The sequence below is a fragment of the Cupressus sempervirens genome, chromosome 2 (assembly GCF_028749045.1).
Source record: "Cupressus sempervirens isolate cs-2001-9-10 chromosome 2, ASM2874904v1, whole genome shotgun sequence".
Taxonomy (NCBI): domain Eukaryota; kingdom Viridiplantae; phylum Streptophyta; class Pinopsida; order Cupressales; family Cupressaceae; genus Cupressus; species Cupressus sempervirens.
In genome coordinates, this window is record NC_143119.1 from 340,194,280 (window position 1) to 340,266,368 (window position 72,089).

Genomic DNA, 72,089 nt, shown 5'->3' on the forward strand with positions numbered 1-72,089 from the left:
AGGAGGTTTTATGAGGGAGATAGATGGAAGCTAAGAGGAGGTTTTATGAGGGGTACGATAGGATAGAAGGTTGGATAACAAGAGAATGAGGGAGATAGATGGAAGGTAAAAGGAAATTTTATGAGGAGTGTGAAAGGATAGAAGGTTGGAAAACAAGAGAATGAGGGAGATAGATGGAAGCTAAGAGAAGGTTTTATGAGGGGTATGATAGGATAAAAGGTTGGATGATAAGAGGAAAATGAGGGAGATGGAAGCTAGGATAGGAAACGTGAATGAGTAGGGAAGATAGGGGATAATTATGGTTGGTAGATAAGGTTTGAAAAAGAGGAGATGGAGGGATTATATGGAATAAATATTGGGTGGATAAAGTATAGGTGGATAAATTTTTTGATGGGAAATGGATGTCAAAAGGATGACCAAAAGAATGTATCTGGTGGTGGACTTTATTTGTATCAAGATCTAAAGGAGGATGGCAGGTGAAATGGATAAGATGTGATTGCTATGGTGGGTTGAGATGTATATGTTGGGTAAGCATTTGGATAGAGGGATTAAAAATGATTCTTGTTTGCCAATTTTTTTTATCATGGTACTTGTCCAAGGTGCCTGAATTGCCAAGTTCTCACTAGTGGATATTTTTTTCTCAATTTTTTTTTCTTTTTTTTTAATGTATTTTTTACTCTTAGATGTTGGTAGGATGGGTGAAAAGAGAGTGTATTAAATGAGTGGAATGGTGGGTGGGAGTTGGCAGATATTGGATGGGAAGACATAAGACTTGTGGATAAATGGATGAGGAATTTGGAAAGACCATCATTGGCACAAACCCTGAAAGGTGATGAAGTAGTGGGAAAGATGATGTTGAACAAGGTTAAGGAGAAAATGGAGCAAGAGAAATATAAGGACTAAAAGTAAAGTTTGAAGATGGAGGATTAGAAATGTAGGATAAGGGCCATATGGACTAAAGTGCATTGGGGGGATGAAGTATCTATATATGGAGATTTGGGTAAAGTATGAATAGATGAGAATTTTTGAGTAGCGAGAATGGATGCCAATTGAGATTTTCTTTAAGATGCATTTTTTTTTTAGCATCTTGGGTATCCACATGATATTTTACTTTTTAAGCTTGGGCCTTTGTGGTCTCTTAAATTTTTCTTTTGTTTGGATCAAATGTTACTCTTCTGGAACATGCATTTTAGAAGGGACATGTCGATACTTGGATTTTTCTAGATTCTTGGATTTATGCTTTTTTATTTTGGCATCCAATTTGCTTCTATTAGCCATGCTATGGGAACAAGAGCATGGAGGATATGGAGGGATTATGGATGGAATGATAAAGTTTAAAGGTTGGAAGGGATTTAGGGATGAGTGCCTTTGATGATCTAGCTTGTGGATTTGAGGGGATGGAGTGATGGATTAGACTATAGGATATGGAATTATATAAATTCCCAAAATGGATGGAGGAAATGAAGGATAAGGACCTAAAACAAAATGAAGTGAGGAAGGAGTAGGTCCCAAAATATATTAAAGAGATAAAAGATTCAGATTAGGTATATAAGGATCCAAAACGGATGGAAAGGGTGGGGGATTGAGGTAAGGGATACAGTGACCCAAAATGGAGGGTTGGAAAGAAGTAGTAGGATAAGGGCCCAAAATAGATGTGGAACAATATGGATTGTAATTTTGGGGTGAATATGGAAGGACTTGGGACCATAAAGAGATAGAAGGGACACCAACATCTAGAGATAAACTTTTATTTCTTTCTTCAATATGAGATTCATCATTTTGGGACAAGATGTGAGTCTATTAGTAGGTGAAGGAGTGGAATCTTTCAATATGATAGTTAGTTCTTCTTTTATGGAACTATCATCATGGATTATAGGAGATGTATGATCATGAAGTATAGGAGATGGAAGAATAGGATCTTGATTTAGATGGCTTGATGGAAATGGATCTTGAGATGGATTAGATAGGATATTAGGATTCAAATATGGAGGGGATGGCGACTGCTCTTTGGATGGAGTGAATGGTAAAAGTGGAACATCTAAGGAAAATAGTGGGATGGTGGGATCTTGAAATGGATTAGGTATAATGGTAGAATCATGATTTAGGCTAGTGGATATTTCAACATGATTTTGGACAAGATCTTGACAGGATTGGATTGAAGTGGGTGGTGTGATAGGATATGTATGGATGAGCATGCCAAAATGTAGAGGTATGAAATCTAATATGCTAAGAACATTAAGAATTAACTAACATTCACAACTAAATAACAAGTAGTATGTAAAATAAGTGAAGAAAAAACTATGAAGGAAGGAAACCCAAGAATGGTAAGCTCCTCAAGTGTAACCTTGATAACTTCGATATGTCTTGTGATTGAGGGATGTATGTTCATATGTGTTCAAGCTTCAAGTCTTAAGTTTTTGATCAAGTGTGGAGATGGGTGAAACATTCAACAATGGTGATGAGTTTATAGGAGAGGGAATCATTAAGTTCATTACATGGTATTTGGGTAATGCTAGGAGTACAAGATGTGGATGTGATTTGGAGGGATTTGATGGATGGGAGGTAGGAGATGGAAGGGATTTGATAAGTGGGGTAGATGAAATAGGAATGATAGAAATGTGATATGGGAGGAGGAATGATGGGTAATTTTCTTTTAGTTTTCTTGTAAAACTCCTTGGAGATGTGTGTGTGTGTGTGTGTGTGTTGGATTGGGAAGAGTAAGGGGATTAAAGTGATGTAGTGTATAACTAGGACTGATCAGAGGATTTGGAAAATGGTTTAGAGGAATGTATGGATTTTGGAGGATGTTTGGAGGAATGTTTGGATTTTGGAGGATTTATGGAGGAATATCTCTAAGGCTTTCAATATATCCATCATAGTCAACAAGGTCTTCATCACCATTAGAATAGGATGGAGTGGGAGAATAGATAAGGTGACTAGACTGTTCATAATAGGATTGAGACATCATGTTTTGATAATGATTTGAAAAATGACGAAGGATGAATATGGATGAGTACTAAATCTTAGAGTAGGATAAAAAGTAAGCTCATGATGTGATTTATATTAAGCTCAGAATAAGAGGAAGGAATGACTCCAAGGAAGATGGAAATGGGGTGGGAAATGATGTGGAAAACTTAGCTAGTTAGGATATGGAGAGAAAATGAGGACTTGATGGAAGACTTTAGAAATGATGATAATAGAGTAAAATAACATAGGATAACAAAATTGATGTGATTTAGGATGACAATAATTTTGGAATCTTGGATAAATCTCTAATAAGGCAATGACTACACTAAGTATGCCGTGGTTTGACTATGAGACAATATATTTGGATTAAGTGAACAAGAAATCCCTAAAATAAAAACAAAAAAATTTGAGGAAGATAAATAATGGATCTCTTTTGGAAAAAGGGCTTTTGATAACCAATTTTGACATATCTGTATGTTAAAAAATTGTTTTCCATAAGGTTTGATGAGGCTAAATATTGCCTCTATTTCATGATAGTTTTAAACACTTTGTTAATACTGTGTTTCATTTTTATCAAGACATCTGTGAACTTATGTTTACCTAAACCAATGATTAACCTATGGGTAGATAGTATGTTATCTTTTTCCAATATCATATATATGATGCAATATTTCATATAATTATCAAAATGTCTATTCTTATATTTGAATTTAATCTAAAAATTCTTATTTGCAATTATCTTTGCATTATAACTAACCTGTTAGCAATGAAGCTAAAGATGATTCAAAGAATTCAAAGATGAATGTTGAAGATAGCCAATAGCATTCAAGGAGAAAAGAATGTTGAGATGTAACCGCGTTGGAGAAAAGTCATAATAGTTCCAAAGGACATGGTAGCAAGTATGGAGGAGCTATGAAGACTTACTACATTCTCTGTGTTTATTATTATGACAAGTAGTTGTTTAGACTTTATTTTTCCCACCTTAAGTGGTTATCTCTTTTTCCCACCTTGAGTTTTTATTTTCCTTCTTTCTCTCCCGTGGATTTATAGCTAGGTTGTTTACTTTTCTATTTCAAAAGAAGTGTCAATCTCTTATATTTAGGAATCAAACCAAGTGTGTTAGTTTAGTTAGTTAGAAGAAGAAATTTTATGAGAATAGACTGTTAACTTTTACAGTGAGTTGTGTTTTTATAGTTCTATGTGTTATTTCCATGTAATGAATTTCTAAAATGTAATGAAATAGTTTTTGGCTTCTATCCTGTCTTAGTAGTTTAGTTGAAGCCAACCAAGGAGGCCCACTTGGGAGGTGGACTAGATTAGAATAGTATAGATTTGTTTCCAAGCATTTTTAGTATTGTAAGTAGAAGTTGTAAGTTCCTTCCTATAGCATCATACTATGTGAATGTTCTTGTAGCATCTGTGAGAACAGTTATAGTATATGAACTGAGTTGGAACTTATGTTAGTCTTTTACTATATTTCCAGTATTCATAGAGTTAAGTGTGTTAGTTTCCTACATCAATAGTGTAATTTCTTTTCCTTGCATTTTACTTTCCTACAACATAAGCATAGTGACTCATTAAGAGACCTAGTGCACATACTATGCCATCCATTTCAAGTATACATCCCTGGGTTGACAAGTGTCTAGGTGTCGTACCCCTTATTTTTCAATGATTTTATTGTTAGGCTGTGATGTGACTTGTGTTTAAATTTTAAGTGATCTAAACCCATTTCCAGATGATTTTCACACACTTTCATGATTTACTCTCATTTAAGCCATGTTATTGCCTTATAAAAAATCATTATGACATTAATTACCTGTTAATTGAAATGTGAAAATGGTCTGTAAAACAACAAAAGAAGCCTAAATTTGTAAGGGGGAAATAGTGCAAGTAGTGTAGACAGTGAAAGAGTTTAAGAAGAATGGGTGGACATTACAGAGGCTAGAACCAGTGGAGCATACTGTTTTACCCTTAGATGTAGATGCTGTGAGGAGATCAAATGCATGTGGCTAGTTAGTGTTTGACTATATATGATGAAGAAGCAACCAAAAAATTTACAAGGATGTTTGATGAAGGGGAAGCTTCTATATGGGGCTTAACAGTGGTTTCTATAGAGGAACACATAATAGAAGTTATTGGGTTACCAGTGATAGGAGAACATTATCCCAACACTCATGATGCGAGATCAGCTAGAGCTCAATTTGTCATTCCAACTGATCCTCAAATGGATATTACCAAGAAAGGTTGTAAAAGAATGTCTCTTTTGCCACCATACAATGAATTGGCCATACACATTATCAAGTACCTCACATGCAAAGGTAGATTTTCATATTTACATGCACATCATTTTAAATTTCTTAGTTGTATAAGGAATAATCATCTAGTTAATGTTCCCAATTTCTTGTACAATATATTGTGTATTAGTGCAAAAGAAACTCAAAAGGGAAAAGACAATTCCATCACCCATCATGCGCTAATTAAATTACTAATAGAAATCTCACTTAGGGATGTTTCTCCCCTACCATGGGTAGAATTTTTCCAACCTAAAATCGTACAACCCCAAGTTGCCCTTCATGAATAGACTAGTGAGGAGAATGTAGTCCCCACTAATGAACCTACTGAGCAAAGCACTTGAGAGGCTGAAGTAAAAAATGTACAAGGCAATGTACAAGAAAATGTGAAAGAAAATGTGCATGAGACTATGCCTTCACCTATTCAAGAAACCCATAAACCTACCTCTAGCTGATCAAAGAGAAAACAAAAATTGCAAGAAGAAATATTTCTTCTAGTAAAAGAAGAGTCAAACCCTATAGTTGTGAGGCAAAAGAGAACTAATAATTGTCCTGCAGTAATTACTCCTATAGTAGAGACACCAAAAGGAAGAGGTGGGCACAAGGCCATGATACTAGAAGAAACCCCTATAAGAAGAATTCCTAGAATGAGAGGTCAAATTTCTAAAGAATCCCTCTCATCCAAGCCATCTACTAAAGAGTCCCCTATACAACTTGTTCCTGATCCCTCTCCTACTCACCCCAAAACTAAAAACATTCCTAAAAACCCTAACAAGGAATGTACAGTTGAGGGTAATGAAAATCCAAATGATACACTAGTAGGCCAACCAAGTACTTCAAGAAGTAAAGATGAAATAGTTCCTGAGCAATTTGATCAAAACACTGCCCTAGTTCCCTATAAATCAACATGGTTTATTGATATTGGAGAACAATTATGGAGGGAATAGAGAAAAAAGAAAATAAATCATGAAGAAGACAATGGTTCCATTAGCTTGTAGAAACTCCTTTTTTAGTTGTTTGGACAATATATGTTTGCTAAGGCCTTATGGGAAGAGGAGAGGAAAAGAATGAAGAAAGATATAGTGCCTCTGAGTGTAGAAATTATACATTTGAAAGAGCAATTGGCGAATCAAAAACAAAGGATGAATCATGCCCTCAAATTAGCTAATCAAGCACTTGCTTGTAGACCGCCTCCATGAATTTATGCTCTCTGTTTAAAAGAATAATTTCTCTTATTCCAACTCATGCTGACCCTTAAGAATTTAAATGTAGAGTTTAAATCAGCCTAAGAATTCTATGGTTTATATCATACTTTTCCATCCTGGTAGTAGAATTTTCTCTATGAATTATATGTGCATAATTTTGTTATCCCTTTAGAAATGCAATGAAACCCTTTACTCTATATAGGGGATATACATTTAAGAGCTTTGATTTCCTAGATGTCTAATGAAAAAAACTATGATAGGAAAGCTGAATAATTATAGAGATGAGGAAAGGACGGAGCCCCTACCATTAAGAGCAGAGAGCAACAAACTAGAAGAAGTTCTTAGGGATTGGTTCAGGTTAACTTATGGGATAAGAACAAGGGAGTAAGGGATAGAATCTTTTCTGCTTGAGCCAAGGCCTATGCTAATTATGAGAACTTGCCCTACTTTTCTTTCCACAGAGCTATGGTTGGTACTAGAAGTATATGGGCCAAATTACCTAAGTCGCTTGAAAGGTTAGAGCCACATAGTCCCATCAACTTGGAAGCTACCCTTCATTGAGCTCAAAAGTATCTAGAGGTTGGAAAATAGGCTAGACCTAAATTATGGTGCCCACTCACTATGCAACCTCTAATGCTCATGTGGCCTTTATATGACATTAATGCTAATAGATTTGACAAGTTACATGAGGAAAATAGAAGGGAGGTTTGGGAAAGAACACAAAGAATCTATTATACCTTCATGAGCAGCAGGAAAGGAAGGGCAAAAGTGGGGGAATTCAGATCACTAATTAGGAAATGCCATGCTTGAGGAAAAGCATCGATTTACTAGAGGGCAGATGATGAGGCTAAATATTACCTCTATTTCATGATAGTTTTAGAAACTTTGTTAATACTCTGTTTCATTTTTATCAAGACATCTGTGAACTTATGTTTACCTAAACCAATGATTAACCTATGGGTAGATAGTATTTCATCTTTTGCCAATATCATATATATGATGAAATATTTCATATAATTATCAAAATGTGTGTTCTTATATTTGAATTTAATCTAAAAATTCTTATTTGCAATTATCTTTGCATTATAACTAACCTATTAGTAATGAAGCTGAAGATGATTGGAAGAATTCAAAGATGAACATTGAAGACAACAAATAGCATTCAAGGAGAAAAGAATGTTGAGATGTAACCATGGTGGAGAAAAGTCATAATGGTTCCAAAGGACATGGTAGCGAGTACAGAGGAGCTATAAAGACTTACTACATTCTTTGTGTTTATTATTATGGCAAGTAGTTGTTTGGACTTTATTATTCCCACCTTAAGCTATTATCTCTTCTTCCCACCTTGAGTTTTTATTTTCCTTCTTTCTCTCTTGTGAATTTATAGCTAGGTTGTTTTCTTTTCTATTTTAGAAAAAGTGTCGATCTCCTATATATAGAAGAAGAGAGTTTATGAGAACAGACTATTAACTTTTACAGTGAGTTGTGTTTTTATAGTTCTATGTGTTATTTCCATGTAATGAATTTTTGAAATGTAATGAAATAGTTTTTGGCTTCTATCCTATCTTAGTAGTTTAGTTGAAGCCAACCAAGGGGACCCACTTGGGAGGTGGATTAGATTAGGATAGTATAGATTTTTTTTCCAAGCATTATTAGTATTGCAAGTAGAAGTTGTAAGTTCCTTCCTGTAGCATCATACTACATGAATCTTCTTGCAGCATATGTAAGAACAATAGTGGATGAATTGAGTTGAAATTTATGTTAGCATTTCACTGTATTTCTAGTATTCATAGAGTTAAGTGTGTTATTTTCCTGCAACAATAATGTAATTTCTTTTCCTTGCATTTTACTTTCCTGCAGCATAAACATAGTGACACATAAGATACCTAGTACACATACTATGCCGACCATTTCAAGTATATGTCCCTAGGTTAACAAGATTAAATGCACCTCATAGTGGGAAAAATAATCCTTATATTGAAGACATTATTCCTAAGCATGGATTAGAGCATGATTATTATATACCTATTGTGAGGCGTGTCAAGGTTATTCCATAAATAAGGAAATTCAAGCATACTTTGTCCCTATGGTCAATTTTGATTTGATGTAAGACTATAAGGGTAGTTACTAGATTGTTTTGTAATTAGATCTATGGAATTAGCCACTCAATTGTTACAGATGTGATCCACTTAAGAATATATTCTAGACATGCCAAAATCATGGGAAAGTTTTCCCACCTCAAGCTACCCCTAGAAACACACTACCTAAACTTGTCTAATGGAGCAAGAAGGTTAACCTTCCTCTCATTTATATATTGGCAAGATTTTTTACTAGTTTCAGCTTCCATCCAAAGAGGATGCACTTCCCAAAGGATGATGAACTAGTTAGAAGCACTCCTAGGTTATTGTGGATAATCTTGCTAGTCCTAGTTTGCAAAAAGAGAGAAGTCAAAGATGTGCTAAAAGGAACAATCTCAAGATTTTAAAGCTTTTAATTTTTTTTTCCTATCTATAAATAAAAAACACTTGTGATAAGCATGAAATATTTATTACAACTTAATAGTGATGGTGAACATAAGAAATTGAGTCAACATAAACAAATTGCACGGGAAAGCTTTAAAAAGAGAGAATAAGAGTGATTTTCTTTTAGAACTTTCAAGATTGGATGAATTTTTTTTAAGCCCCAAAGTTTGAAGTGTGTCAATTTGCAATGTTCAATGATTTTTAGGTATTTGAGTTGTTTTAAAGTGTTTTATGCCCAAATTGAAGTGTTTATCATAGAAATGGTTCATTGATCTTTGGCATTCGAGATTGTATTTTTTAATCATACATTCCAATGAAAGTATGTAGATTTATTAGTCACTCAATATTGTATTTTAATAACATTCATTTAAATGAATGGTTTTGTTCAATGTATTATGCATTCAAGATTGGATTTCTTTGTTGTAACTTTAGCCATTCAAGAGTGTATTTCATTTATCAAATTAAGTGCAACATGCATTCAAAAACAAGTGTTTAATAATTCAAGTTCATTCCAAAGAACAATAAAATTTTAAGGAAAACCTACAAGACACATGGTTAGTTGTTTCTAGAATGTTCTGATTTGTAATGCTATAAACAAACAACTTGATTAACATCACCAAAATCCCAAAAAATGAATGCTTGACTATGAATTTTTTTTATTTAAATTCTTTAGTTATTTTTTATATATGTAAATCAACTTAGAATAGCCAATATCCTACTAAACCATTGAAAGGCAATTTTTCATGTTATCCTTTTTTTTTTGCAAAGAAATCTATGTGAACCTACAAAAATATTTAAAGGTCAGAATCCCAAAAATGCCTATGAGCTATCCACCTGTAAGAATAAAAAATATTAACTAGTTGATGAAAACCAACAAACCTATGGGAGTCAAATTGTGGTCCCACATTGTGGGAATGTAGTCAAATAGCATAGGACTATGGTATAAAACTTGGTGAAAAATAGAGAAAAAGTGGGTTGTGGGAAAAGACGCAATGCGAACCCACAATAGAGTGATCCCATGAGTATGAAATGTGTTCCTATAAACAAATGAAATCACAGGTTTGAAGGTAATGTCTAGAAATGGGCTTTTTAGGATTTCTTATGATATACCTTATATGCTTCCATATGTAAATTTTGATTCTATGGATCTCACCCTGCTAACCTATCTAGTATTTGTATTACTATGATAAGTAAGGAAAATTGCAACAAATAATATAACTATTATCACATGCTCCATCATAGATCTAAAATAAACATGTCATTTAAAATCCACATGCAAGAGAATAGACAACATACCCAAAAAAATGTGACACAAGATATACCCTAGGAAACTCTAATTGAAGGAAGAAACCTAGCCTCCAAAGACATCCATCACCATGTATTATTTACTAAAACCTCACTGTAATACAAACATAGAAGCCTTCAAAGCCATAGCCACAACCAAGAAATCTATGTAAACAATCATGAATCCACACATCCCATGTCATGCTTCCAACCATGTGCTACCTAACCCATTGACCCTACATTTAATATTGGACATTTAATATATTCCCCAATATTAAATAATTACATCAAATATTATTACAATGTTACAATACAACTCATCAAAAATATATCCTATGGGAATCTTCACATGTTGCACATCTATCTAGGTGATCCTAGGTGCAACATCACTTAATAAAATATAAATAATATTATGCAATGTGTACAACACCCATTATTTTGACATCTCCCACTTGTATACATTGCATAGGGTCAATCTGTACCCACATAAATGAACAATGGAACAATCCCTCCTAGAACATCAACCATCATAGATCAAAGTTTACCATGTCCTCTATCCTAGTACTTGTACAATGAAATCAAAGTATCCAACATCTCAAACATTGATGAAGCCACCTCTTATTATGCCACTACCACTAGACATACATAGAAGCCATCCAAAGAGAAAGTTACCCAACGTGTCACATAAGAAGATCATAAAATCTTGTACCAACTAAAATGTCAAGCACAAAAACATAATCCAAAGGTAATCATATGTATATATAGTTTTCAAATATTGATAGCTGAGATAGACCTACATCAAGTGCCAGCCCATTGAACTATCCATACCTCCAATATTATACCAAGTTAATCTCACATCATCAACATATCCAATCTATAGTTTGTAACCATAAGCCTCAACATAAATATCTACCACATATATACCAAGAGGCTCCCATTGTAAAAGCTAATGTCAAATCTATAACCAATCCAATCACAACATCTCAAAGAAGTGAATCCATGGAATATTAAGGACATGTACAATATATAAACCAATAGCCTATAAGATAAACTCTCATAACATGTATCCAACACTCTTCAAATTTTTCTACAACCAAAAAAGGAGATAGATAAAGGAATAACCATTCCATATCTCATATGACATACATGAACACAAACTAGTGATAAAAATCTCCAACCAATCTCAAATGCAATGTAAGTGAAACTGAACACCCAAGAAGATAGCCAAGATAAAAGAGAAACTATGCAAAACATAACTTGTATCATGTCCTTCTATACACACCTCTAGATGTAAAATGTTCCTACTAATATCTCCTCCATAAAACCACCAATAAGAAGCCTATACAACACCCAAACCATACCATATAACCAATCATGGATGTAATCCTCTCACAAGAAAATTAAACTCATAAACCATTCCTAAACCAAGGAATATTTCCAATATTAAACCATCTCCCAAACTCAACCAACATAACAACATATGCATAAGGAGATAAAAAATGCTAAAAAATCTCTCAAATGAATCCTCCATAGATTACTTATGTACCACAGCTCAAGATCCATATCCATGGAAGACAAGCATAAACATAATGCACCTAAGAAAAATAATAGGTTATACCTCTCAAATAGAAAATCGTTGAGTAGACTAAGAGTGGGAAATGAGAATGTTCATAAAGATATCCAAGTTTCAACAAAGATATCAAGTGAATACCACTCTAACTTCCTATAGAAACTATTAACTATCCCAACCAATACTTCTCTACTCCAAGAGAAACTAGCATCACCATTGTCTTGAAGTATCCATGAGCACCTATAACCAATCAACCCATGCCAACTCAAAATTCAACATAGCAATATCATGAAGTATCCAACATATGATCAATGTGTAGAGCTATGAAATATAATATACTAAGAACATTAAGAATTCACTAACATCCACAACTAAATAACAAGTAGTATGTATCATAATATGAAGGGAACACTATGGAGGAAAGAAAACCAAGAATGGTAAGGTCCTTGAGTGTAATCTTGATAACTTTGATATATCTATCAATTGAGGGATGTATGCTTAGATGTACTCAAGCTTAAAGTGGTAGGTTTTTTATCAAGTCTGGAGATGGGTGAAAGATTCAACAATGGTGGTGTGTGTGGATTTTGACATGGAAAGGATGTAAATGGATATGTTGTGGTGGCTGATGGAGCATTATAAGTTTGCATTAAAAGATGATGATTTGTGAGAGGGTAAGGGATCCAATTTATAGGCTAAAGGGTGGTGAGATGGAGGGCCAAGATGTGATGATGGAGGAAGGGTGAGGAAGGGCTAGGATGCAAGGAAGGGGGAGTACATGGATTGTGCTTCTTCAAAGATCTAACCTTGGGACAGGTGTCATAAGAGGATTGGATGGTAAAAGTGGAGCATCAAAGGGAATTATGAGGGAGGAGGAGTATGGAAGAGGGATGTAAGAGGCATTTAAAGGAATTTAAGGCATGTAAGAGCCATAAATGCTCTTGGATAGGAATGTAAGAGGGTCATGACTTTGGTTTGGGTTAGATAGTCTTAACCCATGTTTAAATTTATGTACATGTTTAGGAGGGGGATTAGGTTTGGCTTAGGATGGAATTAGGAGGGAAGTGGGTTGGGGCTTAATGAGGTAGGTTAAGTAGCTAGCTAAGAGAGGCTAGTATGGATGAATGGGTTGGATTTGGATAATGATAGGGATGGTTAGGGTTTTGGAATTGATTTATTAAATATTTTATTTAATAAGAGGAGGCTTGTGAGATTAAATTAAATATATTTATTCATTTATTTAAATAAATAGAGAAATGGGGATTTAATTGATAAATTGATTTTGGGTTATCATTTTATTTTATCAATTGGACTATAGTTAAAGGTAAGATTCCAAAAAATATGGCTTCGAGCTATCCCCCTATAAGAATCAAAAACATAAATTGGTTAATGAAAACTGGTGAACCTGCTCGAGTCAACTTGGGATCTCACAGAGTAGGACCGTAGGAAAAAAACTTATAGTTCAAACCCACAACACAATGATCCCATGAGTATGAAATGCATTCCCATAGACAAATGAAACTATGGGTTTGAAGGTGAAGTTTTGAAACAGGCTTTTTGAGATTTCTTATGATATATTTTATGTTTTTCCATATGTGAATTTTGATTCTAGGGATCTCCAATCTTGATAATACATAAGTATTTGTATTACTATGATATATAAGAAAACTTGAAACAAATAATATAACTATATTCACATAATCCATAATAGATCTAAAATAAACATGTAATTAAAATATTCATGCAAGAGAATAGATAACATACCCAAAAAAAATGTGACACAAGATATACCTTGGGAAATCCTAATGGAGGGAAAAAACCTACCCTCCAAAGACATCCATAACCATGTATTATTCAACAAAAACTCATTGCAATACAACTATAGAAGCCTTCAAAGCCATAACCACAACCAAGAAAACTATATAAACAAGCATAAATCCATACATCCCATGCCATGCTTCTGACCATGTGCTACCTAACCTATTGACCCCAAATTTAATATTGGACATTTAGGTATGGTTAGGGGTTTGGAATTGGTTTATTAAATGTTTTATTTAATAAAAGGAGGGATGTGAGATTAAATTAAACTCATTTATTAATTTATTTAATTTAATAAAGGAATGGGGATTTAATTGATAAATCAATTTTGGGTTATCATTTAATTTTATCAATTGGACTATAATTAATTAAATAAGGGATGATGATTTATTAATTAAATATAAAATATTTAATCAATAATGTCCTAGGAGATGACTAAATAGGATTACTTAGTGGTGTAATCATATTTAAGTGTCAACACAATGTACTCAATACAAAGAAACTAAACCAATATCAATGTCAAAGTTCCAACCATGGCCTCAGGAACAAAAAACATGACAACATGATCTAAACTATCTCAACAAAAGAGATAACATGCTCCATATGAACATACTATAACATGTAAAAAACTCTAAACACATATCAAGAATATGACATAATAATGAAACCATCCTAATACCAAGGATAACATGTCAACTGAAAGCATAAATCACACATTTTCCAAGAACCCCATGAGTCCTAAAGATGCAACCATCTCCACACATGATGAAGAACCATCTCCATACACCATGAATAACCAAGTGCACCATACAAATGTTGAAGATGCTCCTACACCAATAGGATCTAAGACAAACCTCCAACATCTATAAATACTATATCATGTCAAAAAATCCCACCCAATTATGATATAGAGTCATCCATGGTATCATAAAATTCATCTCCTACCTAAATATCCCCTAGGTCTACACTAAAAAAATAAAAGTGTTAGTACTAAGTGAAACCAATATCTCCAAACCAAGAAGATACAAACCAAACTAGGAACTAATCCTAAATTGCCACCTCATCACTATCACAAGTTCCCACTAAACCATGTATCTAGGCTACCCATGACATCATGATTAAAAAAAACCATAATAACACTAAGAATCAACCAAGGAATCAAACTATCAAGGAACTCAAAGTGCACATTTTGAGCTCCTCAAAAAAAAAATCATGATTTTCAACAAAGAAGATATACCACCATAACCAAATCAAGAATACAAACCAATGAACACCAAATAAGTACTTGTCACTAGTACATTTGCACCATTTTTTCTAGAAAAATTTTTGACCAGAGCTATGAATCCTCTTTAGTTTTTTTTTTCATTCCCGCATTGATCACAAAAAAAAATATTTTCCCAATTTGGTCAAAATTTTGACCAACATTATTTAACTAAGTTTAAAATACCCAAAGTATTCCCAAGTTGGTCAAAATACTTGGGTCATAATACAATTTGGACTAACAACATTTGGATAAAGGTGGATGCTTGAGATGAGAAACACATTTTGCGTGCATTTTTACTGAACTTTGGTCAGTTTTTGGTGAGTGATTTCATAGGATATGGTGAGTCTTTAGTAAGAAACACATTCAGTGCCAAAACTGCTCAAATCAGGACAAAGCCAAAAGTGATTCACTAATTCACATGTAAAATTTTATGCCTCTGTTACTACTAGTACTTTTGTTCGGGATAGGGTTTGGGCAAAAAATTTTCTTAGTTTTGTGGGATAGGGTTTGCAGGATGAATAATTTCTTAGGTTAACATTATTCACATGTGTTTGTTTGTTGCAGGTGGTCGTGAATCATGGTATTCCTCTAGATGATTTGGAGAATGCAAGAAAAGTAGCAAGAGGAAGGAAAAAGAGATTAGATTGAGGGCTTCAGAGGGCAGAATACTGATTGGGTGGATTTACAATGCTCCTAATTCTCTCAAAGCTCCCCATCTTTGGCCCTCAACACCCGCAGACTATAGGTTAGCCAAATGTCTCTCAATGACTAAGAGATTTGGTGGATGCATTTTTGAATTACTTTGTATTAATCAATAGATAAAAGAAGGCTGAAGCATTCGAGTTTTTTTAGTACTTCCACGTATAATATCCCTGGACTAAATAGAGCATAGTACTTGCATCTCTTATTCAAGCTTGTGAGAAAGATTTAAGTAATGCAAACATAATTTTCAATTGATAACATAGAGTTGCATATTAAATAGTGTGGTGTCATTCTATTGGTTCATCCATAAAAATTTCTAGTGAGTTTATCCCCTCGCATACCTGTCTAATATAATAGTTGGGGGTATCTGTTTTTTCTATTAACATGTTTTTAAAATTTTATCACAACTTTTCAAGCCAGTAAGTTTTTTGTCCCAAATTTTTGCCACTCATTCAATTTAGCCTTTTGTTAATCTTTTCTATTCATGTTTATTGCAACTTTTTTTTAGATGATCACATTCATGGTTCAGAACTTTTTCCAAGAGGTTAATCAACCTTATATTTTGGCTATTTGAACTCTTATTTTGATTCACTATTTGTTTATGTTGCCATTTAATTTTTTGCCTATGTGAAAGGTTCCTATAATTAAGCACCCTGAGTTTAAAGGTTGAGAAATATAGCTTATGGTGTGAGTTACCTATTTAGGTTTGAATTTATAGCTATGAGAGGTGTTTTTTTTGCAGTTGGGTTTGGTTGTACAAAAAGATATTAAAAATCATAAATATTATTTATAATGGCATGAACTTCTCTTTCTATTGTCAAGGTTTCCCATTCCATTGTATTATTTTTATCAATAGGGCCACTTCTTGAAAATCTTGTGTCTTTCAAATACGCGCATCACACATGAATGTAGAAACCTTTGTGGGAGTATTTCAAACTTCAAAAAATTCAATACATATTTTTGGCAATTTAGGAAGTAGAAATTTTTTACTATCCCATAAGCTCTTGTCTAATAGCAATGATTGTTCTTGTCATGTGGATAGGTCACATATAATGCTTATGTGCCTAGGCCTTCTAATCCAATGGTTTTCTCCACAAAAATTGAACAACTATGATAAGCGTTGCACTATTTGTTATTGACTTGCCAATGAAAACTTGATCTTCATGTTTTTCTTTATAAAGTGTTCATGGGTTGCATTGACTGGCTTGTTTTGGATATTAATTAGTAGCAAAACAAGGGTGCTCTCCCTTACAAAACCATAGCCCAAAGATGTAACTAACAACTAGAAATTAGAGCACACTAAAAAAAAATCAATATAAAAAACTACACTAGAGAAAAATGACAGATTGTAAGCTATTATTGACAGCACATAGTCCAATGACATATTTATAGTAGAATCTAGCAGTAATCTATAAGTGGATGAAATTTTTACCTAGGAAATGAAGTACAGTAAGCCAATAGCTATGATGGGAAGAATAAGAAGTAATAATATGTTCTTACTAGAAACATAGTCCAATTTACTAGTCAACACAAAAATAAAAAGAGTTTTCACAAAAAGCCCCTGCAGACAATTACAATATTAAGAACGAAATGGATTTGGAGAGCTATGCATGGCCAAATTTTTTTTATGTCACATCCTGATTGATGGAGCACATGGCTCCAGTCATCCATAAATAAGTTGAATAGTTCATTATATTTTTATTCATTCTCAACGTCCTTTCCCAGTACTTTCTGTTGCATGAGACACATAGATTTTGCTGAACTATGTATCACATAGAGGCTAAATCTCAAGAGACTCCCTATCTTCCTTTTGAGGTTGATAATATTGGTCTTCAACCCTCCTAATTCAGTCCTCAATGTGATCAACTTAGTGGCTATGATTTGATAATCAGTATGGTTGCCTTTGACAACAAATGTATTAATATTCTCTTCCTCCAACATTATGTCTCTTGTTAAGTCTACAGGCTCTATTCTCATTTAGAAGGAGGTTGAAACTATTATTTTTGGTCAAGGTGTTAAATCTGGTATTCTTGGTGTAGACTTTGGTCGAGGTAAATCTAGTGGTTTTGGTGTTGAGATCGCTAATTCTAGGCAAGGTAAGATACCTTGTGCTATGATTGTTGGTTTAAATCTAGGAACCAAAATCTTGGAGATTCTCCTTGTTCATATTATCATTTTGAGGACTTAAATGAGAAATAAGATTTATCCATAATAATAGCAACAAACCTATTTTAGCAATTTCCAAAGTTTCCAATTACTTTGCTGATGGAGGAGCACCACACACAACCAAGCCAAAGTTGAAGATTATAGAGACCCCAAAGACTCTCAAAACAAACCAGAAGGATGGAATGTATAAACAGGGTTTTCAAACCAATTGGAAGGGTTTAGAACCTATAATGATACTAAAATAGTGTATTCCTTGACCGGGTTCATTCCATGAACACCATCTTCTAACAAATGCTCAAAAATGTTCATAGCTATAGCCAATTTTTACCAAAATGAATGATCCCATCCAATTGTGTTTTATACTAAAACATTTTGATACCTTATAGAATTCACAAGACCATTGCTCAAATTCTTGATCATTTTTGTTATTCATGTAGTTGACGTAGTCCATTATACAGTACAGGATTACCCATTATCATAGATGATTATTCCCATGTTGGATGAAGATAACAAAGGAGAGGTGTCATTGATATTTTTTATTTTACCTCATTGTGTTATTCCTCATTGTGACAGTCTCGTAGCCTTTAATTATTTTGTATTTTACCTTCTAAGGTCTTCAAGATCTATTTCTACTCACTATGCATTAACGTCTTTTAGACACTCATTCCATGATTTATGACTTTAAAATGTATACCACATTTAGTTTGATAAGAATGTTGTTTATTAACTTTATAGTATTATACTTGATAATGAAACCATCCAAAACTTTTCATCAATACAATAATGACATATTTTCTTTCCAAGAAGCATTTTCACCTAAACATTACCACATTTGCAAAGAAAGGGGGATACATCTGCATGAAACACATTAACGTAGACAAAGTCTAGTTGGGGTCAATAACACCATCATTGGGTGTGAATAAAGCATAGCACAAAGATACCTAGTGAAGGTCATCCATCTAGGCACAATACCATGAAGACCAACTTTGTTTCACCAAAAGAAAATGCTACCATGGACTTCAAGACAATAAATAAGGAAAACTTACTTTCTAGTCCCTACTGAGGATAGAAATGATATAGAAAACATACTAAGTGTATGAGTTCTTGATACCCTGCATGTTATCTGGTGTTTAGTAGCTCCATGAAATAGCATAAGTTTTGACAATCTTCATATAGGTTGAAGTTGTATTTGCATGGTCTTGTATTGTTGGAGAATGATAACCTCTATAAAATTATTTTCAACTCCATCCATTCCAAAGTAAACACATTTCCATGTTCAAAGATCCTTGAAACAAAAGGAAAAAAAGTCTTATCTATATGTGTCTGAGTTTCCTTCCAATATAGTCTTCCATTAATTGTGACTATAATGTGAAATTGAACAGAAAAACACAACAAATGATGAAGTGACTCGGTCAAAACATATGGAGATCCAATCAAATTGGGATTCAAAATGGAGTCGATTTGCAGAAAATAGAAAGATTTTGCATTTGTTGTTTCTTGTTCACCAATACATAACCCGATCCTTCTTCTCCCCCTGTCATAACAGAGACTTCTTCTCTCATATAAAAGGCCCCCTATTACTACTTAAGAAATTGACTCAACCAACTTCCATTTGTTGAGTTGAATGTTAAGCATACAAACTTGTTCATCAACTTCACTAACTTTCACAGTCTACCATAGGGCACCTAATTTTTCCTTCTTCGTCGACTTCACTAACTTTCAATTTTAATATTGCAATTTAATCTTATTCTAGATAAGGACAATACACCCCTCTCACAAATTAGAGAAATAGTCAAGGTTTCTTTTGTGTACATAGAAGCATCATCCATTGAATATATCTCAAAAACTTTGCACTCATCTAGGACAATTACAAATTAGTTGACACCCTCTACACTTGTCCTACTAGGTTTTTTTGACCTCCTTCGAATTCTCCTAATAACACATTGGTGTGTATTCTATTTTGTTATCCCTGAGAGGCCTCTTTTCTTTATCTTCAGAGTTGTTCTTGTAACATGCTTTTAATACCCTCTTCTTCCACCCTGCAAGAAAATAAATTGAGTTTCTACACCTCCTAGGCAAATTTAAATGCCTAATGCAGAGGTAGGGATGAGAAGTTCAGTTAACAATCTTAAAACGGGAAATAACAAATCCAAGAGAAGCCCTTTACTCAATCAGTGATCCTAACCCTTATTTTTTATAGGCTTATAGCCAAGGAAAAACTTCTGTCAATATTGATCCCATATTTTCATGTGACTCAATTCTAATCTATTTCGTAATTGTAATTTGTCATGTATTAAGCCAAGCCTGCTTCCTTATTTATCCAAAACTGTGATTCAAGTCATATGCACACTTCTAGCTCCTTTTGAGTAGTCTTTAGTGGCTAAGGTTTATTCTTGAGTGCTGATTAGAGACATATCTTTAATAGAATTCACTATTTGAGGTCCCTTTTATCTCAACTGAAACAATTGACCAGAAAATAAAGTTCTACCATAGTTTTTATTTGATCCCAAAATACATTGCATCTTGGTGGTGATTGGAATTCTTTTATGGTTGATACAAATGATTTATAAATAGTTTTATTGCATAGGGGTTATTTCATCTTGATAATTTTATCACGTTCGGGGTAAAACACCTTTTGATATCCCGATTAAAGCTAATGCTGATAACTTGATTAGGTTGCTGCTTATTTTGTCAATTGGTCCTTTATTCTAGAATCTTTATACATAAATATTGTAAAATTGTTTCCAAACTATGTTCCTCCATCATTTCTATCTCGAGTAACCCTTGTATTCTTTAAATTCTTGCCAGAGTTGTTTTTTCTCGTAGAGTGTAAACACTGAAAACAAACCAATTTGGATTGACCAGTATTCCACCAATGGGTAACCCAAGATTCCAAAATGAAATGAAAGTTGCGTAAGGCTGTACTAATAACTTATTAAACATGCAAGATAGAGGGTTTCTTTAAGAAGCTCAACAAACTTGCAGCCATTGAATCTAGTGTGGCACTGCATTCTTTTCAATAAAAATGGCAATTCACAATAAGCCAATCATTATAGTATGCAAGAGCAATGCTACTCTTCATTCACCTATCATAATAATTTCAAAGTATTTTTTTCATAGTTTTGGTGCAAAAACTCTATGTGTTCTGAAAATAAATTCATCCTTTCCTTTATCTAGACCTAAAAAAACAAAACATTTAGACTTTCTATATTTTGATAAACAATGTTATGTTGGAATTTGTAAATTTCAACATCCAACTTGCCTGTTGAGCAGTAATGAAAAAAGGAAACAAGAAAAAGATTCAATGATGCCCATTGCATTCTATTTTTTTGCTTATGCAAGGAAAAGAGGATGAAATCTCACCTAAATGCTTTGAAATCATAGACTTTGAATTTCTAACTTCATGATTTAAAGTATACAATTTCTGAGTGATAATTGACAACCTTGTGGGTTAGCTGAAATAACTATGTAGAAGCAAATATCCCAGTCAAGGATTATCATAGTGCATGTATCTCAAATGCAAGTACAGGACAATAGCTAGAGGTAGATCAATAGAATCTTTATGATTGTGTTAGTTTCATACTTTAAAACTTTTCCCTATACTAAGGAATATGCTCGTGTAATAGTTACAACTTACTAATGATGCCAATTTGTAAGCAGCAAGTGATGAGTCTGAAGGAGATTACACATTTCCAAAAATTAAGGAATAAAGGAGGTGTGGCTATTTTGATTACTTTGGCAGGAAATACAACTAACTGACATCATTCATTATGACTGGAAAAGCATAATGATGTGCAATATTAAAGGAAACACACTAGGCATCTGCAGACTACCTTCTAAAATTGAGAATGAACCCATGCATGGCATATCACATGAGTGATTTAGGTGACTACCAGCTAGCCAAGGTAAATGCCAGAGATGTTAGGCAGATCAATGGAACTAGGAGAAGAAGGGATGGAGGCAATGACTATTTACTATCAAAGGCCAAGTCGAAACTTTCTTGGGTATAAAGTAGTTGGTGGTAGTTGGTACAAACCAATGTGAGGCATGCAGATTATAAAATATTGGTTTCTAGAGACAACCAATTCTCCAGGTCTGTATGTAGTCTCTCTAACTTGACTGTAAAGTCAATAAGGTGGTGGTAAATTTATAGACCACTAAAAGTTTCAAATAGTTTACCTTTTTTTTTTGTCCAGTTGATCTTAATGCAATGTAGGGCCTCACAGATCTAGAAGAATCTTTGGCATGAATTTTGAATATCTTCAGCTTCATCAGCATAGTTGCAGGATACCATGATATAAAGTCAATTTTCTTACCATTTATTTCCTGCCAATGAAGATTATAGTGTCAACTTGAAAAGGAGAAAGTTCATAAAATAGATTTTTATAGGGCAAAAAATTGACAATGCTTACATCTCCTATTAGTAATTAGTAACAAAGGAGTGTTTCGCTATGGTGGCTACATGGGCCATTTTGTGTATACTAGTATAGTTTTGTCTTTTAGATTAAATCAAAAAAGTTGTAGAAAATATAAAACTCAAGTTTATAAGCTTTTTAGAATTCTTGAGGAGACACTTTAGGATACTCTTAATATTTGCAAAAAAATTATCGGCTCAACTGTGGAAAGTCTAATGCAATGCTTCTCAAACCATGTAAAATCCAACAAGAAATTTATGATTTGCATGCAACACCAGATCAATCCTAGTATTAGAAGCTTGTAAATCAAGAGGTGTCAACATAGAAGAAAATATACTCAATCTTAAGGATCGCCTGCAATAATTTCATCTAATTTAAAGACTTTGGACATCATTGGAATTATATGGAGTCTAAAAGTTGCATCTCATCAACATTATTCTATGGTTCAAGAATACTCTAGTTAGAAAGTTGTCCATTTTAGTATGCGGGTCCTTCTAAATTCAATTTTACCTATAATCTGGTTGGCAGAATGCAATTAAGGTTCTATCTCCTTTGATCTTTCTATAATTTTTTTCTCTTTTTATATGTATACTCTGCATGCCAACTGCACAATCTAGTGAGAACAATTCTCTTCTAATATTTTTTTTGTAAATAATTGTGAGACCTGGTCATTTGGGAAACTTGTGTACATGAAATTAAAACTAATTTTCCATCATTTTTGTTCTTTGTCAAGTATCTAGAGATAGAAGGATGCATTTTCAATCAAAAATTTTAGATTACTTATTCTGCTTTGAACTGTTCCAAAATTCTACATCTCATGAGGAATCATTTAGTTGGCCTATAGATGCCAATCCAGAGAATTATCTTAGGGGAAATATTAAATGCATACCCAAATCTTCTATAAGATACAATCCATGAAGCAAAAAGAGGCTCATTCATTTAGTTTCTCACTCAAGTGGGAGCTCCAGATTATTTTGCAATTCTCAGGCGTCAGCACCTTCAAGCACTTTTCCAAATAGATATTTAGGTAGAGGGGAAGGTAACTCTGCTAATAATCATTGCCCAAATGGTTCTAACTACAAGAAACATCCTTTTGATATTAGGTTAAACAAGGCCACAAGTTTAGGGTCATCAAAATCATATTCATTATTTGCAAGATGACCCAGGAATCAACTATCAAGCAATGGGCAGAACACAGGAACTAAGGATAGTCATTTAATAAATGGTACAGATCTATAAAAAGGGTAGGGAAGAAGATCATATAATCCATGTAGAAGTAGATCTAGGCAACAAAATTTTGGTCCAATGCAAGTAAGATTACAAGAATATGAAGATCATCCTTTAGGTATGCTAGAAAAAGATGTATTCCCATAATCTTTCAATGTTCAAGGTGCTAGCAATGGAGGTTCACAATGGAACACAACTTTTAACAGCAATTTTGCATTTGTCTCTAATCAAACTACATTTTCTACAACTCATTGTTCAACTTTGGTAGAATCAATAGATGCAAGACACTTTCACAAAAGGGGGACCCCTGACCATTATGAAAGTAATATAAATTTTAGAAGAACACACAGTGTTGGATGACTCCATGATAGAGTGCTTAGGAAGACAACATCATCTAAGGACTCATTTAGCAGGGGTGATTCTATTGACAAGGAAGCAAGAATACACAATGGGAGAAGGTTTTGGGAAGCCTTAAGTAGAGCTTCCTCTAGTAGGTATACTAGGACGCTGCCAACTATTTTAAAAAATTAGTTTCTTCACACTCTTAGATCTATGAGTGCAGGTCAGAGGCATTGGGATGAGAGGATCCAAATGAATGATGACACCTCTAATTATGGCAATGGAATAATGGAAAGTGGAGGGTTGAACCATGACAAGTAGAGGCAGTGGGCAAGATCTCAAGTTTGTTGTGCTTATCTTTTTGTTTTTTGTGCTAAAAGTGGATGATGTTGGGACTTGTATTTTCCCTACATTTTATTCAATTTTAGGTCCATACTTTGCAATGTGTAAGTAGCAGTTCTGAGAGTTTAGCAGGTCATGAGAGACCATGTAATTTACCTGGCCACAGTCAAAGTTCACATTGCTCATGCCAAAATTTTGGAGGGACACAAGATTCTAATACTAGTTCAAGCATCTCAAGAATTTTAATGTTGGCAGAAGCTTTGTTTGAGGTTTGTCTCAATGCTTTAGATTGTTGTTTTTCAATCCAAATCATGAGTTGAAATTTTTCTTTCTCTATAATTACTATACTAGTAACAAATGATTTGTTTGACTCAGGTTCTTGATAAAATTCATCACCAGTTTATGGCTTTGTCCTCACAATCATTAGTTTCTTCACTTGGATCTTTCCTTGCTCTTGATGATGTTGTTGAGTCTATACCAATACAGTTGTATAGCCAAATGGGAAAAAATGTTAATGAGGATGTTGTACAGTAAGTTCATGTCGTATGCCCTTGGGGCTTTAATTGACTAGCTAGTTTGAAGGTTATGATGTTTAATGCAACATAAATATAGGATGCCTCTTCCATATAAGGATTATATGCCATATTGGAGGTTGTAGGACTTGGAAAACAACCTATTATGTAAAAATTTTAGAATGGAAGCTTGGATCTTTCACTAGTTAATTTTTCTATAAATTGAGCACATTGAAAGGCATTTATTGCCAACACTAAAAATGGAAAAAATCTTATATTTGTTTGCATTTATACTCTTTAAATATTTTAGATCCATGCATTTTGAAGTTTGTATTTACTTTGTTTATATCTTTGAATTTTCGCAAACCGTACTACTTGGTATCAACATATCACTTGGAACTCTGCATTTCTTGAGAATGAATTATGTGTATTTGGAAATGCCTTCAAACTTGGATACATAGTGTCTTACATGTTGATTTGGTGTTTGGAATTGAATTCTAGTAATCTCTTTCTTCCAATTGGGTTGGCTTTAATTGGGTAGAATTTGGTAAGGGTACTGATACTCATTACACTTTGTTTCTCTATCAACACTCAAAGGAATCCACACAAAACCTAACATTTTCAGCTATGTTGACATGAAGAATGCAACAAGTGATTTTCATGAAGAAAACAAGTTGGGCCATGGAGGATTCGGTATAGTTCATAAGGTATGTTAGTATGTATTCTAGTATCTGCATTCACTTGTTTTGAATTCATGTATACAAATAAATTCTAGAGAGCAAAAATAAAGTTTCCATTATTTATGCTTTCTACTAATTTATCTTGGTTCATGCCAATTAAAAATCATTTCTATCCTTAGATTTTTTATTAAAGTTTATCTATTTCTTCGCGTGCTTGACTATGGAAAAGGCCATTCTTCCAGATGGTAAATTAATAGTAGTGAAGCAACTGTCATCTAAATCTAAGCAAGGAAAGTGTGAGTTTATAAATGAAGTAGCTATAATATCTGCAGTGCAACATAAGAACCTTGTTAAATTGCATGGATGCTATGTAGAAGGAGATCATCATATTTTGGTCTATGAATGTCTGGAAAATAATAGTCTTGCACAAGCTTTATTCGGTAACAATATATGGTCACCCCACTTACCTTGATTTGTGAGCATTATTTTGTATCCACTCACATAGTATCAATGCAAATTAGCAAGCAATAAAAGATCTGACATCCACCTTGACTGGCCCACTCAGGTCAACATCTGAATTTCACAAGAAACTAAATAAAGTAGGTATTTTCACAGTTGAAGACTTTTTGATGCTTGTGGTCAAAGATCCTCAGAAGTTATGAAATGTAAGCTCTTGATTTGTCAAGTTAGTTGTGAATGTCATTTGAATATTTTCTCTTGCTGTAGCTGATATTTTTTGGATTTGATGTAGATCCTTGGAAGTGGTATGTCAAACAAGATGTGGGAGAGTACAATAGAGCATGCAAAAACTTGTGTCCTTAGTGGAAAACTGTATGACTACTACACTAACAAGACACAAAATGTTGGGGTTATCTTCAATAATGTCTATGAACTGAGCGGTCTTATTGTAAATCAGCAATATTATCCAGCTAAATCACTCTCTAATTCTAAGAAGGTATCTTTATTTGCACATTGAAGCATGTTTTATGCATAGACATTGAATAGAATGTACTTATGATGATGACATCTATTGTTGTGATAGGTTTATGTTGATGCATTAGTGAAGAAGGCATATGATAACTGGTTGTCTATTGTAGAATATGATGGGAAGGCATTGCTTAATCTAAAGTCAAACAAGAAAGGTAGTAGTTCTTGCCAAGAATCTTACTTACCCACCATACAATATACTAATGCTTATAGCCAGCAAACATTAGGGAGTTCTAAACCAGTTGGGATGCAACTTGCTCAAGCTTTAGCTAATGCTAGGTTGATTGAAGGTGGTCGGTCAACAAAACCAATGACATAGATGAAGTGATATAATTTTTTGTACATTGAAATTTAGAATTTACACATACTAGTTCATAAATTTTCTAAAATTTTTGTTCTGGTAAATTGTTTTCATCTGCTCTAAAATGTAGCAGGAGTTAAAAAATTTGTATAAATTCATTTTTTAATAATAGGTGTGAGAAATTAGATGTTTTCTCAAATAAGCACAAAAAACTCTTAATGACAAAGAATATTGCATGTGTTAGGGGTGTGATTGTTTTGGTTATATCAAATATTTTGATGTGCACTTCACAAATTTCACTGGAGGAGTCAAAACTATTAAGAATTGTGTCTTCTTGCATGAGGAAGATCATGGGATTCTTTGGAATCATCAAGATTGGAGGACAGGCTTAGCACAATTTTGTAGATCTAGGCATCTAATAGTGTCCTTTATCTGTATTGTTGCAAACTATGAATACGACTTCTTTTGGCACTTTTATAAGGTTCAAATGTTGTTTAGTCTAGAACTTTTATCAGGTTTTGATTTCACACTCATGTTGCTACTATTTTGATATTCAAACATAAGAATCAAACATTCTCAATAAGACTGAGAATTTGCAAACCTAAAAATGTAATGTTGAAATGATAGAGAATGGATGGCAAGAATTTAATTTAGTTTTTTTTGGCCCATACTTTGTAATGATTTAATCTAATTGCAAAAGTTAAAATGGTATTTAATACATGTAATTAATAGGAACACTGATGAATTGAGAAAAAAGTGTCAATGTATGTATGTAGGATGTAGAGGTGAATGTTGAAGTTGAAGAACCCGGTGCCAATAACATTCATAGCAATGCATTCTATGCCAAAGAGGACTTATTACGAATAGAACTGCAAGCCCAGTGAGATTGTAATCCATTGACTGCACACAGCTAGATTGTGAGAGCTCTGCACCCTTGGAAATACTTGGTGCAAGTTGTTTAAAAGAAAAGTTTTTTTATTTTTCTTGGTTCAACATACTTTACTGATTCATTTCTTTAGCTATGACTATCTTATGCCTTTTCTCTCATGGTCAAGTACCACTTTTCATGTAGATACTATTGCAATAAAAGGACAAGGTAGTCTAGTTGGGAGAAGCCTTTAGAATTGATGACACCAATTGAGGTGAGACATACAAGATTTCTTACCTTTTTCTTATATCAAATGCATATATATGATGTTACCATAGAATGGTTTATTAACCTATGTATTTTTGAATATCCTTGGAATGTATAAAATCTTAATCATCCCTCACATGGTAGATAAAATTTGGACTAGTTGATTGAACTTGTTTCATGTAGATTACATTTTTCTTTCCATGGCCTACCACACTTTTGTTGATGTCTTATGAAAAGATAAATATATAATAACTAATAGGCTATTTGAGAACATCAATTCAAATACATAATATCTTATAAATGATGTCACTAATAGATCTTGAGATGTTTCAACTACCTAATTTTTCAATGAACTTATCTTTATGTATGTTGGCAGGTCAACAAATATGCAGGCCATCTCTGATATAACTTTATATTTATGCTCTAAATATTGTGATAAGTTGTCTAATATGACAATATAAATATACTCAAAGATGATTTCATTTCTAATGGTAGACGTTATATGCCTACATTGAATGGGTGCCAAAGGCAATATGCTCTCTTACAGAGTGATCATTGTGAGATACAAAATATAATAAGTTCTTCCAATCATCTTGAGTTGAATGATAGAACTACCTTTTTATAGCTTGCATTAGAAATGATTAGTCATGTTGTAAATGATGTGAGTTATATCTATTCTCAGTCACACCCTTTCATAATAATCTCTAATCACTTCTCTTATGATCCAAATTGGTTTGTTCACAATAAGCACCTTTTATTTCTTCTTGTATATTGTTGTTGAATAAAGACAATAAATCATTGTCTAGACATGTCTCTTTAGATATCAATTAATCTTCCAATTTGTACTTTATGGTCAATGGCCTAGCATCGTGTCTAATTGGTTTATGTTTTTTGTTCACTATCAACTTCTGGTTGTGTAATTTTGATTATTCTATCCATTGATTAAGGGGTCAAGGGGATTAATATTTGATTAACAAACTGATTGGGATCAATGTGCTAGTTGACCATCAAGTAGTGTACAGATCACTGGTCCTCAATACTTGGTATCATCATTATCTTCTTGAATTTGAGTAATAATATTAGCTTTTGTTGCCATAATGATCCAATGGGGATATCATCATCGTACATGGCTTTTAGACTTTGCCACTTTGTGTTTGACCACTTCATATGGTATATTGGTTACCTTATATTTGAACAATGCTCCTATAGGGATTATGATATCTTGACATGTCATTATGATTTTTATCCATTTTCTTAGAAAATGTTTGGTTAGCATTCTATGTCTTCATATGGTCTTTGTACCTATTGGCTTGAATAATTGCATGGAGTAAGAGGACCTCCTTGGGATATTGAAATATAAAGATTGGGCTCCTCTTGAAGATCATACAAGTTTCAAATCTTTAATTAAAACTTGTAATATTGTACATGGATTTGTCAGTCTTGAATCTGGGTATGTTACAGTTGTGGTCTTACATTTAGTGTAGTCTAAAAAATCTCACTATGCACTTGATTAATGTGCACTTAATATATTCTTGTATGTTTCATAATCCTAATAATTAGTTTGGTGTTTCATATTTTTAGGTCACTAAAATGCAGCAACCAACAAAAAAAGTTGAGGGGAGCAGCTCTAAGGAGGATAAGAGCTCAAAAGAAAGTGACGAGGAGCCAAAGGCCAAGAAAGGCATTAAGGTAAAAGAACATGCCTTCCTTTACCTATGATTATTTACATCTATGTTAATTTTCGAAGACACATGCATAGATGCAAAAATACATTCATTTGTGCACTTATATAAAAGGTGTTTTATAAAATGGAATTCAGAAAGGTAAATCTGGAGTTCAAAATATTTTGTAGATAAAATACTGTGTCAAAGTCCAAACAAAAAAGTTCATGGTATCTTCTCTTTCTAAATCAATTTTTTTGGCATTTTGGTATCAAATAGAACTTTGATTTTTTTCAAAATATTGGAGTGAAGTGCACAAATATAGCTATTGCAAGCAACTCATAAAAAATATAACCAAAATTATCTCCCACAGAGCATAAGTTTAAATAATAGTAGAGGGACCAGTAAGACTAGGTCCTAGAGAGCTTAAAAAAGATTGAGTACACATATTTGGCAGATTTACAAAAAATGGTAAGAAACTATGAACCAAGATACAACACAAAAGAACAACAAAAGTAGTAACTACAAGAATTATTCCCCCTTCTATTTTTCATTGCCTTCTTATTAATAGGTTTGAGTAAATTTAGCATTTCTCTATAATTTTGGTTCTGAACTCTCTACACTTCCTAACCCACCTCTCAGGATAGGTACTAACTGCTAACAATAACATCTGGAAATAGAGTAGATGCATCATCCATGTTTCCATTGTCAAAGGAGCTATCTACTAAAGTTTTTTGAAACTTAGCTGCATCCAGAGTACCCACGTCACCAAGAGCCTTCTTGTTTTTCTCATAAACAAACTGCATCCACATATGCTGGAGTAAAACTATTGGAAGTGCTTTTATCTTCAAAATCTACTTCATGCATGGGCCATCCATCCAATTCATGGCTTATGTAATAAGAATCAGATCCTCAACTTTGCCCCACACTTTAGGAATGAGATTTGGAATGGAAGGGTCCCACTTTAACAAACTTATTTGCATCTTCATGGCATCTTTTTACTTGAAAAGACATAATGGAGATGATAACTCCTCTAGAGAAGTCACCCAGTAATATTTTTTGTCCTATAACACATATTTAATCCTTTCCATTCAAATAAACAATAAGATTTTAGTGGAGAGAATTAACTGCAGTTTGGGCAAAAATAAGTTTATCATTAGAATTAATAGATCCAAACACAATATCCCACCATTACATAGTAGTCTTGTTGATGCATGCCATCAGAGATGGAAGAAAATACTTCCAAAGATGTTTCAATAGAGAACAATTACAAAAGGAAATGATAAAAATAATTCATTTGACCACAGGCCACACACAGCATAACTTAGCAGCAAAACAATAGACAGGGACAATAAACTTTTGATGAAGTTAACAAAAATTAAAACATGGCTTTTTGCGTTCCTAAACATGGTGTAAGGGTTTCCTTTATTTTTCTAAAATATTTAGAATATCTACACTTGAATTCCTTCGCAGTATATCGTGATGCAGTTACTGATGATCATGATACCATAGGCCAGAAGCTCCAGATGTTGTTGGTGTTCATAGGGAATAGAATATTTAAGTTTCATTATGTTCTCTAATTTTTTTGTAGGATGTTAAGGAAATGTTATGTTAAAAACTATTTGTGTTTCATTATCTTCTAAAAACTTTTTAGGTGTTTTAGAAAATTGATTTGGAAAAGAATAGTTGAGTTCAGAAAACTAATATTGAAAAAAATAGTTATGTTTATGCAGTACGTTTTTAATTGTCAAAAGAATGATATGAAAATAATAAAAGTTGTTTTATTATGTTCTTCAAAACTTTTGGAATGTTGGCACAATGATATGGATAGAAAACGTGCACTTCATTATTTTTTCTAACGTATTAAAAGAATGATATGAAATGTAATGGTAATGTTAAAAGAAACATTATATTCTGCAAACATTTTTAGATGTCAAAAGAATGATATGGGAAATAATGTTTCATTACATTCTCTAAACTTTTTTAGATGTTACAAAATGGTTTTGAAAAAGTAGTCACATTTCATTATGTTCTACAAACATTTTTTTGGAAGCTGAAAGAATTATTTGGGATGATAAATGTTGAATGCAAATGGTGGACTAAGGATATTGTAGTTGTGGTCACAGGGGAAAACAAAGGAATAGGTTTTGAAATTATACGCCAGTTGGTAGAAAATGGTTTGACGGTTGTTCTCACTTCAAGAGATCTTGGTAGAGGATTGAGAGCCACCAAAACCCTTCATGATGAGGGTCTCAACAATGTTGTATTTCATGAGCTGGATATAGAGAGCTTGCAGAGTATTTTAGAATTTTCAATATGGCTCAAGGATAATTATGGTGGTCTGGACATCTTGGTAATACTTTGTCTTAAATATTTCTCATTATCTTCTCTATTTAGTCATCTAGAACCTCAAATTACACCAAACTTTTGTTTCTACTTTTCAGTAGAAAATATGCCCACTTCATTTAGGAATATAGGACTTTTAGTTGAGCTTCTCAAATGATTTATTGTAGGTGAAAAACAATGACATCTTCAGTACCACTATTGATAAGGAAGCTGCAATTCAAGCTGGATCAGTTTCACAAATGCAACATGATTTGATGGTAATTTTTAACTTTCTAAGAATACATTTTCTTTTATCTAAAATCTATACTCAGTGTGTAAGGCGAGGTAAAGTTATAATATGTAATTTTCTTTTGCATAAGTTGTCTTCCACCTTGAAATCAAATATCTAGTAGGATTTGATGAAATCAATATCTACAACTTAATATTGTCTCCTCTTTAGTTCTATTAATATGAATAACTCTCCATGCTGGAATCAATAATTAATAGATTTGATATATTATAGTAGCCTCCATTAACATGAACTAGTAACCTAATATATTGTCTTCTTAAACTTTGTAATATTATGTCTTTTGTAGGCAAGGTTTTAGTTGATGGGCAAGTGGCAGACAAGGCTGGGATGTCTATTTCAGAGAAGGCTCCATTGATATCACTATTGAAGTTCAAAAATACATATGTAGGTGATTATCCTTAATACTCTTGACTTTAGTAGTAGCTGACAACATATTTTCATTGTATATGCCATGGGATTTTCTCCACATCAGATACCCTTGTAACAAGAAAACCATTGATAGAGCAGGATACAAGTTGGAGGGAGCACTCAAGCAATTAAATATTGATGTTGCTCGAAAATTTGCATTAGACTCTAGTGTTTCCATAGGTGGCTTCACAGATTGCTTGCTTTAGCATGGCACATCTTTTGTTTATGGAGTTGATGTAGGCTATGGGTAGTTGAATTAAAGCATCAGAATACATGCACATTTCTACAATAAATATATTCAGTTTCATTTTCCCTTTGTTATTAGAAAGTCACATCAAATTTATGCAACTGTTGGACAATGTGATGTCTTACAAGTTAGCATAATATGTTTTATGATTACTTTGTTATTATTTTGATATTTGGATTGTCTTAAGACTCGTGTAGCTACAAGGATACAATTTTAAGATATAAATTGACAAACCTTGTGGAAGAGATGCATGTCTTCAACTTTGCCTCGTTGGTTCAAATTCTATATGTACATTACTAGAAAAACTTAGTGAACTTCTAAACTATGGTTCTTGTCAGAATCCAAAGAGTTTCCACATGTTGCCTCCTTGGATTTTTAAATGGACAGTAGGATTAGGAAGGATTAGTTACAACAGTAAAAAGAAAAGATGGAAATTATTTAATATTGGTACCCCAAATTTGTGCGGTCATAACTCCTAGTCCATTGGGTAAAAATTGAATTTATTTGGTATTAAAAAAAGTTAAAATAAAGAATTGTATTGGGTGAAAATTGAATTCATTGGATATTACAAAGATCTAAAACACAATTTTTACCAATATATTTAATTTAATTTTTATTTTTTTAATTTTTTTTAAAATTTTTTTTTATTTTTTTAAATTTTCTTTTTACCATAATTGGTCAAAATTTTGACCAAAAACATTGGTCAAAATTTTGACCAACAATGGACGCAAATGAGGAAATAATAGTTCAGGCTGGACCAAGAAAATCGACGAACCTCTTGTCTGTAAGTCAACTTTTTTAAAGTCAAAATTTTGACAAAAAATTACTGTGAAGAAAAATCGACGAAAAAAGACCAACGATAGTTTTAGTCATGTATTCAACCTTTTCTCATCAAAATTTAGGGCTAAATTTACTAGTGTGTAAATCAATTGTGTCATGACAAAATCTATGACACCATGATTAGATCCATGAACCAAACAAATAACTCTCAATGTGTTCAAACTGTCAACATAAAATAGTCAATAAAAATCCTCCACCATGATTGTACCTAGAACAACATCTCATCCCTTTCTACATGAAGACAAATCAACAAATCATATGACTAAGAGCATACACAACCTAGGGAAAAGATAACCCATATCCAAGCCATAACTGCAACCTGTAAGTATAGACCACTTACAACACTACATTACTTGTAGACCTAACAAGTCATCATACATATCCAAACCAAAAACTAAAAATCATATCATTATGAGACCTATCTAAAATATAATTTGAGTATACAATGACATTAAATCTCAAATCTCCAAAATATACAATGTCATAAACTCATAATATTTCCATAGTCAATCTATATCATAAACCATGCAGATCAATATTTCACCAAATAAATCATGCCAAACCTACACCAAATGTAAACTAATATATAGAGCTCTCCAGGAGCTTTCTATTGACTACTTGAAATCCAAAATCTAACTCCATATGCCCAAGTTATGCCCAAAACTATGTTCAAAAGAAATAATAGCTAACCTATAGGCTCTAAAATCTAAAAAGATGCCAAAATCACGTAATCAAACCTATACCAAGTTTTAGTGCTCTAAATTATCTTTCCAATGATTATAAGAAGCCCATAATTGAATATCTTGAGAGAAATTTATGGCCAATTTACCAAGACAATTATTTTACCATTTTCACTCTATTATTTTTTTTGTGATAAAAATTCTGATGGGATTAAATTTGATAGTCATCATAGGTTGAAACTAAAATCCTTTTTTATTTTCTGTCAACATGGCCAAATTAGGATGTATTATATATCAAAATTAATGAAAAATCAACCCAGATCCTATGGTGAGATCTAATTTTTCCCAAGAGGTAATTTTTGCAAGGCCCCCCTGAAACCCTCATTTAAATGTAACATCCAAAAAACCTTTTTTACCAAAAATTTTACATGCCAAAAATCTTCCAATATCTCATCATAACAACAAATCCAAAACCATTTGATATGTAATAAACAACCTATGAAACCCATATATCTTGCTCTTTCTTTTATCCTCTCATGCATTCCCATGGATTCAATCTAGGATTACTACAATAAAACCACAACTCTAATACCACTTGTAAGGAAGCTTCCAACAAAGAATATAATCATTTCCACATAACCCATAATAGACCTAAAATAAATATGTAATTAAAATCCACATGTAAATACCCAAAAAAATATGACACAGCGTATACCCTAGGAAACCCTCACTAAGGGAAAAAAACTGAACTTGCAAAGGCATCTAGGACTGTGTATTATTTAGAAAAAGCACTATTATAATACAACCATAGATTTCTTCAAATCCATATCTAAAACCAAGAAATTCATGTGAACAAACATGAATCCATACATCCCATTCCATTCTTTGAACCTTCACAAATGCTCCCTTGATAAATTGTCTAACCTTGTCCTCCTCAATTCTTATCATTCTATCTTTTTCTTTATGTCTACAACTACCCTCATGGCTTCTTATATAGTAGAAAGTCCCACAAAAGTACCAAGTGGTATTATATAAATAATGTGCTACCTAACTCATTGGATTCATATTTAATGTGGAATATTTAATATTTTCCCCAATATTAAATATTTACATCGACAAATATTATCACAATGTTAAAATACAACTCATCAAGTCTATCCTATGGGAATCTTTACATGTTTAATGTCCATCTAGGTTCTCCTAGGTGAAAAATTACATAATAAAATAAAATAAAGAAATATAAGCAATATTGTGCAATGAGTGCAACACCCATTATCTCAACAATGTATATCACGATATTATGTATAGACATACATATGTCCATGTTGTTGATGCATGTGTGTGTAGGAACTAGTATAAAAGCCTCTATAGTATTTATTATTCTAAAGATATAAAACATGATCCACATAGGCACCTTGAGCCAAGAATTCCTTGCAGGGAAGTCAGTTATACTAATTGGGATCTTGGGGAATTTTTGAATATTTTGTTGGTTTATGAATGCTTAACTTTTATCTTTACTGAATTTTAGTCATGCCTCCAAATATATATGTTTACCTGAGTATATATGGGTGTACACATATATAGCCATGTGTGTGTGTGTGTATTTGTGTTGTATATATGTTAGTGATGAATGTGATTTCTTATATAAATAAACATTTCAAATTGATTGATAAAGTAAAAAAAAATTAATGAGGTAAAAGTATATGAAGATAGTCGACCCTTGAACCTACCACTATCATGAATTCGGCTCAACCACCTCTTCAAATATCCCCTTTGAAGAATTAAACCTTCATCTTGAAACTTAATAAGGATCTAAATGAGACTAAGTATGACAAAAGGTCACAAGGACTTGAACCCTTGACCCTTGAAATGAGATGACAAGAACCTAACCAACACACTATTAGAAATATTTGAAAGTAAAACTCATGATCATTTTGATAATTTACAACTATCGAGGATATTAAAATTTTCCAACATAAATTATTAAGTTAATTTAATTAATACTTCGAGCCTTAGTTATGAGTCTTGGTTGAAGCCGACACAACCAATTCAACAATTTTCACACCCTATAAATAAGGATTCTCCAGACAATTATAGGACAAGGAAAAAGAAGGCCAAAACTATAGTCAAACTTTGATATGTAAAAATCTACATCTATACATCTACATCTGGGAAGCCTAAGGACTCAAGAGGAAAGAGGGAAGGGTCACACCTACTATAAAATATGAAGGATTAGGTGGCTTGAGGATCATAACATCAAAAATTCCATTTACAACTCACCTCAATAAATAAGTAGGCTTTGGTCACTTTTCCCATGTTTTATTTTATGTATAAGAATTGTTGCAACTAAGAATGAAACTTAAAAGTGGGTGTGTCTAAATCTACTTGTAATCTTTTTATTTGAATCTTTATTGTTGTGGAAGAATTTGGATATTGTATTCCTTTCATATGTTTCTTTAAAAATACTAGTATTGGGTCTAAATTAGTTTTCGAGGGATTGAATCCCTTGAATGGGGAATATGCTAGGGTCTTGACCTAGAGTTTCAACCCAAGTGATGTACTTGATCCCTCATGTGCTCAAAAATTCTAGAATTCAATCCATATAAGCATCCCTTTTTATGTTTTTCTCATGTGTTTGGGAGAAAATGTGTAGTTATACTTGATCTTGATGTGAAGCACTACATACTCCTTGTTATCTACCTTCTACTAGCCTATTCTTAATAAATGTGTTATTTTGTGGAATAAATGCAAACATATGCTAAATGTATGTGCTCAAATAAAAAATACACCACTGTTAAAAATATGAGGGGTTATAATTAACCTAAGCACTTCCAAAACAAAATAAAGGATCTATTGTACTAATTTCTTTCTCTTCAAGATAGATGCACCAATATGACATTTTCTCAACTATACTAAAAAAATCTTCCATTATGTTTAATAGATGTGCATTTTCTGCAAAATCCCAATTTTAGTGAACATATGCACAAAATAAAGGAACATAGGCATAGTTTGGTGTTTTTTTGTTAGTTTTCTTAATGTCTTGTGAAGTTTTTAATTAATTGAGATATCAAGTATAACCTACACTGTCCTATGATTGGTAGAGGCATACTACTATTGTGGATGCAACCTTTCTTTGGTCTATAAGGAATTTTATAATCTATGTTTCTTGAGTAGGGTAGAATCCCTAGGTAGGTGGCTCACCATAGGTGCTCAAGCTTGGAAATAGTTGCTATGGATCCTATCTATTGGATCTCAAGTCCTTACGTAGGTTGACTCCAAATGTGAGCCATTAATAAGTGAAAACACAATATAAAAAATGAATTGGGTTTAATTTTGGGTTTTTATACATAGTAACAAGATAATTATGGAATTATTATTTGAGTACTCATGGAAGGGACATCTTGCATAACTTAAAGGTCTCTAACCCATGTAGTTCATCCCAACATTACTTGGTTATCCCTATCCTTGTTGGAGTATGCAAGAGAAATTTATTCTATGTAGTAAGATGAAATTAATCCCAAGTGGTTGATCCCAACACCTTAGGAAGGTATAATGACACTCACCTACATGTTGTCACAACCCTCACTCTTTCCATTTTTCCTTATATGCCTTTGCAGTTTTTGGGTCTTGCATTGTGATTGTCCTCTTTTGGGATTAAGCCCTATATTTTTTCTTTGCCTTACCAGGTCATGATTTTTCCTCCTAGTTCTATGGGTGGTCCTTAGGATCCATATGGTTGGGTGGAAAAAATTGAGGCTTTTTCATGGTTTGGCAATGGATTCCTTCATAAAGATGCTTGGATAATTTTATTATAAAGGGATAGGTTTCTTAACTCTCCCTTATAAATTTAATTTTTGATTATTCATTTTAAATAATTCTTGAAAGTATGAGATAATGGTATGTTTCTTTCTCAATAAGAATCATGTTTTACTTATGATATTTTATTATTAGGTGTATCTTTTTTATGGTTAATGCATTTTTAAGATTACAACTTAAAGATAGGTTATGATTTGGATTAACCAACTAAAATGTTAATAAATAAATGAATATTAGGAATTAATCTTTTAGGAAACCTATTGAAAATTGTAATGAAAAACTAATCCACTTAGTAGAATTAGACTTAATCATGTCAAATTCCCTGGCAAAGCATTAAATTTTGTGTTAGAGCCTTAGTTTGCTACATTGTGATCTATATTAGAAAAACTTCAAAATAGGGAAAATTAAAAGAAAGTCTCACCTAACCTATAAACTTTTGAACTTCATAGATGCCTCCCAAAATATGAAGATTTGGAAGGGGTAGAGTGAACAAATCACCACCAAGATTAGATTATGTAAACTTTCAAGGAGAGAGGGGGAATCAATATGAATGAAGGTAGTGGAATTTAAAGACATGGAAATGAAGCAGTACAACTTAGGAGGCTAATGATGAAAATGATGCAAATACTAGACCAAGTGAAGAATTGGATGAATAAGGAAGAAACCAAACATTCACATATTGGTGATCATAGGGAATGGGGAAGGATCTTGTTATTATTTTGGTTGAGGGATTCCCTCAATGAATTAAAGGTGTGGGGTGAGGTCATATAGGACCTATTGTTACTCTATTGTATGCAAACAAAATTCTATCAATAGAGCCTAAGAGAAGAATTGTACAGGATCACCAAACTCCTATTGTCACTCAAATGATATATTTAATAATATTGTAGATACTTAAATTGTATGGACATGAATGAGGATCTGTAGCCAAAACTTCTCCTTTTTACTTAGAAATATATTTTACTATGCACCCCTTCAATAGAAATGTAAAGGTTAGATGTTCCATAATGAACTTAAGAAAGAAGACATTAAATTAGTAACATCAAGATGAAGAAAGGTTGTAGATAGGTGTAGATGACATATCTTGGGATCTATTCTTATAATCCTTCAAGGATAGAAATCTATCCCATTAGTAGAGTTAGGGTAGAGCATAAATGTTCCATCAACTAGAAAAAAAAAAACATTATTGTAGAGGAATACAAAAGTAATTTTTATGAACTCAAAATTTTCTCTAGATACAAGGAAGATGGTCATATGTTAGTAAAACACTTCATCAGGGGCCTTAGTGATAGAATATGAAGAGGAATAGAAATTTTTGAGCCTAAAACTCAAAGCGATTCAATTGCTAAATCCGTTTTAGTTGAAAGGAATGTAATAATAGGGATGGGAGACCATGTAGGTAACCAAACAACTCAAAACAATAATAGGAACAATAAAGGGGCTATAGATTCCCAAAATTACTCATCCTTTAGGGGAAATAAAATTTTTGAGAAAAAGAAAAAGTTCAACAACAAGAAAGGGAGACACTCTAATGATAGGTCAAATAGTAAATACATTTTTTGGTAGAACAAAAAATACATTTTTGGGTAGAACTCCTAGAATTACAAGGGGAGCATTCAATAATTCATTGCTCCTCCTTCTAGGAATTATGATAGAAATAAAGGATTTTTTTCTTTCATACAATAGGTACATTATGAATGAAGTGTCCCACATAGTACAAAAATAACTTACATACAAAAGAAGGTAGTCTATGAACCCATCATAGAAAATGAAGGATGCTCTTACCATATATTTGCAGTTATAGATCAACATGAGGAAGACTTGCAAGGAATAGTTGTTGGAAGCTTAGGTGTGTTAAAAGATTAAAAAATTCCAATCTATTTGATTTAAGAGATACAAATTTTATTTTTCTCCTACTCTAGTAGATTTGTGTGGGTTAGAGGCTAAGGAGAAAGGTGAGAAGTGGAGAGTAGAATTATCTTTAGGAGCTAAAATGTCCACAAACATGGTGGTATAAAACTATTAATTTAACCTACAACCTTTATCAAAAAAGGTAAACCTCTAGTTTATTCCTTTAGGTTCCTATGGAGTAATTTTGGGCACGAATAGATTGGGTATACATGAATCCTATATAGATTGTCAAAAGAAGGAAATTTTTGGTAAGAATGACTTAGGAAAGGAAAATAACATCATAGGGATAAAAATAGCCATTCCTTTACAAATTATATCATCAATGTAGTTAAAGCATAATATGAAGAAAGGATGTCAAATTTATGCAATAGTACTAAATGACCTTGAAAGGGAGATAGGAGAAACAAAACTTAACCATCATTTTCTAGAAGAATTCATAGATGTATTTCCAAAGGAAATTCTAGGGATGCCACCAAAAAGGGACATAGATTTTCACTTTTATTTTCTTCCAAGGGTAGAAAACATCTCCAAGGTGCCCTATTGAACGAGTACCCAATAATTAAGTGAATTGAAATATCAACTAGAGGAACTACTAGGAAAAGGTTTTATTAGGCCCAATGTATCTCCTTAGGGAACACCAATAATATTTCTCAAAAAGAAGGATGGTTCATTAAGGTTATGCATTAATTTTAGGCAATTTAAAAAGGTTACCATTAAGAACTAATATCCCTTAGCTAGAATTGATGATTCATAGGTATCATCAACTCAAAATTTATGAAGCATATATTCACCAAACAACTTCCAACACCTAATATGGTCATTACAAGTTTATAGTAGTACCTTTTAGACTGACAAATGCACCTTCAGTATTTATGAATCTAATTAATGAAGTCTTTGGGACATACTTGGACAAATTCTCGATAGTATTTTGGATAACATACTTATATATTCTAAAATGGTTGAAAAGCATAAGCAACATTGAAGACTCACCTCCAATGTTTTAGAGAAATCAACTATATGCTAACTAAGAAAAGTGTGAATTATTCCAAACACAAGTGAAATATTTAGGACATGTAATTTCTAAGGAAGAAATCATAGTAGATATTTCCAAAATATAATCAATAGAATATTTGTTGACCCCTAGTAATGTTTCTAAAGTAAGAAATTTTATGAGCTTGGTTGGGTACTACTAGAGATTTGTTATGGGACTTTCTAAGATTTTTCACCCAATCATGTCCCTCCAAAGTAAAGGGACACAATTCATATGGTCTAAAAAGTGTGAAACAACATTTTGGTGTCTTAAATAGAAATTGGCTAATATCCCAATTCTTGTAGTACTTGATCATGTAGGGAACTTTGTAGTGTGCATTGGTGTATCTTTAAAAGGTTTATTGGAAATTCTCATGCAATGAGAAAGAGTGATTTCTTATGAGTCCATAAAACTAAAAGATCATGAACTCAAATACCACATCCATGAATGAGAGCTTGTAGTAGTAGTGCATACTTTTTTCAGATGGAGGAATTTTCTCCTTGGGCATAAGTTTGAGTTGCATACAAACCAAAAAATCCTTTAATACATTTTCACTCAACCAAACCTTAATGCTAGGAAATGAAGATGGATGGAATTTCTATGTGAATATTAATTCAATGTAAAGTATATCAAAGGAAAAAATATTATAGAAAATCCCCTTAGTAGCCATAGACATGAGGTCTCCTCCCCCAATCTTAGTACTGATATGCACAGTCAAATACTACAAGGACTACCTTGTAGTGGTATCAAGAAGTTAAGTTAGTATTAGATTCTAGTATGAACCTAGAAGGAAGGTTTTATGGTTGCTATCTAGAGAAAGATGGGCTTCTAAGTCATCAAGGAAGAAAATATGTTCACAAGGACCATACTTAGTACATCTAGGAGTTAAGAAGATGCATGTAAACTTGTGATATCTATATTTTTAGGTAGGAATCAAGAGAGATATAGATGATTTCATAGATAGAGGATAAATACAAAAAACCAACACCTAATAGGTCTCTTATATCCTCACTCTATGCTTGAATGGAAATGGAACATCATCTCAATGGACTTCATAGTTGGTTTATGCTTAACACCTAAGAGACATGATTCCATTATGGTTATTGTGGATAAGTTAAGAAAGGTAGCACACTTCACTCCCATTTAGTCTTCTTATGTAGCTAGTGAAGTAGCCATAATTTCCATGAAGAATGTAGTCTAACTTCAAGGGATACCTCAAAAGATTATCTCAGATAGAGATCATGTATTTACATTAGAACTATGGACATCACTTCAAAAGGCACAATGATGGGGACACAACCCAAGCACAAAATGGACACAACAAGAAAGGGAAAATTTTATTAACTGTGTAAATATGCTAATACATTTAGTATAGAGAAAATAAACTTAAAAACATGCCCTAAGGGCTTACAATAGCATAAATTTGGAGATAAATTCTTCTTCTAGTACCTTCTCTCAAACTCCACTCTAACTTGCCTTTTACAATGCCAAAAATGTTCTTAAATAGACCCCGGAGGGTTAAGGATTGGGAATACATTCTAGAAAGTGCTAGTTGGTATCCACTGATCAAATAGAAGGCTCTAGAAGTCACATTAGAAGTCAGCACTAAATTAGAAGAATCCAGAAATGGTAACTGAATTTTCGGGAGGCATAACTTTTGAACCGTAGCTCCGATTGACAAACTATTTACATTTCCGAAAAGCTCTCAAAGCACTCTATAGCCCTATAGACCAGCTTTGCTGATCCCCCATTTTTTGGCCCTTTTAGAGGTCATTTAATGCCCCTAACCTGACTTTGAAGCATTCTTAGGAGGTCTCCAAAAACCAAAAAACTATAATAACTTTCAAATCGTGGGGCCTTTTGACCTAATTCTTTTTCTGGAATGCTTTAATTTACAATTAAATTCATTTGGCCAATTTACACCTTCTAGTTCACCAAAATGATGGATCAATTACATACTCCTATTTTTATGACATTTACATGTATCCCAAGGTGATTAAAAACTCTAACCCAAAACACTAATAGTGGAACTATGAGAGTTGGAACCTTTATTTAAACCAAATGGGTATCTAGAAATGAAAACACATGAAACAAAAACTAAGTCTAAGTACATTTTTTGGGTGACACAGGATTGCCCTTATACCTCTGGATACTCCTGCATTACACAAGGTACAAATTTGAACTTAAATTTGGCTTATCATTTGGAAATAGATGGGCAGCGAGAGAGAGAGAGAGAGAGTGAACCAGGTCTTGGGGGATATTATTTATATGTATGTTATGAACCACTAGAGGTAATGGGAGGATTTCTTGTATCTTTTGGAATTTTATTATAATAATGGATATCCCAACTCAATTGGTATAGCCCCTTACCAAGATTTTTATGGTCATCTTTGTTCTACTCCCTTAATTTGGGACCATCAAGAGCATAGAGTGAGTTTACAACCATAGATACTTCAAGCTAAGGATGTGTAAGTATGGAGGATCATAGGGAACCTGGTACTAGCTCAAGATAGGTAGAAGAAATACTTGGATGCAAATTGAGTGGATAAAAATTTTGTATTGGGAAGTAAGGTTTGTTTTAGAGTAACGACATAGAAGAGAATGATTAGATATGGAAAAGGATCACAGTTAGCACCATGGTTTTTTGGACCATTTGAGATCTTGGAGAGGATTGGACCTGTTGCCTACTAACTTGCCTTGCTACCTAGCCTCACTCGTATACATGTTTTTTTCATATATCTTTACTTAGAGAGTATTGTTGGAAATATAAAGGAGTAAATGAGAGGGGAGGGGTGAATAAATTACCACTAAAACAATTCCAAATCACTTAGATGTCAATAAAAACTTCCTTTTAACTCACAAATTGGTTAGAACTAGAAATCCACTATAATTTGGTTTATCAATCTTGATATATTAATGTGTATTAACCTTTAGTAACTTTGTTGAAGAAAGATAAAATAATATGAAAATAAAATGAACTTATGAGAAACTAAGATTTAACATTGAAACCCAATTTGAGAAAACCATCAATGTAAGGGTAAAATCACAAACTTATGTCACCTTTTATAAAGAAACGAGATATCAGAATTTGATAGTTCAACATTAATGACAAAAAATGGTATTTATGTTTAGAATATGAACATGATGTAAACTGATGAAATGTGTAGAATTGGATGAATTTTATGCCTATAATTTTTATAATTTTTTTGAATAAGAATTTATTCATTTTATTTTATTTTGAAGTCCCTTTTTTAATTGTAAAAAATATGGGGTGTAGTTCTCATGAAACAAGTATATGCAAATCACCTCTTTTTTTTTGTTCTGATTTCAAAATGTCTTATAGATGACATGTATAGCTAGGGAACAAAAAAAGAAATAATTATTGTTCATGTATATTTTCTTTGTTATAAGTACTCAATTTTGACCTTATCAGAATCTAACAATTTTTTCCTCCTGTCAAAACTTCCCTATCAAATCTATACCTTCTTGAAAAATAATTACAAATTCATGAAGAGGATTCTCTCCTCTAGAGATGAATATGATTTTTTAAATTTTTTGAAATGATTTACTATTTTTTTTCCTTTTTTGAGGGAGCATCTTCTGAAATGTTAAAATATTGATTTATAATATTTTGAAATTATAACATATTATAACTAATCAAAACACTCAAAAATTTATAAAATGATGATATTAAATCTGAGATCTAGAAAAAGGTATTTTTAGTTTTTGAAAAATATTGAGTTTTGATAGAGAAATGAGATTTGACCAAAATAGGTTTTGGTATCCTAAATGATGACACAGATCTGTACTTTTACCCGCAACTAGTTACAACTTTTTAGTCTTCTGAAGTGAGCCCTATTAAGAGCCAACCCTATTAAAGGTTACAAAATACACTGTTAAGTGTGACCCTATTAAAGGATTTAAATCGCCTTGTTAGGAGTGACCTTGTTACAGGTCTTTAAGAAACTTCAATATATAAATGCCACCTTGTTAAAGGATTTACAAAATGACTATTAAGTCAACTCTATTAAGATATTTCTTCATTGCTACAGTTGTTAGAGAGTAACAATGATTGACCGAAATGATAGAGAAACTATATTATAGATTCAGATCACTTTTCTAGTTTTTCCTCTAGATCCTTCTTGATTAGAATATTTTTTGCATCTCCTTGGATGTTCTACTCTTAATCATATATCGATCTTTATTCACATCTTATCTTCTTCCACAACTTCCATATTTAGATCCATACTTGACCTTTCATATATATGAAATCTAATGTCAAATTGGCTTAAATACCTTAACAAATAAACAAATAACATCCACTAAGTTGTTTTACATAAAACAAATAATAAATAAAGTTATTCTATTGTAGATTAGCTTTCATTGAAACTAGGTGACTCAATAACCACTGAGTTCCTTGGTAACCGAGATGGCTTGGTTTACACTAAACACCTTTAGTAACTAACTTAACTCAGTTTACACTAAAATCCCTTCAATGATCAACCTAGCTCAGTTTATAGTAGATCAATGAACTTGTCTTCTTCTCAAAAAAATTCTCGGCTAATACTGGAGTCTTCTAAGATTGATTACAACTTACAATTCTTGGTTATAGTATAACATTTGTGTGACATCAATGACAATATACAATTGAATAATTATTATCAAAAATCTCCCTCTTTGGCATTGATGGCAACATGTCATAAGAAAAGAAATATTTGGAGAAAATATCCTTAGTTTGATTTTAATTCTTCAACCAATCCCTTTGAGAGTTTCCCTTTTCCATTTAATCTTTAGACTCCATTAGATCAATTTCTCCCCCAATCTGATATGCGGATCATTTCCTTGTATTCTTCTATGATTACATCAATCTCTTTCTTAATGAATATATGAAATGATTGAATCTCTCCCTCATTGAAATTAAATGCCAAAGACTTGATACCATGTTTTTATAATGTTATTGATGTACTAATTTATATGCAATGACCTCTAACTACTTTGCATCAACTTGATAGATCTTCACTATAGTTTGGTTGATGCATTACTAATATCTACTCTAGTGAGTATTAGATAGGTGAATGAACCCTAGCTTTCCTCTTAGATACAAGAATGCATCCTTAGGTAATAGTTTGGTAAATATGTTAGTAACTTTCTCCTTTGTGTTCATATATTCTAATCTAACCTCTTTATCTTGAACTAATTCTCTTAGTAAGTGATACTTGATTGCAATGTGGTTTTTCTTGGTGTGTATCACTAGATTTTGGGATATTTTGATTTCACTTGTGTTATCATAATAGATAGCCACTGGATCCTTTATTTCTTCTTTCATTCTTGAAAATAGTTGCTTGATCCACATTATGTTGGAACAATTAACTATTGCAGCAACATATTGTACTTTTGTTGTACACTGAGAGATGCAATTCTACTTTTTTCTTGTCCATAATACTAACCTCTTTCCAATAAATAATTCTCCTCCATTCTTGTTCTTCATGTCATGAATTCTTCTAGCCTAGTCATCATTAGTAAAGTATTTTAACTCAAACTTTCCTTCATTCTTGTACCATAGACCATATTTTTGAGTTCCTTTTAGATATCTCATGATTCTTGTGATTTTCATCATATGATTGTCTCTAGGATTTTAAAAAAATCTTGCAAATATATTAATTGATAATACAATATCGGGTCTTGTGTCAACAACATACTAAAGTTTCCCAATCATAGATCTGTAGCTTGTTAGATTTACCTCAAATCATCATCCTTAGATAGTTTATGTCTAGTAGACATAGGTGTTCCAACTAGTTTGGGATCTTCCATTCCAAAGGTCTTCAATATCTCCTTGATATATTTTGATTGAGAAATATAAATGCCATCTTTCATTTGATGAACTTGTAAACCAACAAATAATTTTATTTCTCCAAACACTGATATTTCAAATACTTTCCTTATTTATTTAGAGAATTACTTGCATAAGTCATCACATGTGACATGTGATTAGGATATCATCCACAAATATTTCTACTAACAAAATCTTGTTTTTTGATTCTTCTTTAATATACAAACTACTATTATCATTTGTTATTTGAAAATCAATCTTTACCAATAATCCATGTAGTCTCTCATGTCATGCTCTATGAGCTTTCTTTAGACCATATAAGTCTTTGTGTAATTTGCAAACCATGTCTCTTTTCTTTGAATCAATGAAACCTTCATGCTGATCAATGTGAACTTCCTCCTCTAGAATTCCATTCAAGAAAGTTGATTTTAGATTCATTTGATATACTTTGATTCCTTTAAATGCAACATGTGCAAGTAGTGTCCTAACTCCTTCAAGTCTAGCATCAAGAGAAAATGTTTCTCCATAGTCTATACCTTCTTCTTGAGTGTATCCTTTGCACACTAGCCTTGACTTATTCCTTGAGACTTCTCCATTTTCATTCAACTTTTTTATGAATACCCACTTTGTGCCAATTACATTTTTGTCCTTGGGTCTAGGAACAATAGTCCAAGTTTTTTTCTCCTTTCAATTAATTCAATCTCTTCATTCATTTCCTCAATCTAACTTTCATTGTTCAATGCATCTTTAACAATTCTAGATTCAAATTTAGTAAGTAAATATGTACCTTTTAGTTTGTTCCTTGTCATTTTTCCTCCTATCTGATCTCCAATAATTTTTTTAGGTGCATGATTCCTTTTGAAATATCTAGCAAGTACAAGTTCCTTCTTTCTAGATTCATGACTTGATTCCCTTGGTTCACTATGCTCAAAGGTTTTGTGATCTTCTAATTTTTGTTCAAGCCCCACTATCTGTAACTCAAGTCCCTCTATCTAAGATTTAGGTCCTTCTATTTGAGACTTAGATTCCTTTATCTGAGACTCTAGTCCCTTTTTTTGAGATTTGGGTCCCTCAAACTATGAATCGGGTTGTACTAGTTGCAACTTGGCTTGAACTGGCGATTTATAGAACTAGTGAAGTTTACTAGTTTCCAATTGCACTTTCTTGAGCTCTAGGTAAAGTATTAGGCTCAAAGTCACCAATTTTTTTGTAGTCTTCACATTCCCTTCCACTTTTTTCATCATTATTTTCTCATCAATTTTTATATGTTCATTTTCTATAACCTTGTGAGTAGCAAGATTCAAACATTTATATGATTTTCTCTTGTTGGAATACCCTGGGAATATACCTTCATCATGTTTCACATCAAACTTTCCTTTCCTTATCTCTTTTAAGATATAACATTTTCTTCCAAATAATTTGAAATAGAAAACATTAGGTCTATAGTCATACAATAATTCATAAGGTGTTTGATTTGTATCTTTATTCAGTTGAACTCTATTCAAGGTATGAACGGTTGTCTTGATTTCTTCCTTCCAGTGTTTGGTTGCAACATTTTTATCTATCACTAGTGTCCTTTCACAATCCATGATGGATCTATTCCTTCTTTCTATTATGCCACTTAGTTAAGGTGTACCAAGTGTAGATACTTGTCCTTTGATTCCTCTTTTATTGTAGAATTCATTGAATTCATTGAGATGAATTCTCCTCCTCTATCTAACCTTAAACATTTTAAATTATTTCCTATTTCTTTCTCAAATCTAGCCAGATACCACTTGAACTTTTGAAAAAGCTCCAAATTTATTTTTCAAGTACATTACTATCATTATCCTAGAATAATCATTAACAAAAAAAAATGAAAAATTTGTGTCTAGTATACTCTTCGTACCTATTGGTCCAAAAAGATCTGTATGAACTAGTTCCAAGACTTCTTCAGTATTAAAATTCTTACTTGTAAAGCTATTTTTAGCCATCTTTCCAATCTAAAATTGTTTGTGTATGGCCATTTTAGGTTTCTTCAAATTTGGAATTCCTCTTACTTTTATGTTCTTAATCATAGTAACTAGATTGTCAAATTTACATGACACATTCTTTTATTCCATATCCAACTTTCCTCTACTTGTGCCAAAAAGCATGAAATTTTAGAGAGATCAAAATAGAATAAATTACCTTTTTTCTGATTTCTAGTTCCAATTAGGTTTCCCTTAGCATCTAGAAGCTTTTCCTTCCCATTCATGAATTCTACCTTGAATCCAAGGTTGTTCAGTTGTGCCACACTTAGAAGATTGTGTCTTACTCGTTCAACCTAGTAAGCATTGTCACATTTGAGTTCATCAATTAATATAACACAACCTTTTCTCTTCACATAACATGGTTCATTGTTTTCAAAATTAACACTTCCACCATCATAGTGCTCCAAGTGTTTAAATTTATTTTTATCACTAGTCATGTGATAAGAACAACCATTATCTATTATACATGTATCATTCTTTCTAGCATGACAAATAAGTTCCATCTTTTCATTATCCTCATCATCTGGTTCATCTTTAATACCAAAATACACCATCTCATCTTCATCATCACTATCATATTCTTTAGTAATATAAAAAGATATCTTACCTTTGTCTTTGTAGTCTATGTAGCTTTTGAAATATTTCTTTCCTTTGAACTTGTTGGATTTTCTATCATCTCTGCTTTCCTTGTTTGGACACCTTGCAGCAATGTGACCAATTTCTTCACAAGAGAAACAAATTAATGGAAATTTTCCTTTATATTTATCTTTTCCTTTTGGTAACCTTCTTGCAATTAGGGATTCAATGACTTCAAGGTTATCATCTAAATATTCCTCTTCTTCTTCTTTACTGTCAGATTGGTTTCCTTTTGAGTTTCTTCCCTTTCTACCAAGAGTTAGTTTGGCTTTGAATGTTTATTCTATGTTCTAAGATCTAGGAAGATAGTTATCAAAGTTATCCAACTCAAAAGATATTAATCTTTGCACTAGTGCATCCAAAGTTTTTTCATTTTTGGGATTACATCTCATCTCTTGAATAGCTAAAACTCTAATTGCATAAATAGGAAGAATAGTTCTTACTACCTATCATGTCATCTAGTGTTCTTCCTTAGGCTCTAATTTCACTCACACTTGTTTTAATTCTTTCATTGTATTTTATAATGTTTTCATCTTCTCTCATCTTCATCTAATCAAATTGGCCTCTTAGACTTTCTTCTTTGGCTCTCCTCACATTCTCATCTCCTCCATAGATCTTTTGCATCTTGTTCCACATTTCATGAGTAGTAGGATAATCTTTGACTTCATCAAATTCGGAATAATTGAGAGTAGAAGTAATGTCAATCATCATTATGTTGTGATTCTTCTTTTCCACCATTTGATCCACAAATAAAGGACCAGAAGGTGCCACATACTTCCTCTCTAGGAATTTTAGGCATGTATCTAAAATGTTTCCCACATGCAACTTCATGATTTCCTATCATGCTTTGAAGTTATCTCTATTAAACTTAGGAATCTTTCTTTTCCAAGACATATTGATCTTTAGCTTAGGTCCTTGAAACCTTTTTTGTAAGAACCAAACACTATGATACCAACTATTGGAAATATAATAGGAGTAACTAGGAGGGGACGGGTGAATTGGTTAGCACTAAAACAATCCTAAATCCCTTAGATGTCAATACAAAATTCCTTTAACTCACAACTTGGTTAGAACTAGAAATCCATTGTAACTCAGTTAAAAAAGAAATCTTTAGATATTAATGTGTATTAACCTTTACTAACTTATTTTTAGAAAGATAAAGCAAGAAAAATAATATGACATAGGAGACATAAAGATTTAATGTGGAAAACCAATTTAGAAAAACCACCAATGCAACTAGTTACAACTTTTCACTCTTTTGGAGTGAGCCCGATTAGGAGCCAACCCTATTAAAGGTTATAAAATCACCATATTAGGAGTGGCCTTGTTAGAGGTCTTTAAGACACTTCAATCTAGAAAGGTCACCTTGTTAGAGGATTTACAAAATGATAGTTATGTTAACTCTATTAAGAGATTTCTTCATTGCTACAAATGTTAGAGTAACAATGATCGATCTGATTGATGGAGCAACTAAATTATAGATTTAGATAACTATTTTTCTTTATCTTATTGATCCTTTTTTATCAAAATATTCTTTGTAACTCTTTGGATGTTCTGCCCTTAATTAAATATCCTTCTTTATTCATATCTTATCTTTTTCCACAACTTCCATATTTCAATCCACAACTTGACTTTTCATATATATGAAATATAGTTTCAATTAAGCTTGAATACCTTAAAAAATAAACAAATGAAATCCACTGATTTGGCTTACCTAAACCAAATAATAAAGAAAGTTATCTAGTTGCAGTTTAGTTTGCACTAAAACTAGGCAACTCGATTACAACTGAGTTCCTTGGTAACCAACTTGACTCTATTTAATTGAACTCCTTTGTAATTTCCTAACTTGGTTTACACTAAAGTACCTTCAATGATTGGCATAGCTTGAATTATACTAGATCACAAAACTTTTCTTCTTCTATAAATTCTTCTCAACTGATATTAGAGTCTTTTAAGCTTGGTTACAATTGGTAGTGCTTGGTTATAGTATAATTTGTGTGACATCAATGATAACATACAATTGAATAATTATTATCAACACCTAGCCTCACCACATATCCTTTCTTGTATACATTATTTATTTCATATATCTTTACTTAGAGATTATATCCTTGAACTTTGGAGCCAGTACACATACTCTATTAGAGAACCATACACGTTAGGGATTATGTTCTAGAGTAGATCAAGGTTCAGTGGGATCCTAATGATGAGTCCTATGCCACATTGGAGGATGTTGATAGATATTGGACATCTTATCCATATTTATTTTTTGTCTTTCAAGAAAAATCCTAGCCCTATGGAAGGAAAACGTAATGCCACCCTAGAGACATGATTTGAAATTTATTAAGAGATGCTAAATTCATTTTTATGTTAGGGATATGAGATATAATAATTTACATTATATTTTTAGAGATAAATTTATTAAGATATACTTTATGTGATTTCACATGTGGAATTTGATTATATGGATCTCTAACCCAGCTAACTCATCTAGTATTTGTATTAATATGATATATCATGATATTATGTATAGACATACATATATACATTTTGGTGATGAAAGTGTGTACAAGAATAGGTATAAAAGCCTCTATAGCATTTATTATTATAGAGATAGAACCATGAGCGAAAAAGGAACCTTGAGCCTAGAATCTCTTGCAGGGAAGCTAGTTATCCAAATCGGGATCTATGTTGTTGGTTTACAGATGCTTAACTTTTATCTTTATTGAATTTTAGTTGTGCCTCTAAATATATATCTTTACCTGAGTATATATGGGTGCACATACACATGCATAGACATACACACACATACACATGTATGTATGTATCTATGTATGTACCTATGTATGTATTTTTGTTGTTTGTATGTTAGTGATGAATGTGATTTCTTTCATAAATAAAAAATTGCAAACTAACTAATAAAGTAAATTAAAAGTTTTCAAACCTTGAACCTACCACTGTCATAAATTCACCTTAACTGACTCACCTTCATAACTCTTCAAAGAGTCCCCTTAAATAGTTAAATCCTAGGATTAAAACTTAATAAGGATCTAAATGAGACTAAGTATGAAAAAATTTCATAAGGACTTGAACCCTTGACCCTTGAAATGAGATGACAAGAACCTAACCAACACAATGTTGGGCATCTTTGAAAGTAAAAAAACTTGATCATTTTGATAATTTACAACTAATGAGGATATTAAAAAAATTTCAACATAAATTTTTAAGTTGATATAATCAATAGTTGAAGCCATAGTTAGAAGCACCGATTGCAATTGATACAACCAATACAAAAATTTTGGCACCCTATAAATAAGGATTTTCCTATCAATTATAGGACAAGAAAAAATGAGTTCAAAACTATAGTTAAACTTTGACATATAAAAATTTACATTCATACATTTGTAACTAGGAAGACTAGGGAGTCAAGTGGAAAGAAGGAATGACCAAACCTGTTGGAAAACTTGGAGGATTAGGGAACCTGAGGATAATACCATCAAGAACAATATTTACAACTCATCTTAGGAAACAAGTAGGCTATGATCATTTATCCCATGTTTAATTTGATGTATAAGAATTATTGTAAATAAGAATGAAACTTAGAATTATGTGTGTGTGTGTGTGTGTGTGTGTGTGTGTGTGTGTGTGTGTGTGTGTGTGTGTGTGTGTGTGTGTGTGTGCACATGTGTGTGTGCATGTGCATGTGTGTGTGTGTGTACATATGTGTGTTTGTGCATGTACATTTGTGTGTGTGTGTGTGTGCATGTGTCTGCATGAGCATGTGTGTATGGGTGTGAATGTGTGTGCATGTACATGTGTTTGTATACATATGTGTGTGTGTACTTGTACGTGTATGTGTACATGTGTTTGTGCATGTGTGTGTGTGTGTGTGTGTGTGTGTGTGTGTGTGTGTGTGTGTGTGTGTGTGTGTGTGTACATGTGCATGTGTGTGTGTACATACCTATTCTTGTGAGTGTGTATGTATGTAAATATTCTTGTAATCTCTACATTTAAATCTTTATTTTTGTGGAATAATTTAAATGATGTATCCCTTTCATATGTTTCTTTGAAAATAGGGGCATTGGGTATGATCTATTATTCTAGAGATTAAATTCCCTAAAAGAGAAATATGTTAGGGTCATAGCTCAGAATTTTAACCTAGGTGATGTCACAAATCCCTCATGTGCTAAAAAATTCTAGAATTCAATCCATTTTTTAAAAAAATATTTTTTTGTGAGCTCTATAACAAATGCGAAATTATACTTAACCAATGTGTAACACTGCATAGTCCTTGCTATCTTCTTTCATTAGCTTGCTCCTAAAAAATTTGCCATACTTTTAAATAAATGTGAACTTCTAAATATATGCCCCAAAGTAACAAATGCATCACTTTGTTAAACATATGCTTAGTAATACTTCACCTAAGAATTGCAAAAACAAAAGTGAGGCTCTATTATAATAATGTGTTGCTCTGCAAGATGGATGTAGTGATATGACACTTGCATAGCTAAATTGAATAAATGTGCCATTGCATTTAAAAAATGCATAGTTTCTACAAAAGCATGGTTTTAGTGAGCATATGTATAGAAAAAATGAGCATATGTGCAACTTTTTTTGTTTTCATGTCAGTTTTCTAAATGTCTTCTAAAGTTTTTGACTAATTGAATTATCAAGTATATCCAACACTATTATGTGATTGGTAGAGGAACACTATTACATAATTGGTAGAGGAACATCACTATTTATGGATGCAACTATTCTTTGGTCTATAAGGCCTGTTATGATCTTTTTTTCTTGAGTAGGGTAGAAGCCCTAGGTGAGTGGCTCACCATAGGTGTTGGAGCCTAGAAGTACTTGCCAGGGATCATATGTCTTGGATGCCAATTCCTTGAATAGGATGACTCCAAATGTGAGATAATAATAATTAAAAATATAATAATAAAAATTAAATTGGTTTGGATTTGGGGTTTTACACACACTAACAAAATAATTGTGGAAGTATTATTGGATTACTCAAGGAAGGGACATCCAGTGTAACTTAAAGGTCCCTAACCTAGGTGGTTGATCCCACCATTACATGGTCATACCTATACTCATTGGAGTGCTCAAGGAAAAGGTGTTATGTGTGGTAGGATAGCCTTGAGCCTAGGTAGTTGATCCCAACACCTTAGGAAGGTATGATGATACTCGCCTATATGTGGTCACAACCCTCACTCTTGCCTTTTTGCCTTCATTTCCTTTACAATTTTTGGGTCTTTCTTTGTGATTTTCCTCTTTTGGGATCAAGTTGTATATTTTTTCTTATCTTTATTGGATCATACTTTTATCTCCTAGCATAGGGGGTGGTTCCTTAGGGTCCACATAAATGGGTTGAAAAATATGGGGCTTGTTTGTGGCTTAAAAATGGAGTCCATGAAGATGTTTGGATATTGCTTTTGAGGATATTTGAAGATGCTCTTGAATAATTTGCACTTAATTTTATTTTAAATGATATATTATGGAAAGTGAAATTATTGGTGTATTAAAATAAAAGCTATGTAAAAGAGATAGGTAGATAGGAATGGATAAAGTATTTTGAAATCTATGAAATGTAAAGGGATAGATTGCTAATTCTTCCTTGTAAATTTAATCTTGGATTACTCATAGTAAACAATTCCTAAAAGTATGAGATAATGTTATGTTGCTTTCTCAATAAGAATCATGCTTTACTTATGATCTTTTCTTATTATGTGTATCTTGTTATGGTATATGCATTGTCAAGATTACAACTTAAAGATAGGTTATGATTTGGATTAACCAACTAAAATATTAATAAGAAATCAATATAAGGAATTTTTTTTTTGGTAAAACCTCACCCAAGAAGGTAAAAAGGTTAATTGATGCACCCTAAATGTGATAATTATTGGATTCTTTTAAGATGAAAATATAGCTCATTTTACCTTTATTGTGTGAATAAAATTGTGTTCTGTAAGAAACTTCTTGGTGAATTTTGTGTTTCAAAATAGTGGGACATCATACTTCATATGGTTTAGTTGCTTCCAGCAAGACATATTAAAAAGGTGGTATGGGAATTAGTACAGGTGTGCTCATGCTTTGACATAGTTTCTTTTAGTTTGGTGGTTTGTTTTTCCTCCATTTCCTTTCATTCACTCTTTATGTTCTCTATCCTCTAGTTTGTGTCCTTTTCTCACTTGGGGTAGTTGTGCCATTATTTTCTTGTGTCCATTTGGCATTTCCTTTCTTTGGTGTGGTTTATTGTTTGTCCTTCTAAGGCTTGGCTCCTTTAAGCTAGCTATTGTTTTGTAAGAGGGTGGGTGGACTTACCATCTTTTTGATAGGTAAAATAGATTCAACTCATTGTTCTTTTTGACCTTAAGGTTTTAACCTAGTATATGAACAAAATATGATAATCCCCCTCCATCAACTTTTTTTTTCATTTCTATCACATTTGTTATGTTGGCCTAGTTTTTCACTTTCTATTTTTTTTTTTAACATTTTATGGTGAAAATCTAGTTGATTCATTAAATTAGGGGTTGTGTGTGTTATATCTTGTTTTACCTAGATAAAGGGTCTAATTTAATCTTATCCTAGTATTATTTGTTCCCTATGTTTCCAATAATAGGGTTACATTGGTTCAATTTTAAAAAATACATGGGAATTTCTTGCAAAGCCCTAAATGGCCTTAGAGAATCTTTATTTCATAATTTCTACATAAATCTTGCTCTTTTGAAAAGTTTTAACATTTATATGGCTAACTTCCTAATTATTGATTGAGAAGAAGATCAACAAGCATTGCTTCACTACATTATGAAATTGATCAAACTTTAGAGAAAGTGGGGAAGCAACATTTTGATATGTGAAGTTGGTGAGGTCATTTCTTTGGTGGGCTGCAAAAAGGAAACATGTCAAAGTAGCTAGAAGGTTGTCAGGACAAGTTGGTAGATTAGTGTCAATTCATTGGATACAATTATAACTGAGTTATAATAAATAAGATCTTATGGAACCATCAATCATTTGGAGATAGATGGTTGTTGCTTCCTTGCATTATGAAAGTGATCAAGTTTTAGAGAAGGTGGGGAAGCAACATTGCGACACATGGCTATTGTGGGGTTAGTTGTTTTGAAGGTGGCTAGGTAGTGATGAGATAGATTACATATCACGTGTCTTATTTTGATTTGCTAAAGTGTGTTATGTGTACACAAAGGTGGATAATAAGGTGGCTTACTGAACCCAAAATCTTAAGGTGAATACATTAATGATGTGATTTTTTTACAATCATCGATCATTTGGAGATCAATGATCATGGCTTCCCTACATTATGGAATTGATCAAAATTCAAAGAAAGTGGGGAAACAACATTATGAAATGTATCCTACTTCCTACAAGGTAATGTAGCCTTTTTGTTTTAAATCTTAATCATCCAATTTGATGAAGATCAACAACTAGGTTTCAAATTTCATGGCGCAACAAGAAATATGACTGTTAGAAGCATTAAGTCTAACCAATGCAACTTTGTGTGAGACCAAATTTTCCATAAGATTTTTGATTTTCTCATTATTGAACACCAAGTTAAAAAACTCTCAGAGAGCAAAAATATTTAGAGCTCAAAGTGCATTTTTTAAGAGTTGCGGATTGTTGTCAATGGATTTTTCAGTGAAACAAATAGGAAAATTGGGTAAGTATCAAAATGTTTTGTTAATTGAGAAATCATGGTCACAATAAGATAATATTTTCAATATGCCTCCAAAAAGGGATTTCTTAGGGAAAGTAGATTACCAAAAAAGGGTTGTACATGATGATTTCTTAGAAAAAATGCCACAATCTACAAATGAATTATCTAGGGGAAAATAATTAATACCTAAGAACCCTAGGTTATTGATTAGCAAGGGTTTCTACAATAGAAAAAATATGTTAAGGGATGTTGAGATATTCATTGGGGGTTTAGAGATATTATTTAAGTGGTTTAAAAAAAGAAAACTCGATACTATTTTAAATAATATATGGGAATTTGACATTGGTAAGTTAATTGTCCCTAGTGTTTACTTTGATGATGACCTAGTTGCAATGATGTCAAATAAATATGATCCAATAACAAGGATAGTTAAAAATCAAGATGGAAGTAATATTTTTAGGGTGTCACTAGTGTTAATTAGGGAGGTTTTCAAATTAAACCGTAACCATGCAATGCATGAGAGGATTGATATGGAAGACTTGTAGATAAGTTATGATACATAGAGGGTATACCTAAGGGGAGGACCATTACATGATCATTTTTTCAAGATAGGTTCACTACCATTAGTAATTGCTTCTACTCTAGAGCCATTGCTAAGGAAATTATGTAATCTTAGGGCTTAAGCACTGTACTTCTCTCTTTGCAAAAATTTTGGAACAAATGAACAGGATCACATTCCAAGATCAATTATTTTTATTATTTCTCAAATAACTCAATATGGCATGAGTTATTTGTTTTTTTTGTTACTCTTTTGGTAGAAGAAATTCACAGTGGATTAATGGGTATAGCTAAGGCTAAAGTTGATAAACCATTCTACCGGTACTCCTTGTTAATGTATGTATGTTTGTATAAAGGAGTTATCTTCTTCTCTAAAGAAATGAAGTTGGAATTAGAAAGGGAATGTTCTACCATATCTATTTTCTCTGAATTTTATCTCCATTTTATTTTTTGGTTATCTTGAGGTTGTGTGAGAAAATTTTATGCAATTTAATGCAACTAGGATAGGTTGTATATTAACTTGTTATTTCTTTCAATTCAAGGAATTAAGTAAATGCTTCAATAAAGTGATAGGATTTCTAGTCATATAAGAAGGATAATCATAAGAATGGGGTTTAGAGTTAATTGCTAGTATAATTGATTGTAAGGCAATTAATTAGGTCAAAATTGCTAGGTATGCTCCGAATGCTAATGGGTAGGGCACTAATCATTCATTTAGTTGCATGTTCAAGAAATTATGGATTTGCATGAAGCAAAACTTCAAAATCAAATCAATTTTTACGTTCATGTATGAAAAATTTAATTACTGGTCAACACTTGTTTGCAATTAATCTTTGTGTGTTATACTTAGCTGATGTAACCAAGAATTACCTATAAATCTTTAGAATAATTGTGACCATTTTCTATTGTGAGGGATAGAAGTGAGATAGAAAGATGATGCTAATAGGCATATGTTGAAGTCAAGAACCATAAACCAGCCCAATATCCATTAATCCCTAAGGTACACCTACCTTGGTTTTGTAGAACATAAAGAGTAGAGAATCCTTGTTATTCTCTTGAAGTTGGATATAGATTTGAAGATTTCTTAGTTGAATATAGGAAGTAGCTAATTGTTAGACCAAGACTTTTCCTTAGAATCATAATATGAATTACTTTTTTTCTTGGTAGTTTTGAAACTCCAACACACTTTTTCTTGGTTTTGTTTGGTCTTCATCACAGTAGTATTTTTGTGCATCCTCATTGATCTGGTCTAATTGTTCATCTTTGCATAGGTAGAGTCCAAAAAATTAGATAGTTTTTTCCTATATGTAAGGTTCAAGATTATGAACACACTCCCCCTATGTCTGTGTGGGTGTGATTTCATCATTTTTGAGAAGGCACGTTTCCACTAGAGTTAGGGATAATATTTTCAAAGTATTTTTTTAGACTTGGATCTAGCAGAGAGGTGATGGTTGGGTAGTCTTACCTTGGTGGTGCTAGTATTGAGATAGGGGAGTTTACTCTTTCATTCTACTAGTCTCACAACCACTCTACTCTTGACAGATCATTTTAAGGCCCTACTTTGAATATGATGTTTGTTTGAATTCAAATGGCTATGACATCAAATCCTTTTTTAGTAGTCAATGAATATTGTGTCCTATCCTTACATGTCACACACCTAGGTACTAAATGCTTATATTTCTATGTTAATTGTATAAGTTGGAATAATAGTTTTTTTACTAACAATTTTCTTGTATTGATGATGTGTAATTGGGATCTTGGTGATAGGAATTCATTCTACAAGGTAGTGGTTTATTTTTTGATGATTGATTATCATGTTATAGGTCTAAGGATTTGTATGCATTAATTTACCATACCATTAGAGTTAAGTACACTATAAGGTATGATACTTTTGGATCCCAATATTTGCATAAATATAATTGTTATCTCTAGAAGTTGTGCCTTGACTAAAAACTACAATTCTAGGATTCAGTCTCTTCGAGTAACATGGAAACGCTCCTAGGTTATGGGAAGTACCAGGGTTATGAGTGAATCTTTGGGTAATAGGCTGGCTCCTTTTGATGTTTCACTGATTTAATTCTTCAAATGCGGAATTAAAATTGAGGGGAAAATGGATAGAAGGGTTGCTTGAAAGTAAATGTTAAAAGGTAAACTAAGGTGATACACCAAACATTAATATGAGGATATCACTGGACTAACATGATGAAACACTTTTGAATAGTTTAAATAAGCACAATATTGATCACTAGAAACTCATACATAAATATTTCATAATAAGAAAAGTACTTCAAGCAAGATGCTAAAGGGAATGATGACATTCACAATTAACTACTTTGGATAAAGCACAAATTCATGACTTATAACATATATGACCACACCCAAAACCTTAATTGCAAAATAAAAACTGTGACAAAGACTCAAGGATTCAGAATAAATCATAAAATCTAAATCATATTAGTAATTTAAGTAGCAAAGACACACTAAGGAATTCTAAACTATTCTTTTCTATATATTTCAAAGGTAGTTCCACAACATTCCTCCATATCAAATATAAAGTAAATTTAAGTTCTAAAATAAAGCATGAAGGATTCTTAAGAAATCTTGACAATACTATTTTGCATAAAAACTTCAAAATACTAGGCCCCTTAATCCATATATTGGGAATCCTTATAAAAAAAATGATGAAAACAAGCCTTAGACGGAAGATTTGGAGCTGGCTAAGCCTCAACAAATGATGAGGGGGAGTGGGAGTGCAAGTGGTGCAAGTGTGGTGGGCAAGAAGAATGGATTCAAAATTTTGGGGGGAAGGAGATAGAATCATCTTGTTCAGGACTATAATCAGAGTTAGTAGGGGACAAATTTAAAAAGGGGAATGATCTTGATACTAGTGGGACTATGGAGGATTTGGGGGGGTCCTAGCTTGGATGGTGTTCAACCAAAAAAATGGGATAGTCTATTCGACATTAAACTAGAAGGAAAGTCATCCTTTCCATCGGTAAAGAATATTTTTGAGAAATATAAAGGTATGTTTACACTTGATATCCTAGATCAAATCATTGATAAAAATATTTCTAGGATGAACTCAACCTTGGTAAGAAGGTTCTTGGGTGCTAGGCTCAAAATTGAGGTCATAAGAGCCTTTGTTAAAAGAAAATGGATGTTAGAAGGCCTGGTGGACATTGCAGCGATGGTGAAAGGTTGTCTTTCTTTTGGTTTTTCTTGTGAAGAAGATAAATGAAAGATCCTTTGAAATGGTCCCTAGGTTTTGGGTTAACATACTTTGATTCTACAGAAATGGGCTCCAAACTTGTATTCTCTTGATGAATCTAGGATTCAAGCACCTATTTGGATTAGATTGACAAGGTTACTGATGGAGTTTTGGGTGGAGGATGTGTTTCAAGGTATTGCTAATACCTTTGGTGAGCTCCTATCTATGGATCCAATCATAGTGTCGATGAGAAGAATGACCTATGCTAGAATCTATGTGGAATTTCTTCAAGGTATAGATATGCCATAAGTAATTTCTTATAAATCTAAACTTTGCATATGCAAGTAGAAAATTGAGTATGAGATAAATCCCTTTACCTATTTTCACTAAAAAAAATTTGGGCATTGGGCTAAAAATGCCCATCTTTGAATGGAGATCCAAAAAAGGTTTTAAAAATGTGGGTTCACAAATGAATGAATGATCAGAATGGAGCTAAGAAAAGCAATTACAAGGGAAGGAACACCCAAGAGGTTAATGGTGTGGTGAAGCCAACTTTGGTGGTTGATGAATCTAAAAAATTGGAAGTTTCTCATGCAAAGGTGAATGTTGAAGGGGTAAATTAGGTAAAGGCTCCACTAGATCATAGTAGTGGGGAAAAAAATTGGATCATGAAGGTGGTATCAACCCCAATGAAAATGATGAAGAAGAAAGTGGGGAGATCCAAATAGATAAAACTATTGAAGATGTTTTTCAATTATTTAATGAACTTGAATCTATCATCATGAGTAAGCAAACGTAGTGTCTGAATGAACCTCTTGCATCCATAGAGAGTAATAAAAAAAGGGGGGATGTTGAGGAAATCCCTTAAACTCTATAGGGGGTAGAGGAGGAATCTGATGCAAACTAGACACAAGTTGGGGGTAAAACAATTGATAAATCAAAAAATACAAATGAGGTTGTTTCTTCCAAAAGGAATAAAGAAAATGCTCTATTAAAAACTAGGAATAATAAGAAAGGATATATTCCTAGCACACCTTTAGGAAAAGGTAGTAAAAAAGGTGAGTTTAAGAGCACCAAGGCCAAGGATTGTTGTCTACCTATAACACCGTTGGGTAAAGGTATTAAGGCTAGAGATATTGGGCTATCTCCCTCATTAGTAGGTATACCATCTAATATGCAAAGAATAATTGTTGAGACTAATAGAAGTTTAGTAGGTGGTAGTCAGAGAACTATCTTAGATTCAAAAGAAATTCATAAGAAATGAAGTTCATATCTTGGAATATCAGAGGATTAAATAATCCTCACAAGCAAGATATTATGAAAACTATGATTAGGGCTAACAAAGCAGATATTGTACTAATTCAAGAAACAAAAATGTCAAAGGATAAAGTGGAAGGTATCTTGGTTTTTTGGGGAGGTAAGATTCTTGGTAATGATTCTGATGGGGCTTCAGGTGGTATGGTATTATACTGGAATGAAAAATGTATTAAGGGGGAACTTATCTCTTAGAATAAAAATATGATGAATATTAGACTTACCAATTCTAACGATGGCTTTGTATTGGTGCTTGCTAATGTTTATGCTCCCAATTCTAAATGGGGTAGAAAAGCACTTTGGGATGATATCTCCAATTAGAGAAAAAAAATTATGGAGGATAACTGGATTATTATGGGGGATTTTAATACTCCGTTGAAAGAAAATGAAAAGATGGGAGGTAGTTAGACAAACTTGGATAAAAGATTTGATTTAATGGATTTTATTGATAATCATCTATTGCATGATATGGATTTGCATGGGATTGATTATACTTGGACCAATAGAATAACTAGAAAGGACTTCATAGAGGTAAGGTTGGATACAGCCCTTATTAGTAGTGATTGGTTTTTAAAATATAAATGCTCTCTTTCTTCTCAGGTTCATTTTGGCTTAGATCACTACCCCATTTTTCTTATGGTTGATCTGTTAACCTTTAAGAAGAATTATCCCTTTAGGTTGGAAAAAATGTGAACTCTCCATCCGAGACTGGAAAATATTGTTAAGGAGTGGTGGAACATTCATGTGGAGGGTACTATCATGTTCAAAATTGTAAGTAAGTTGAAAAATGTTAAAAGTAATATCAAAATCTGGAATAAGGATACTTTTGGGAACATTTTTTAGAACAAAAAGAAGGTGCTAGAGGAGCTTAAAGAGATTTAGGATAGTATTCAGGTTGATGAATATGGGACTATTTCTAGGGAAGAAGAGAGTGTGAAATTGACTAAGATACATGATATTATTACTAAGGAGGACATGTTCTAGAGGTAGTGATCTAGAAAAGTCTTTTTGAAGGAAGGGGACCAGAATACTAAATACTTCCACATGACTACTTTGAAGCATAGGATGATTAATAGAATATCCAAACTCAATATTAATGGAGGTAATAGAGAGGATGAGGATATTATAAAAAGGGAAGCCATGGATTTTTTCAGCGATTTATTGCAAGGTGATCTCAATCTGGACAAGGAGAAGTACAATATGTTCCTAGAATGTATACCAAACTATATATCTAAGGATCAAAATAAATTTATCACTTCTATTATATCTAATGAAGAAATTGAAAAGGTTGTTTTCTCCTTTGATGGAGACAAGGCTCAAGGGCCAGATAGATTTCCTTTCCTATTCTTCCATAAATATTAGTATATCATTTGTGAAGATGTTTGTAATGGGGTTAAGGAGTTCTTTGGTTCTAGGAAAATTCTAAAAGAATTGAATGGTACCTTCCTTGCTTTGATTCCAAACAAGTTGGGTGTTGATAGCATGGACCAGTTTCATCCAATTACTCTTTGTAATTCTTTTTATAAAGTTATATCTAAAGTGCTAAATCTTAGAATTTTGTCTCTTCTTCCTAATTTGATATCCAGGTAGTAGAATGGTTTTGTCCCTAGTAAGAAGATCTTGGATTCTATTATCTTGGTGCATGAAAATATTCACTCCCTTACTTTATCCAAGAAAGAGGGGTTCCTCCTCAAGCTTGATCTATCCAAAGCTTATGATAGGGTGGATTGGTTCTTTTTGCAAAGAGGGTTGGAAGCTTTTGGTTTTAATAAAAGATTTAGGGACTTGGTTCTTATGTTGGTTTCTTCTACTTCTTTCTTGGTGCTAGTGAATGGTTCTCCAACTCCTTTTTTTTGGGCTTCTCATGGTTTGAGGTAGAGGGATCCACTTTTGCCTATCCTTTTCATTCTTATGGTTGAATGCTTGGGAAGATTTGTGGAAAAAATGGTGTTTGTGGGGGATTTTATTAGTCTCAAACCCTCGTCTAAAGAGCTGATTTGTTCTCATCAGCAATTTGTGGATGATTCAATAGTGATGGGAGAAGCTTCAGTTAGAAATGCTAGAAACATAAAGAATGCTTTGGAGGATTATTAGCAAGCTTTTGGTCAAACTATAAACTAGAGAAAAAGTGTGATTTATTTGATTAATTTTAAAGATAATAGGCAGAATAAAATTAAAAGAATTATTGGGTGTGAGATTGGCACCTTACTCGGCTCTTATCTAGGTTTACCCGATTATATGGACCCACTTGAGATCTTTTGGAGTTTGCTGATTGATAAAATTCATTTGAAGTTAGCAAGATGGAAAGGCTCCCTCCTTAGTTAGGTTGGCAAGGTTATTGTCTTCAAATCCATATTACAAAATGTTTTGCTGTATGCCTTGAGTGTTTTTAAGATCTCTAGAAAGTTTGTTCTAGCAATTGAAAAAATTTAGAAGCTTTTCTTATGGATGGGTATGGAAAAAAAGAAAAGACTAGCCCTAGTTGCTTGTGAGAAAGTTTGTGTGCCTTTTAATAAAGGTGGCCTTGGTCTTAGAAGAGTTACCACAATGAATGATTATTTGCTTGCTAAGATGTTATGGAGATGACATAAAGAGGAAGGTGAATGGTATGATATTTGGAAAGATAAACACAATAGGGAGGATCAAGATCTTAATGATTTTCTTAACAATTAGACTTTTTAGGGGGGGTCAATGATTTGGAAACATGCTCAAAAAAATAAACAAATTATTAAGAAAGGGGTTAGATGGAAGGTGGGAAATGGGAGGACTATTCTTTTTTGGGATGATATTTGGATTCTTGATCACCCCCTCAGTGTTGATCAAAGATGGAATGGTCTTATGGAACCGTGTAAGAATCTCTTTGGGATTTTTGTAGAAGTCTATTGTGAGGATAATAGTTGGGTGGACCCCAAGATAGTGGATAGAAACTTTAATGATCTCAAAAAGATTCTAAATGTTATCTTTTTAAGCCATGAGGAGGATGTTCTAATATGCAAATAAAATCCAAATGGTCTTTTTTCTGTATCCTCAATGTATGCTAAGGATTTTGAAGAGCATTATGAGCCTTGTTGGGCTAAATCTTGGTTTAAAGGCATGACACCCAAAGTTAACATATTTTTTTGGATCCTTCTATAGGATAAAATTCTAACCACAAAAAACTTATTGAAGACAGGATTCAACATAGTTAATAGATTTTATCTCTTTAAGAATGATGTTGAAATGGTTAACCATATGACTACTCACTATTCTTATTCTTGAAGATTATGGGAAGAGTTCTATGGTCTACTGAACTTAGGTTTTCCTTGCTACAATTCAAAAAAAATTCAATGGTTGGAAAGCTCCCTCTACTAACACCTTGGTTATGAGATTGTGGAATTTCATTCTTCTGTTCCTTTTTTGGGGCATATGGAAGGAAGATAATGATAGGGTGTTTAGGGGTTTAGAATCTAATCCAGATAAGGTATTCTACAAGATTATGAATTTGGTGACTAATAATATCAAATCTTTTGAAAAAGGATACCAACCTCAAAATGATTGGGAAGAATCAGTGCTTAAGAATTGGAATTTAAATGGTGTTAGTTTAGTGCAAAGTGGCCTTAACCTCGGGAATCTAGCTAGATGGGATTGTCCATCAATGGACTAGTATAAGATAAATTTTGATGGGGCCTCAAAGGGAAACCTAGGAATTTTTGGTTGTGGTATCGTTATTAGGAATATGAATGGGAATAGAGTGGATGGAATGGCCATTCCTATTGGAGCTCAAACAAACCATGTGGAAAAAGCTATTGCAACTCTATATGGTCTTCAAAAGTTTGAATTTGAATAAGACATGGCTTGAGGGGGACTCCCTTAATATAATAAATTGTCTAAAGAAATTTACCATTCCTTCTTGGACTATTTTAATAATATTATAAGTAAGGTCATTGAGCTTATCAATTCCTTTGAAATTTGTGTTGTCACTCACAACTATAGAGAAATGAACCAAGTTGTTGATTAGGCAACTAATGTGGCATGCAAGAGTGATGACTAGTTAATATGGAACCACAATGATATCATACCTTTTGAGGGGCATTTATTGATTGAGCATGACAAAACAGGAAGTAAAAGTGTTTCAGTAATGATGAATACACCAGAAAAGAGTAATTATTATATGGGTAGAATTGGGAAGTGGTGGGCTATTATGAGAAGGATAGTTTATTACCAATCAATGCCACACATATTGTGGGTCTTCTTTCCCATTAATCTCCTTGGCTATGATATTGACCACAATTTTCTATTGTAGAGGGTTTTTCTTAAGAGAAATAAAATTCTTATTAGAGACAAGAAGATGGGAGGAAATAGAAAAAGAGCTTAATCAACAAATTGCAAAGAGTGGAGGAAGAAGAAGGAAATCCGGGACATTCTAGAGCAAGGGAATTTTACTATTTTTATGGAAAAATTGAAGGGAAGAAACCTTGCTATTACCCAACATTTCATAAGGACATGGATAGACAGGAGTGTTTTGGTGGGGAATCAAAGAATGGAGGTCTCTAAAGACATCATAGCTGAAGCCACAAGGTTATATATGGAGGGTATTAACCTCTACTAGGACAAAAAGCTCTCAGATCAGGTGGTTGATGAGTTTGTAGGTTTAGCTAAGAACATAACAAACTGGTGAAAATAGGTAATTCTTACTTTGGCCTCAGTTCCATTTTGTGCCCTTGGAGATTTGTGATGTTTCTAATTATTGAGTAACTTACTTTAGATGGGCACTTCACCAAGATTTATGGTCACCATTTCATGTTGGTTAACCATTTTAGGCATAGGATTAGAATAAATTTTCCTTTTTACCTCAAACAATCTCTAGGTAATTCTATTCTTTCCTTTCAAAGTGATCCTAAGGGAGATCATGCATGCCATGAGGGGTTAATGGTTTCAATAATGAACCTATTGAAGTTGAAAAAGGTGGACAATCGCAAGAAGAGTAAGAAACCACTTGATTACAAGATTGAGAGTAGTGATTCTGAGGAGGACTTTGATATGGATATCGAGGATGAGGTGGATGAGGGGGATTTAAAGAAGAACAAGAAAGGGGATATGGAAAGCTCTTCCAACAAGAAAAGGAAGTGTAAGGAGAGTGAGTTGGATCAATAAAAGGATTATGAGGAGCAAAGAAAAGGCATTCAAAAGAGAGGAACCTTGGGAAAGGTCTCATGAAATAGGGGAAAGGCTATAGAAAGGGATTATATCCCCTTTGACAATGAAACCTTTATTACAAGGATGGAAATAAAAATAAAAATAAAAATTTCTTAGGATGTGGGGGATGATAATAATCTTAAGGAGGTGGACCTAGATAGAAACAAATAGGGGGAGTAGGAGGGCTACTTTGATAAAAGGGAAGAGGATGAATAGGGGTTCCTAAAGGGCATCATGGATAACCCAAGATCAATTATGAAGGATATTGGCACACTTAAATAGAAAATTTAGGATATTTCAAGGGATTTTGATTTGCTCAGCAAGATGGCAAGGGAGGAGCGTACGTTGGGTCAGCACATTGATAGGCTTTCTAAGGTTATTGTCATTATGGAAGGCATAAAAAATTGATGAAGCATGTGCCAACAATTAAAACCAAAAATAGGAACCTTGACTAGTCAAGTAAAGAGATGAAAAATAGGATGGATGGTCTAGTTGCTAGAGTGAGTAACATGGAAAATACAGTCAAGAATCTGGCAAATCAAAACTACACTATTTTGAAGACTGTGGCTGAAAATTTCAATATCCTTTTGAATAAGATGGAATAGATAAAGGCCAAGACTCCCCTATTGTGAATGAGGACCAGGGCCCAAGAAAACGCACAAGGGCCAATTCCAAGAAGATTAAAGTAGAGAGAGCCAAAAAGATAGATGATATGAAAACTTCTATGAAAAATATGAACATTCTAGTAGATCAAGTTGTGGACCTATTGAAGATGATGTGGCTATCTGAGTGCTATCCTTTTACTTTTATTTTGTTGTCTTTTTATGCATAGCTATACTTTGGCCTCCTATTTGTGTGTCTTTTTTGTGTGGTCTTGGAGGCATTCTATTATCTAAACTTTTATGTTTGTATTTATTTGATACTTTGTTAAAGGTTTCAGATCCTTTAAAACCTATTTATATGTAATCAAAACAAGCCTCAAATGGGAGGGACACATGTAAAAAAACTATTGGAAGAATACAAATATATTTTAGAAAGTTATATTTTACATTTATATTCTACACTTTGTATTTGGGTAAAACTAGGAAGATGATCATGAAAATTGCTAGCTAGTACTTGCAGCAAGATTCCTTTAACTGATTATGTTTTCCTTTTCCTTTCATCATGAAATTCCTTAACTACATCAGCTGATAGAGTCATGATATTTTCAACTACTTTTACCATGTCCATTTCTTCTCTAGGGTCATTTAAAATATTTTATCCTTCCTTTTGATCTATCAGATCTACTTTATCTAGGATCAAATCTTTATTTTCTTATTTTAGCTCTATAACTTGAACCTATCATTTCTTTCCACCTTTGGTTAAATTATTAACTAACTACCAAGTGAGATAATGGATATAATAGTTGAAGAGTCAACTTCAAACTTTGATCCCCAACCTCTAGATGCTACAATTGTAACACAGTTGCTCTATTGCCATAGTTAAACCCTTAACATCATTTTTTAGTGTGATTATGTGACAAGAAGAAACACTAACTATTTCACAACCTTGCAACCTATTTTGTAACTATTGGATTCTAGTTGTGATACTATGCCAAGTTTGAATGTTGACTATTAATTGAAATGTTATGAGATCATAGGTTTACAACTTACATCTTGACTCAACCACTAACCCTTGCGATCAAGTGATAATGTCATCACCACATTTGAACCTTAACCTCAAGCTATAGTTAACACATTGTGATTTCATGACAAGGCATATGAACTGCTATTAAAAAATGGGCCCACTAGTACATGCATTAGCCTCTCTTTATGTCACCTTATGTAACCTTCTCTCTTCTTTCGTTAGTAACATGATGATGACCACTAATCTATCTTTGACCAAACAACTAGGAAGATGAAAGATCCTCTCTCTTGAAAGTTAAAACATTGACCATGATGCTACATGTCACCTCTCCATTTCTTCATAGGCTTAGCTCATGATTAATCATAAGACCTCATGAACATGCAAAGAAAGAGGAATCATAGGTTCAATACCTTAAACATGAGTCTTTATTAACTTTGGGCAACCTTGTCATCACATAGGAATAACTGCTTTGTAACTTAGATCTTGAAACTTAGCATTTAATACTACGACCATGCAACTTGCTATTAGACTGACTGCTTCATCTTTAGTGAATTGTGGTGGCTTAAAACTTAATTTGATCATTAACTCCTATGATCAAGCAACAACATGAACACATCCTCATGACATAAATCTATGATTATCTTTAAGCCTCTATGACTGTACGGACAAGGCTTTAACTGCATCACTGCATTAACTCTCAGTTATCATTAATTGTCTATGATTAGGTGATCCTAGACTTAGCCACTTGACTAGCTACACTGAATCATCACCACATAAAATTTAACTACATTCTTCTTCCTTGTGAAGCCACAAAAACTACCATGCATCGATCACTCGATCGCAACTTAAGATAGGTTAGAAGAAAAATATATAACAATGAAACATGACCAATGACTTAGGGATAAAAACATATGCATGGTTTTTATGTGCCTTCCTTTAATTTGCAGGGCATTTAATAATTCAAATATATTATGGACACCACCCTAAAGAAAAAGATTGGTCATCTTTATCCATCTTTGTACTTTGAGAAAAAATGGTAACACTTTTGGTGACTTCTATTGAATGGCTGCCTACTAGACATTAAACTAGTGGCCTTTGGCAATCTATTTGGTACAAAGTCAAAATAGATATGCAGATAGATTTCAAAACCAATTGTTCATGTTTAGATGTATGGATTTGGGTCATGAATAGCTATAAAAATGGCTTAGAATGAGGATGCCTCTATACTAGCATGGATTAAACACTTTTCTTTCCCAACCCTTTGGAACTTAGGAGCTTTATTGAAATTAGGAAAAACTAGAACTAAACACTCCTGTCCTAAAATGACACTTAGGGGAAAAAAAAAAGTAGGAAAAGTTATATAAAAGGATGAACTTGTAAATCATACCTCAAAGAAAAGCTTGAGGTGAATCCCATTCATAGGGATTGGCAAAAATTCTCTATCCATAGTGGATAGATAGTAGGCATTATGTTCTTTGAATTCTAAAATCATGAATGGCCCAGCCCACATGTGATCAAACTTGTTATGGTGGCCTAGTCTACTCTTCAAAAAATCCCAACATAGAATTGGATCTCCTTTGAAAATTTTGAGGTTGGATTTCTTGTCAAATACCTTTTTGGTCTAGATCTACTAGTATTCCATTGTCTACAATTATTTATTCCTCTCTTCTTTGAGCTCTAGTAACTTAGAATACCTTAGCTTCAATGGATCATCTTCTTCAAAAAGCATTAGATTATTAGCCAGCTCTAATGAGGGAAATTCTATGGAAATAAGCATTTTGTCTTGTTTTCCATATACTAGAACATATGGTGAATTTCCAAGAATCCATTTGGGAGAGATTTTGTTAGGTCATAAGGCTAATCTCAACTTGGAATGTCAATCATGTTTGTTGTCTTCTAAAGTCCTTTTCAAAATCCTCAGCAAGTTCTTATTTGTACTTTCAGCTAAGTCATTGCCTTAAGGATAATAGTTTGATGAAGTATTGAGGTATAGTCCATTTTTCAATGCTCATTTAGTTATTCTTGTCCTCATAAATTCCAAGGCATTATCAAATATAATGGAGTTAGGAACTCTGAATCTGCAAATCAAATCATCATAGAACCTAAAAACAAAATTCTCACTGGCCTTCTTCAAAGCTATTGCTATTAGAGTGGGGTTGTCATTGTACCAAAATATCAATTTATCAGTGCCCAGTAAAACCACTCAACTTATAGTACACAAGAGGTGGTTAAGCCCTTATCACAAATCTTGAGGGTAGTGCTAAGTGAATTTCTAACAATCTCTCCCTTAGCATTACTTGAAGGTCTAAGGATTTGAACATGTGACCAAGCTTTGATACCACTTGTTAGAGTGGGGTTTTCATTGCACCAAAAGACTGATCTATCAATGCCTAATACAACCACTCAACTTATAGTACACAGGAGGTAGTTAAGCCCTTGTCACAAATCTTGAGGCGAGTGTTGAACAAATTCCAACAATTTCTTATGTCCATCATGTGAAGTAGTTGTGGAAGTTAAACTCCATTTGTGGAAAGCACTAGAATTTAAATTTATAAAACCCACAAAATTGATACCCCACTTCATAAATGGCTGGTCAATTAGAATAGGATGCAAAGGTAAGGCCGTAAACCTTTCTTTTCTAGAAAAAAAAGCACATTGCTTGCATTTTCTTGCCCAAGCATGAGCATCCTTAAATATGCTAGGCCAATAATATCCAGCCCTCGTGATTTTATAGGCTATTATCTTTGGAGAAAAGTGACCTCCTTCATTATGGAATTGCTTCAAGAACTCACTAGTATGGTCATTATCAATGTTCCTAAGGAAGACTCCATTTATATCATTTCTGAAAAAAAGATCATCCATTAATATGTAAGCTATAGATTTCAATCTAAAATATCTTGGCTTGGCTCTATCAAGTAATGGAGGACATTCTCCAATTTTAAAAAAATGAACCATATTTCATAGCTAGCTTTCTGATTGATCTTGTTGGGGAATATCTTGGTTAGCTAGGATAGATTCTTCTACTTCATCTATAACCTAAGTCTTCTCATTAACTAATAGCTCACATAAGCCCTTCCCTCTGATAAGCTTAGTCACTTGAATATCT